This window comes from Mesocricetus auratus, unplaced genomic scaffold, assembly GCF_017639785.1.
Source record: "Mesocricetus auratus isolate SY011 unplaced genomic scaffold, BCM_Maur_2.0 Super-Scaffold_6730, whole genome shotgun sequence".
Lineage (NCBI taxonomy): Eukaryota > Metazoa > Chordata > Mammalia > Rodentia > Cricetidae > Mesocricetus > Mesocricetus auratus.
The window spans coordinates 42,088,552-42,160,640 of NW_024429184.1; the positions used below are offsets into that span (position 1 = coordinate 42,088,552).

Consider the following 72,089-nt stretch of genomic DNA (forward strand, 5'->3'; position numbering starts at 1 on the left):
TAAGCATTATTTATTAAGCCCTTGGCTACGGACATTGTATTTGTGCACAATCTATAGCAGTAAAATGAACATTACTGTGACTTTCCCAAACGTTGAGGATCTTTCAGAAGAGCTTACACCTGTCAAAAGTGACACCAAAACAGGAGCCACAGTGTTATACATTGTTACTAAGTCTCCATACTTTAGGAGAGTAAGTTTCTGTTTCCTAAGACTAAAGTATCCTGCAAGCCATGTTTTACATTCTAAGCTGAACTTGTGGACCTCCTGTTGTATGACCATTCCCTTGACTTGCTAAACTCCTGAACCTGTGATATATGGTTGCCTTTTGCCTAAGGAAAACGTGTATTCTCAGACACCTTGATCACTTCCTTTCCGTAAGGATTCAGTCATTTTGCTGGTCTGCCCCTGTCACCTGGCAGAATGCACTCGGGTTCCATGGCTACATAGTCTGCACACAGGTGCAAAGGGTCCTTTAGAAGAAATTCCCAGCTGGCGGCGTTGGTGCACCCTTTAATCCCAACACTTAGGGGAGTCAGAGGCAGACGGATCTCTGTGAGTTCGAGGCCAGCCTGGTCTACTGCCTGAGTTCCAGGAGAGGCTCCAAAACTACAGAGAAACCCTGTCTCGAAAAACAAAACAAAACAAAAATTTACACCTCCCCATTGGTCTTTTCTGCTGTTCCCCTAGGGCAGACAGGACTTTTCCTGTCTCCCTCTTCTCTTCTGTCCTCTCTCTGTCTCTGTGTATCTTTACCTCTTTTTCTTACCTGCCCCCTCAATAAAACTTTCAATATGAGTCAGGTCTACAGGTCTCTCTTTCCTCATCCCCCAGCAATTTATCACCCAGCCTGGGAACCTGCCACTTGGGATCCCAACCCATATTATTCCTAACACCTTCCACATGACATATTCTTACACTTATCTACCCACAGACAGACAACCCTGAGTCCCCACTCTTCTGTCCAGGTGCTAACAGTCAATTATCCTGACCTCCTGACCGCTGTTTTCTATCAACCCAAACCCTTCCCCATAAAAGGAATCTCAAAAGCCAGTGAGGGGCTGCTCTCTGAAAGCTCTAGGAGAGGCAGTCGGCTGGACAGTTCTAAATCCAGCTTGCGTTAATCAAACAATCATGGAATTGGTGTTTTTCCTCAGGACTAACAGAAACTGCAGCAAATTAAGAACAAAGAAATTCCCAGCTTCCTCCTTCCATCTTTTTCCTTAACCTGAAAAGAAAAGAAGAAGAAGAAGAAGAAGAAGAAGAAGAAGAAGAAGAAGAAGAAGAAGAAGAAGAAGAAGAAGAAGAAGAAGAAGAAGAAGAAGAAGAAGAAACCTGTTAGGTTTGTGTATTTTTTGCAGTTGTCTCCAGCAGATGGGAATTTCGCGGCCGGGCTCCCGGATTGGTTAGGAAGAGGGCGTGAGCAGAAGTTCACACACTCAGGGCACAGCTTACTACTGCAAACTGCACGGGACGTGTGCGCATGCGCTGCCCGGCACCTGGGTTGTGGGTTATGTCTGGAGAGCGCATGGGCAGACATACTGTACGTCGGTTTGTCCCGACCGACGGGAGGGCAGTGTGGGCGCCATCTTCCTGGGGGCCGCCTGGGGGCTCCGCTGGGTGTGTGGCGGCTGCCGGGCCAGCTCCTGTCTGTGGGGTGTGTGCTCAGTGCCCAGTGCCAAGCACGTCTCCTCGGGGCGCCGGGCGGGATGGGGTGCGAGCCGAAGGACGGGCAGGCGGGGCCGGGAGCGAGCGCGGCCGGTATGGTTAGAGCCTGGCTCGCTCGCTGACCCCGACTCCCTCCCGCCAGCCTCCCTGAGATGGTGTGCGCGCTTCCTGGGATCTTGACAGCGAAGATCTCGGAGCATCGCCTAGGTATTTCTTTTCTTTGCCATGTCCACGCGCTCCGCAGGCCGGTGTCCTCGGGCTGGAGGGGCGCAGAGCGGTTCAGTGAGATGGGAGCCAGTCCCCTTGGGCGAGCCGGGGTGGAGCTTTCGCTCTTGGCACAGCGGAACGCAAAGGCACGCTGGTTGGGCGGCCCTGGTTAATTTGACAGCCTATTTGGGCTCAAACTCTGGCGACAATGTTGGATCCGGCATAGCAAGTTGGCCTGGCAGTAAAAGGAGGAAAGTGATGCTCGGGAGAGCAGACAAAGGCGCTGGGCTGTGAAATCGACGCCTTCCGAGTATTCCCCTTTGATGATGATGGATGACTTGAGAAGTCCATGCCCTGTGGATTCGACTTCACTTAACAGTTCCTGACCCGGGACTGTGGCTCTATGTGGTCATGCATTTTTTTTTGTTTAATTTTAGATATCTGCATTATAAAAGGCAGATTTTATCAGAGACTATTTGTGGACTGGGGTACATTTTCTGCAGGAAAATTTAAGTTTAGAATTTTAATGTTCTTCATAGCTGGGTAAGACCTAGGGACATATAGTAAAACTGTCTCCTTTGCCATGTATGGAAAATGCCTTTATTTGATAGTTAAAATCAAGTGGATCTGAAATTATAGCTCTCAAGTTCAGTCGACCGTTTTTCTATGAATCTTGATTAAAAGGTGCACATGTAAGATCATTTAATTAAGATGGTGATTTAAATGGAAAGATGTCGTGGTAAAATTAGCAAAGTTGTTTAAAATGTGTTATCATTAGATGAATTTTTAGGTATTTCCTAGCAGTTCATTGTGGCCTGACATTAACACCGTCACTATTCACTCTGGCATTCATAACTAAACCAGGGTTAGTGTGTGTTTCGAATTGTGTGCAGTGGCATTCAAAACTAGAACAGGATAATTTGTGTCTTGACTTTGGTACAATCTAATGTGTCAGCAGACTTTGGAGGTTTTAAAGAAATAGTGTATTGTAAGAAATACTTGGAGTCTCTTAGATATGTTCTAGATGTTACTGCCTATTGATAAATGATAACCTTGTTCTACTATGGCAAGGGCAGAGAGGTTTAAGCATTAACTTTTATTTGGCAAACTAGAACAAAGTTTAGGTCTCTTGGATTGGAATTCAATAGTTTTGTGCCTGACACTTAGATAAGGTAGTTTTTAAGTTAGGATGTGTTGTGAGAAGCATTTGGAACTTGGTATCTACATATTTCTGTGAAATGTCTCCAATTGTAGCTGAATTTATGTCCTCAAGGTCCATCCCTTTTGAATTTAAAAAGTTTAAGGTCAGACAAAGTGGTACTTATCATTTGCTTCCCCAAATATTTAGAGTTAAAAATCTGCCAAGTCAGTAGGAATCTTGGAATTTGAATGTTGACAGGTGTTTCAAGGAGTGCCATTGATGGTTTTTGTTGAAGTGTTGGGTGTGGATATTAACTTGTTGAAATTAGGCTTTTTTTTGTACTGCAAACAAATTAATAGTAAACCTCAATTTTAAAATGTAGTGTGTGCCATTGATTTTATTGATTAACCTTTCAAACTTTTATGCACAATGGTGCTTACGTTTAAGGTAACAAAAATTTATCTGTACATTAATATTAAGTATAGTGATTCATTTGGCACATTTTAAAAGTTATCTGGTAAATATTGTTTTTGAAAGTACCACATATAAGTTTTCTTAGTACTAAGTTGAGTTTTTTCCCAGTAATGAATATTGGCAATCCCAATATTCCTAATTAGCTTTTATATTGTTTATTTCTCTATTATTATTGTTTCTGTGATGTAAGTATGTAGGGTAGTTTTTTGAAGTGGCTGTTAACATAATAAAATTCCAAAGTTGATAGTTTTTTGTTTTGTGTGTGTTTGAATTTCAATATTCTACTGTTGTAAGCATATTGGACAAGAATTGACACTGATTTTATTGTAATTTTAGGGATGCTATAGTAGTTCCTTAATTTCATCATAATAGCATTTGTTTCTGTATTTGCCATATGAGGAATCTGTATCCAAATGGTAGCCATTGACTTGGATTTATTGCATAATAATTGATAGTTTTACAGTTTTGATATTTTTATTTACTATACCATTTTGAATTTTTGCTTTGTTTGACTTAGTATTATGTTTTGGGAAGGATGGAGAATGTCAAGGGAGTTGGACATAGGTCTGAACTATATGTTTAGGCCAGCATTAGGTGAAGTGATGGAAGGTCTTTAAAAATATTTGATTTTCAAATTGATGTTTTACTTATAAAACAGATTTTTAAAAAAAGTACAACTTATGTATATCAGCATGTGATAAGCCTAGACTTTACAAAATGATAGAATTCAGTGAGCTTCGGTATATTTTATACACTCAAGTAAGCACCACTACACTCAAAATATCTATTTCCTTCATACCTTTTCATGCTAATAGAGTAGTGTAATTTTTTGCATACATGTTTACTTTTTAGTAACATACTGTCTGCCTGGTGTTATACGTCTTTTTTTTTTTTTGCAGAAGTATAATAATGTTCCCATAATTGTGATGCTTTACATTTTTTTTTTTTTTACTCTGGTAGGTAATTCTGAAATGGATGTCAGGTATTGAGATCAGTTACAGAGTTCAGGGATTAATTATATTTCATTTTCTTTCCACAGTTAAGTTGCTTTTACAGAATTAACAGGTCTCCAAGAAATAAAAGGAAAAGGTAAGACACCAGAGATTAAGGCTTTGCACAGAAATGTGACAAGATCTGATAGATCAGTGCATCTTTGTACTCATTGCTTCTGGTTTTTACGTGGCAGCTGAATATCCTGAGCAGAAATTGTACACTGGCTTTTCTGAATATGTAAACTTTATTGTGGTTAGTAACAGAAAGGTCAGTAGGAGACACATTTCTAAACAGTCTAAAAGTAGTTTGGTCTTGTTGTGAAACAGCATTTGGCAGACTTACAAAGGAAGAGTTGATATTTTGATGCTCCTATTGAATAGGATAGGATAATGTTACTTTAAGGCAGTTGGTTTATTTGTATGTTTAGATAGGAGAAGAGTATATATTTTCTTTAAGAATTAGGTAAAATCAGTTTTTTTTTGTGAACTAGTATCTTGTTTCCATTTATTAATACTGAAGGAAGCAGGAACCAGGTAATTATTAAGTTAGTTTGTGCTAAGGTACTGCAAAAATAAGACTTGCTATTATGTGTACCTTTTTGTCTGCAGGTCATTATTGCTGTGGTTTGAGCTCAGCATGGCTGTAGTCATCCGTTTACTGGGGCTTCCTTTTATTGCGGGGCCTGTGGATATCCGTCACTTCTTCAAGGGATTGACTATTCCTGATGGAGGAGTGCATATAATTGGAGGGAAAGTTGGGGAGGCTTTTATTATTTTTGCAACAGATGAAGATGCGAGACGTGCCATAAGCCGTTCAGGAGGGTTTATTAAGGATTCATCTGTAGAGCTTTTTCTTAGTAGCAAGGCAGAAATGCAGAAGACCATAGAAATGAAAAGAACTGCTCGTGGAGGAAGAGGGCGGCCGGGACCAGGGGCATCAGGGGTTAGCAACCTGTATCATTTTATTGATGCTATGAAGGAAGAGGAGAGTTATTCTGGATATGGCTCTTCAACTAATCAAGATGCTGGGTTTCATACTAATGGTACAGGACTTGATGTAAGGCCAAGAAAGACCAGGCCATCGAAGGCTGAGAACCCTTACTTGTTTCTACGAGGTTTGCCTTACTTAGTAAATGAAGATGATGTACGTGTCTTTTTCTCTGGTTTGTGTGTGGATGGAGTAATTTTCTTAAAACATCATGATGGCCGAAATAATGGTGATGCTGTAGTAAAATTTGCATCATGTATTGATGCTTCAGGAGGTCTTAAATGCCATAGAAGTTTCATGGGGTCAAGATTTATAGAAGTAATGCAGGGCTCAGAACAACAGTGGATTGAATTTGGTGGTAATGCAGCTAAGGGTGGTGACGTTCCTCGTATGAGAGCTGAAGAACATTCTCCTTCAAGAGGTATCAATGATAGACATTTTCGAAAACAGACTCATTCAAAATCTCCTAGAAGAACACGTTCTCGCTCTCCTCTTGGATTTTATCTTCACTTAAAAAATCTGTCCTTAAGCATTGATAAAAGAGATTTAAGAAATTTCTTTAAAGATACTGACCTGACTAATGAACAGATTAAGTTTTTATATAAAGATGAACGAAGAACACGGTATGCCTTTGTAATGTTCAAGAATCTAAAAGACTATAATACTGCCCTGGGTTTGCATAAGACTGTTTTACAATATCGTCCAGTTTTTATTGATCCAATTTCTAGAAAGCAAATGGTGAAATTCATTGAATGCTATGAAAAGAAGAGACCAGGAATGGTAGAGAAAGGAAGGCCTGGACGTGTTTCACAAAAGTTCTTTGAAGAAGGCTGCTCTGGTCAGAAACTGTACATATATATAAGAAACTTTCCATTTGATGTCACAAAAGTTGAAGTGCAGAAGTTCTTTGCAGACTTTGCCCTTGTTGAGGATGACATTTATTTGCTTTATGATGACAAGGGAGTTGGTTTGGGAGAAGCACTGGTGAGATTTAAATCAGAAGAACAGGCCATGAAAGCTGAACGTTTAAACCGCAGAAGATTCTTAGGGACAGAGGTGTTGTTGAGACTTATATCTGAGGTACAAATGCAGGAGTTTGGTGTAAATTTTTCCTTTATGTGCAATGAGAAAACACAAGCCCGTTCCCAATCACACAAGAGAGATGACTGTTCCCGTCTGTTTGACTTAAAAGACTCGCCAGTATGTTCACTAGGCAGGTCTGAAAGCATTGGTTACCAGTCAGAAGACTTAAGGCATCCCCACAGATATTTCCAACAGTCTGACAGAAGCCCTCCAGAAGACTTCCGGCACTCTCCTGAGGACTTCCGACACTCTTCAGAAGACTACAGGCACCCCCGGGAGGAACACATCAGGCGCTCAAGGGAGGAAGACTGGAGAAAGTCTCTAGAGGATTGGAGATGGTCACCAGAAGATGACTTCAGGCACTCTCATGAAAAAGATTTTAGGCAGCTACCAGAGGATGATTTTAGATACCCTTGGGAGGAGGACTTCAGACGGCCACCTCAGGAGCACTTCAGGAGGCCATCCCAGGAGCACTTTAGACGGCCACTCCAGGAACAGTTCCGGCTTTCCCGAGAGGAGTATTTCAGGCATATGTCAGATGAAGACTATAGGCACCCTTCTGATGAGGACTTCAGGACCCAAGAAGATCTGAGATGTCCCATTGATGAGGACTTCAGGCAGCTCTCTGGGGAAGACCTCAGGGAAGTACCAGAGGACGGCCTTAGAGTTCCTGATAGTTTTAGATCTCCTGGTGAGGATTTTTGGACCTCACCTGATTTCAGAGGTCACCGTCCTTTTATGAACTTTGGTCACTTAGAAGGTGGCAAGTTTGATCTTGGAAAGCATAATATGGGATGTGTTCCTGAGGGAAGATTTATGCCTGATCTAAAATTAAGTTGTAGTTCAGGTAGAATAACTCCTGTTAAGATCATGAATCTTCCATTTAAAGCTAATGCTAATGAAATTTTAGATTTTTTCCATGGTTATAAAGTCATACCTGACTCAGTTTCAATACAATATAATGAGCAAGGGTTACCTATAGGAGAAGCCATTATTGCTATGATAAATTATAATGAAGCTATAGCTGCTATTAAAGAACTAAATGGTAGACCAGTTGGTCCCCGCAAAGTTAAGCTCATTTTGCTTTAGAGAGCCTTTCTAAGTCCATAGTTTTCTTCCACAGTATTGTTGCAGTAAAAACATACCTTTCTTAAAAATTTATTTTTAATTATATAATTAAACATTTTCATTTTAATCTGTGAATAGACAAGCTGTGTTATGTAAATCTGGATTTCCTTTGCTTACAAATGGACATTCTTTTTCTCTCTAATTTAAAATTACGTATGCTTGTTTTCTTTGATAGGGGAGTGGAAACAATTTTCCTGAATTCCTTAGTTTCATTGATGTTATGGATAAACCCTCGTCTTGTGAAATGTGGAGTTATGTTTGGGGAAGGTAAATTTATCTTTAATTTTGTTTTCACCATCTTTTTCTCAGACTGTATAAGGAAATGATGGATGACTGACTGACTGTTCAGGTTTGGCACTTTAATTGCTACCTGCCTGCAGAACTCCCTTTTGTTTGAGATATTGTGTTAAGGTCTCCCATTAACTCTAAATAGTTCAGAAAATGAACATACTGTGAACTTGAAATTTACTTATGTGAAAGGCTTAGGAAATTCCCAACATTTGTGTTCATAACTTTGAAAAGTTTTATAAAATAAAATTGCAATTGAAATACTTATTAACTTGTATTTGTATAACAGGAACAAAGATAGAATTGCAGCTGGGTATTGTAAACTTTCTCAACAGTTCTATTAAAACTATATGGTGAGCGGGACCAAATAATGTGTAATAATAATGCACAGGTCTATGATTTCTTCAACATCATTTTATCTTAAGCACTGGGGGCCTAGGGTTTATCCTAACTAGATTGCTAAGATTAACACAAAATATTCAGAAGATAGTAAAATAATTTGTTTAGTGCTAAAGGAGAACTCTGGCTGGGAAAAATATGACAAATGAATATAGTTTCCTAGGAACAAGTTACTGGTGACTCATTTGGTTTTCTTTTAGCTTCAAAATTTTGTATTTATTCACAGACTCATTAAATACAAGATTTCTGAGTGTGAATTTTGACTTTGATACTCAATGTTTATATTTGCTTATACTCAATTAGATTTTCCTTACCCATAATAATAGAAGTAGCTGACAATGAACACATAACTTATTAGGCAGTAAATCCTTTAATATATGATCTCTATTTATTATCTCTATTTCACAAATGAGAAGTGAAATTCAGAGAGTGTAAGCAGTTTGCCTGAAGTAATATTAGGTTATAGAACCAATTTAAACCCCCGTAAGCAGACCTCTGATTATATAATGTTCATAAATATTTTTGCTGTGTCACCTTGTTACATGGTATTTTTAACTTTAGTAAGATTATGATAAAAATATTTTCATGAGCAAATTATATATTTTTGTTTTTAAAGTTGCATTTAAAGTATGATTAAAAAGTATGATATGTAAACATTGTTAGCTAAATTAAAGAGAAAAATGACTTAAGAATTTATAGTTTGTCTTGGTAACATATATATATATATATGTTTCCAATTCAAAGTTCTTCATCTTATCTAATTTGATTTATTATTTTATAGTTTATATTGAAACAAAGTTTTACCTACTTCATCCAGACATTTCCCATACTGAGTAGTCGTGAATAAAATTTTTGGTTGTGAGCCTAGCCTTTAACGGCTGAGCTATCCCTCTAGCCCTAAAAATTTTAATATAGTGTATCATTTAGCTATTGCAGAAGTAGAATACTTTCAGTATCTTGAATTAACATTCAGTGATTTAAAGAAATTAAAGAGAAGACTGCATAAGTTTTTGTTTTAATTAGTTAATAATTAAGTATGCCAGGCGGTGTGGCACACGCCTCTAGTCCCAGCACTCGGGAGGCAGAGGCAGGTGGATCTCTGTGAGCTTGAGACCAAGCTCCAAAACAATACAGAGAAACCCTGTCTCAAAAAAAAAAACCAAAAATTAAGTAGAATAAATTGATAAATTCTGTTGAAAAAAAAACCCACATTCTGAGTCTTAAAACTAATATGCTTTTACAGAATGAAAAATCTGACTATCTTAACCAAGGACAATGAATTATTCCATATTCATTTGATCAGATGTGTCAGACTGTAAATACTTTCCAGATCAATACATAGTGATACAACTAAGATACAGCTTAAAATGAAAGATCATTGAATATGTAATTACTTCTCAAATTGGGCTGGGGGAAGATGGGAGTGGTGGATAAGAAACTAGCTAGTAGACACGTGTGTGTACTAACTATGTATGTACCATGTGTGAGTGCTTTGCATGTACATGTGTGTACCATGTGTCTGTGGAGCTGAGAGGAGCGCTCCTAACTGCTGTGCCATCTCTTTTCCCATGCCTCGATTTTCAAATTACATTCTGTGGCCGTTTTAACTCAGTTATCAGGCTTAGTAAACACTTACTGGTGTGTTTGTATGAGGCTAGAGTTTCATGGTGTCTTGTTTGAACACTTTTAACTTTTCTGTGAGGCAAGGTCTCTCTCTCACTGAACTTGTAGACTGACTGGCCAGCACCCGCTTCCTGTATGTGCCTCCTCAGCTCTTTTAGGCTTTATAGTTGTGCAGTAAACACCTCACTGACTGAGCCATCTCGCTCAACCCCAGGTTCAATATTTATGTAAACTTTATTATAAAAATTTGTTATAGAAAACTTGTTTCGTAAACAGTAGTATGGGAGCTGTTTTTGCACATCTCTTTCTAATACTGCCTTGAGTAAAATGTTGATTTAACTTCAGTTGGCCATGGTAGTAGCTAGTATTTATACAAGTCAGAGTATTTCCCTTGTCTGCCAAGCCTAGGGAGCTGTACACATCAGTTTCAGACACATGAAAGGACAGTTCTACGGTGGCATCATGCTTTGGTCGCCCAGCTTAAGTAATTCCATGGCCAATTTTCTAGCTGTCAGTAGTAGGTACATTGAGAGTGTGTTGGTTCTCTTAACACGACAGACTGTGTTTTGCATTCAAGTTACACTTTTTTCTTTTGGTTGAGAATGTATATAAAATAGGAAAACATATCTAGAAAGGAAACTTAATCCTATAAGATATGTCAAACCATCCTGGAGATGAAAATATTGTTACAAAGCAGTGGCTTTTGATCCTTATTACCTATTAAGATTACCAATGCTTAATTTTTATTAGAGATGCCAAATGATGGGCTATTATTTACCTTGCTGAGGTTTTTTTTTTCTTTTAAAGTTGCGCTGTGAATTGAACCCAGAGCTTCATCATGCACAATATAGGCTAGTGCTAACCCCTAGCCCAGTTTTCACATTCTTAAGTGTAGTTATATCCTAACTGGTAGTCATATAATGGCCTTGTTTTTGCCTCATTGCCCACAAATAGTAAAATGTAGTCTAATATTCCTTTTATTTTTATATACATACATGTATAATACATGTATACAATTTTTTGTTGTTGTTTGAGACAGGGTTTCTCTGTGTAAAAACCCTGACCTGGAACTCACTCTACTGACCAGGCTGGCCTGAAACTCACAGAGATCCACCTGCCTTTGCCTCCTGAGAGCTAGGATTAAAGGTGTGCACCACCACCGCCAGGCATATACAAGTAATCTTAATCTTTTTTTTTAAAGTCTCCTGTAGACCATGCTGGTTCTGAACTCAGCTGAAGCCAAAGATGACCTTTATAATTGATCCCCTGCCTCTGCCTTCTAAAAGTGGGGTAAGCGCTTGTACCCCACACTGAGCTCTTGTTCTTAGAATGTTCTCTGAAGTAGGAACAGCAACTGTAGAGTCACAACTGTTTGCTGTATTAGGCATTACTTGATGAGGCAGTTGCTGCTTGAGAGAAGTTATGATCTACATAACACCAAATTTGCATAGTGACCAAGACTATAAAAATCAAGTAGTAATCTCCCTTCCTTAACTCCCAGGGCTTTAAAGTATTGTGAGAAAAAGTACCAAAGTAATCTTAAAAGTATTCTTAGGGAGTAATACTTTAATTTTTTTGTTTTAAATAATTGCTTTGAGATTCATAAAGGTGTTTTTTTTCTTTTTTACCAAAAGAAAAAGAAATGTCTGTGGATTTAGGAATAAAGTACAAACATGTTTATTGACTGGTGGCCTGATAGAGTGTGTTAGTGGCTCATGGCATTCTATGATGAGAGAGGCACATTTCTAACAAATCACTTGCCCTCCGAGTATCAGTGACTTGCACAAGTAGAGTGAACAGTGCTTTGAGTCAGTTTGTTTTAAACCACAAAGGTTGAACACATCCTTTTAAGTTGTGTATTTATAAAACCCAATGTCAGCATTCCACACCTTTTACTTAGCTACATTTTTGCTGAAGACACTAAATTTACACACCAAATGATGAAACATAAGGTTATGATGAATGTAAAAGAAGCAGTCTTTTTACTTAAGGCATTATGGCATAGAATTATTAAATGACCTCTTATAGTATTCAAAACCCAAAGTTTTAACCTAAAAGGAACTGAAAGGAATTATTCAATCCTTTTGTTATCTGATTCCTTTTGCATCTTTAATACACACACACACACACACACACACACACACACTGCATTAAATCTGAAATGCTTTGAAATACATATCCTTTGTTTGTTTAATAGAACATATACAGAAAAATAAGCTACCAAAATAGGATGTTGAAAGACTAGTATGAGCCCGGCAGTGGTGGTGCACGCCTTTAATCCCAGCACTCGGGTGGCAGAGACAGGAGGATCTCTGAGTTCCAGGACAGCCTGGTCTACAGAATGAGTGTCAGGACAGCCAGGGCTCTTATACAGAGAAACTCTGTCTTGAGAAGAACAACAAAAGACTGGTATGGAACATTAAAAAAACTTGTCTTTTCTTTTGGTGAGCATAATTGCCTTTACCTCCCCCCACCACCCCTTTCCATAGTAGTATTTCATTTTGAAGTTTAACCTGTTGAGTGAGTGTGTATAAAGTGATCATGGATTTCACTTAACATGAAAACGGAAATGTGGAGTTTTCTTAAAATTAGTTTTCATCTTCTGTCACATCTAACTCTTCATCATCTTCATCTTCTACTTGTTGGTCTTTTCTTGTTCGGCTGGTGCCTATCTGTTAACAACCCATGGAAAAATTAAAACATGATTTTACATGCTTGGCATCTTTTTACATGTCCTTATAGAAAAGGGAATACAGAACAAATATTTCAGAAAATGACTAAGTTCCCTGTGAATTTTAAGGTTGAAGTCTCCGTATCAGTATGTATGAGGTTAACGACATTTGACTCTAGTAGATACTTCAGTAACAAAGTACCATCACTGTGTATTGTAAATGTTAAAGTAAGTTAAACAACCCTTGCAGTATTTATAGAATGAGAATGGCACAACCAGGTATGTCAATTAGACAGCAATACTGACAATAGACGTAACATTGAGTGAGTTGAGAAACAACTGGCTGTACATCTTATTCTCCCTTAGCTATCTTACTGAAACCTCTCTGAGGGTGATCTGTGCCACCCAGGAGCACTGTGCAGTGTCTGCACACCCGAGGTGGTCACATTGTAGATATGTACTGCTACTGACAGATGTTACATACAGGCAGTATTTCTACCCAATGCCCAGATACCTGATCTCAAGTTAGTAAGGCTAAGAATTAAAATTACCCTAGTATACAAGATTTAGTTTTAAATAGAACTTCATATGGAATATAAAGACAATTTATCAAATACATGTGTCAAGTCTAAACTAACAGAAATGTAATTTGACTTGGGGGAAGCAGAAACAATGCACAGAATCCAATGACAGGAAGTCATTGGATTTTACTTAAAATCGTATTTTGAGATTGTTTTATCCAGTTTTATAATTCTGAGGCAATATCAGATTTTGGCATATTACAGTTACGGTTTTGACTGTTGATCTAAAAGAGCTATGGGTCTGGGTTCATGAATTATGCTTAGAAAAGCCACTTTTAGGTATATTTTACAATTTGTACATGTTGATACTAGACACAGCAAATCTACATTAGCACCGGTCTGTCTTTCCCATCTGTTTTTTCACTGTTCTGCCTCAGAGAGTAAGTAGAATGTGATGTACAACCTTTTTATCATGTTCAGAAGAAGAACTATGGCCAGAGAGAATGCATTGTATGAGGTCACATGATAAGGGAAGCCTTTTTAGTTAGTACTCAGCAGTTCCAAAGGCAACAACTCAAATTACTTTAGTATTTTTTAGCTCACCTGTCCAGTTCCAGATGTGCACTTAGTTGACACTGATCTCTGAAGAGGTGACTTTGAATTTGCTCTTACAATATCTAAACGAGATGGATAATCTGGTAGATACAGAGAATTTCGGAAAACCTATTGCAATGTAAAACAACATTATAAAGTAGATGTAAAATGAACATCTAGATAACCAACTTAAATTTTATTTTCCAGTTTAAGTTTAGATAAGAAACGAGGTTGCTTCACAAGTCAGTTCCAGGTCCCTCTCCCATTCCCTCCCCTCCTCCTGTGACCTCTCCCCAACCCCCCCCCCCCCCGTTATCCCCTCATTCCCCCAGGGAGGGTGAGGCCCTCCATGGGGGTGTCCATAGTCTGTCATTTCATATAGGGCAGGGCCTAGACCCTTCCCCAAGAGTTCAGGGTGAGAGTGCACCTCACATTGTTCTATGGGAGTCCAAAGTCCATGTGTATACTTGGGATGGGTACTGATCTGCTGCCCAAGGCTCAATAGATTCCCTAGGCCTCCTCACTGACACCCAGATTCAGGGGGTCTTGATCAGTCCCATGCTGGATTCCCAGGCTGATGCCTGGGATTCAAGAGTTAACCTTTGTCTGGTCAGCTGTTTCTGTGGGTTAAACCAGCCCAGTCTTAATCCCTTTGATCATCAGTCCTCCCTCTCTGTTACTGGCTTTCTTGAGTTCAGCTCATTACACTCTTAAATTTGAGTTATTGTAAGCTTAAGAGGAAAAATTACAAATCTAGTCAAATTGGAAAAAGGTAAAAACATTCTACTAGGATCATGCAAGTTCATAACAGATGTTCAGTAATCATGTGACTGAGGTAAGTGCAAACAAGTGTGGCACACATTTACCTTTGGTTCTTTTTGCTTTGCCTACATTCACTGCAGGAGTGTCACTGTGCACGGTTTACATTGGAGTCACCCTAACCCTAACATCATTAGAATCTGAACTTGTCAGTACTCTCAAATGTTGTCAGTGTTTCTCAAGCCTTCATCTCTTATGCCTATTTCTAGCATAGATGAAGAGTCAAAATCAGTGTGAATTTCAAAACCTTCCAAACTCTTTATTCCACCTTTTTTTTTTTAAAAAAAAAATCAAATGTTATCCTAATAACATGGAGTGTAGATGAAGGAAATGTTTGATGTCCAAAAAGGCTCCTGGCTATGTGTGGCTGCTAACCACATGGCATGGTTTGTGTGGGATTTTGATTCTTTTTTTTAAAGTAAGATAGCCACATAAACCTAGTCCTACTGTATAGGGTGTGAACTTAAAGGCTTTCTACCTAGCAGTATGGACATCATAGTTAATTTTTTTCCTGAAGTATTTAACATACTGACTGTATACCTTTCTTCACAGCTTATTTAACATCATATTACTGCAGACCAAATATTCTCAACTAAAAATCTTTTTTGTGGCTCTTACCTACCAGAGTCAAACGTTGACTTCAGAGTGATATTCAGAGGCCTCGTGCCACTCAAGCTCATAGAACTAATGTATGTGGGGAATATACGTTATACTGTGCCTCTTTATTGCTGGTTTAATCATCAGGGCATCACTGCAAATTTACCAATCCTTGGAGTCAAGTCAAATGTTATCTTTCTTGTATTTGGTAGCCAGCAGCTCCTCCTACCATTCCCAAGGGTAATTGTTATGTTACTAAGTTTGATCAGATGACTCTACAACTAGCCTTAAGTTTCTGGTGAAAGGAACTGTGTTTTATCTCTGCCATTCTTCAAATAAATGGTGCTAGTTAAATTCACTTTTGCCTAATGAATGCTAACACCAACATAATCCCCATTTTGTGGAAGTAAAGAACCAAACTAAGGACTGTCCCTTATATTCCTGTAAGCCAGTGTTTCTCACCCTTCCTAATACTGTGACCCTTTAACCATTTTTCATGTTGTGGTGACTTCCTCAACCATAAAATGATTTTGTTGCAGCCCAGTAGTGGTGGTGCATGTCTTTACTCCCAGCTCTTGGGAGGCAGATGCAGGTGAGTTTGAGACTAGTGTGATCTACAAAACAAGTTCCAGGATAGCTGGGGCTGTATACAGAGAAACCCTGTCTCAAAAAATTTTGTTGCTACTTTGTAACTGTAATTTTGTTGTTACAAATTGTAATGTAAATATTTGTGTTTTTTGATGGTATTAGGTGATCCCTGTGGAAGGGTCATTAATCCCCAAAGGGGTCATGACCCACAGGTTGAGTGCAAACTGCTGTTGTAAGCTTTCCAATGCTGCAGAATACAAATGGAATCAAGGGATACAATTTAGGATGTAAGAACTATATTTTAGGATCGTTGAAGAATAATTAAGTTAGCAGATTTAACATTGGTGATATACAGGTATAACATATGGGTGGTTCAAGGTCACCTAGTATTGAGAGGGAATATATTTTTATTTGAACACTGCAAACTTCTTTAGGAAAGCAAAGAAAAATAACATGAACTGATGGAACCAGATGCAGAGATCCACAGCCAAGCACCAGGCTGAGCTCCGAGAATCCAGTCGAAGAGAGGGAGGAGAGAATATATGGGCAAGAGAGGTCAAGATCATGAAAAGGGTATCTACAGAGACAGCTAAACCAAGCTTGTGGGAACACATGGACTCTGGACTGACAGCTGTGAAGCCTCTATGGGACTGAATTAGGCCCTCCATACCTGGGAGACAGTAGTGAAGTTTGAACTATCTGAGGGGCTGGGCAGCAGTACCAGGATCTATCCCTGGTGCATGAGCTAACTTGTTGGAGCCCATTCCTTATGGTGGGATGCCATGCCCAGCCTTAATGTGGGGCAGGGACAGGTTGGGGGAGGTTGGTCCTACCCAAACTTAATGTGGCAGATTTTGCTGACTCCCATGGGAGTCCTTACTCTTCGGGAAGAGTGGATGGGGAGGTGGGCTGGGTGGGGCGTGAGAGGACAGGAGGAGGAGTGAGAGGGAGAACTGTAGTTAGAATATAAAATCAAAGTTTAAAAATAATAAAAAAACAGAAAAATAACATGATATGGAACCCTTGAGAGAAACTTTAAACAAGTATTAAGATCGACCCTTTTGCTATAAAAACATATTTACAGAAAATTGAGTATATCGGCAATGTACAATATCTAGAGCAATCGCAAGGTCTGGATATACTCTCAAATGAAAGCAGAGAAATTATTTTTGAAGGAGAAATGGGCCAGAGAATACCATTCATGTGAGGAACAAGACAGTTTGTAATAAGTGCAAAAAGTTATCTGCTGTGCTGCTGAAATAAACCTAGAAGAATGACTATAAAGAAAAACAAGTTATGTCCCTCTGTATTTCTCTTGTTTCCAAGAAATCTAGGTTATATGTGCATATCATTATACTTCTCCTGGTCCAGAGTCATGGATGTTAGATGGTCTAAGGGTATGTTTCCATTCATTCCATGCTAAATGTTTACATTGTTCTTCATTTACAATAGCCCAAGGACCTTTGTATTATCTATGCCACCATAAGGGTTTTTCTAGGCATCTCTCAAGCTCCTCTGGCTTTAACACTGTGGAACCTTTCTTTCCTTCCCTCTCCCTCCCCCACTCCCTCCCTACCTGCCTCCCTCTCTTACACACCCCCCCACACCCTACATGTTATGGGATTGGTTGCATTATAGAATCTTAATGGCTACATAGACTTTTGCCTCCTTCATATCACTGGAAGATTATAATTAGCTTTGACACTGTAGACTATTTCTTACTCATAATCCTAGTACTTAGAATGGTGCTTGGCATAACGGGTGCTCACAAACCAGTTGCTGCTTGGATACCTTAGGAGGTAAGTGGCATAATTTTTATTTTGTCATGAAGATGTGTAAAGAAGTTAATTTATTCAGTACTATTACACTGGACCATGAAGGAAGTTCAAAAATATATCTACTATACAACCTTGAAACCTTTAGTTCTTCATCTGTTTCTTCTACACAACCTACTTAGCTAGCTGATTGAGAGCAGTGATAAATTATAAAGGGTGTAGAGTGACATCTAGGGCCTCTGGAATGAGAAAAACATTTTAAGGACCAAAGAACTTAACTTGAGGGTCAGTTCACAAGTCAGGAATGTTAGAAAAAGGAGACTGGTACTTGTAAAGGGGACTCGAGTTTTGCAGGAAAAGAACAGAGATCACTTGAACCTGCTATTCAACTCAGTGTGTTTTCTTGCATTAGAAATGGTGCAAGTCACCCATCCTCAGCACTAGCTGTAGCCTTGAGTACAGAGCATTAAGAACAGATTGTGATAGACTTTTAGACGTGACTCCCACCAGTGCTACTAAACTAGCTATCGGCCTCTGGGAAATTTCTTTACTGTGTTTCAGTTTTTCTTATCCTTAGAGTTGGTGGATTAATTAGCATAATTAAAATATACAGATCTGTTCAAAGAAATGATTAGACAAATATTTGCTATTTATAATTGTCATAAAATCTGATACTCTTTTAAAGATGAAAAGATGGAAAGGGCGAAGATTAAATGTGAGTGTGAGTACGTGAAGAGTGACAGTCATCTGCTAAAAGTATAGATGAAAAACCACAGGAGATCAGTTATTTAGGTTACCCATACAAACTAAAGTTCTCAAGCATTCCCACACTGACAGAACTGGGTTTCGATGTAGGCCTACCTCTAGATCTTCATCCTCATCGATCTTCTGTATATTTTGGTATGCACTAGTGAAGACCTCTAGAGCTTTGCCATGAAATAACATTTCAATTGTTATAAACTCAGAAAATATGTTCTGAAAAACACAAAGATTCGAATTGTAAAGTCATTTAAATTGTTTTTTATATATTTAAGAGTTTATCATAGAACTATAGAGTTTTATATTCTCCATTACTTAGTATTTTATGAAAGAACAACATGCCAGTTTTTATGCAGGACAAACCATAACTGAAATAAATATGTGAAGCCTTTTTTTCTTTTTCTTTTTTTTTTCTTTTTTTGTTTTTTATGAGACAGGGTTTCTCTGTATTGTTTTGGAGGCTGTTGGTCCAGCCTGGCCTCGAACTCACAGAGATCCGCCTGGCTCTGCCTCCCGAGTGCTGGGATTAAAGGCGTGCGCCACCACTGCCCGGCTTATGTGAAGCCTTTTTAATGGCAAAAATATTTACATTGTGAGAAGTATTGCCCTAATAACTATTCACTTCTTCCTTTTTTAAAAAAATATTTCTCTTTTTATATGATAATTGACATTTGGATGAAAAAAAGATGACTAAAATGTACGCGACTATATGTATACTCCAGTGCTGTATCCTATAAATATTCATATTAAAATTTTGAAGCATTTTTATTTAATTTTTTTCATTTTACATACTAACCTCAGTTCCTCCTCCCTCCCCTTCTCCTGCCCCCCCACTTCCTCCCTTCCCACCCCTATCCACTCTTCAGAGGGGGTAAGGCCTTCTTTGGGGAGTCAACAAAGTCTGGCATACCAAGTGAGGCAGGACTAAGCCCCTCCCCCTGTATCAAGGTTGAGCAAGGTATCCCTCCATAGGAAATAGGCTCCAAAAAAAGCAAGTAATACACCTGGATAAGTCCTGGTCCCACTTCCAGGGGCACCCCAACAGATGAAGCCCACAAAACTGCCATCCACATTCAGAGGACCTAGTTGGGTCCCATGCAGGTTCCCCAGCTGTCAGTCCAGAGTCCATGAGCTCCTACTAGCTCAGGTCAGCTGTCTCTGTGGTTTCCCCATCATGGTCTTGATGATCTCCTTGCTCATGATCCCTCCTCCCTCTCTCCAACTGAACTCCAGGAGCTCAGCCCAGAGCTTGGCTGTAGTTCGCTGCATCTGTTGAAGCATATTTTTTAAAACTATAGAAGACTGGCTTCTTTTTGAGATGAGACATGAAACTATGACCAACAATAATTTTTACTCTGTGATGTAGGTCATGGAGGACTATGTTGTACTTGTTATGTATAACCAAGTATCAGTGAATAGCACTACGTTTGATACCACTTGGAATTTCATACTGAGCATCTCCAGAGATACACAGGGCTACCTTATGAGCCTGGATGGCTTCTGACTAGGAATTAATTCCTTAATTGTCAATTTCCCTAAGTTAGGGTTAAAAAAAAACCCTACAGAACAATGATGACATTGTTTTACTATCTAAGGGCAGGGTCACATCAGTAAGAGTCCAGAAAAATGAAACATTTCAAACAAAGGGGTATACAAAAAGAATGAAATTTAACCCTGAGTTCAGACAATGTAAAAATAAGTACATCACAGACTTTACATGCATGTAAATGACAAAATTTAGAGGAAGTTGAGAGACATCACCACTTGATTTGGCAATGGATTCTTAGCTGTGACACTAAACAACAAGCAACGGAAGAAACTGAATAGATGTCACTAAAATTGAAAATGTGTTCACATAAATACCATCAAGAAAGCAGTTCAGTAAGCAACTTGTGTCCAGAATATGACAAAAACAATCTTTACAACCCAATAGTAATGATAACCCAATTGGAATATGGACAAAGACCTGAATGAGCATTTCTCCAAGTAGGTAGTAGTGTACACCTTTAAACCCTGCACTTTGGAGGCAGAGGCAGGTGGATCTCTGTCAGTTTGAGGTCAACCTGATCTATAGAGCAAGTTCTAAGACAGTCAGAGCCACAGAGAAACCCTATCTCCAAAACAAAACAGTTACTGAGGATTATCAAAACTACAGTGAGATGCACTTTACAGATACCAGTATGGCTACAATAAAAATTATAAAAAGTATTGAGGAGTCAAAAGAATTAGGAACCATCATACAATGCTAGGAAGGATGTACAATGACAAAACTGTCTTGGAACAGTCTGGCAATTCCTCAAATAGTTAAGCAGTTGCTACATGATCTAGTAATTTTGCTCCATATATATATATATATATATAATATATTTTTGCTACTTTGGAACAAATTCAAATAGTTAACAGTTACTGTATGATCCAGCAATTTCACTCCTACTTCATATGTATATATGTGTGTGTGCATATGGATATGTATATACATATATGTGAAATATATATGAAAATATATTTCTATACAAGAACACCAATAGGAATGCTTAAATTAAACATAGCCAAATGGTGGGAGCAATTAAAGTAGCCATTAACTGACTAATGAATAAACAAAATAGTATTGTATAATCAAATTTATTTGGCCAAAACCAATGAAAGAATAATGTATGCTACAACATGGATAAACTTACAAACACACTAAGTAATATAAAATACAAAAGCTGTTCCTTTCATGGTAGAATGTCCAGAATGGCTCTATCCATAGAGACAAACCCAACGGTGGTTTCTTAGGGCTGGTAAGCAGGCAGACAGGTAAAGTTAAAGCGTACAAAAATGTTCCAAAACTGGTGATGGTTGCAGATACCTTAAAAAGTAGTGAGTTGCACACTTTTGAGTTTTAACTACTCTTTCAGAGTAATGTTTTCTCCTGCTCCTTTCCCCCTGTAAACACCTGAGCCTTCTTTTCAAGAGGCACAGTAATGCAGACAAGGAGAGGAACTTGGACACACTGTGTAGCTCCTCCATCTGTTTCAGAGATCCCTGGAAATAGTCATTAAAGCTAGGAATTCTGCACTCACTTTCTTTGCCTAATTTTGTATTCAATATTGAGCAGGAAATTTATAAAACCTGTTGAGGTAGCGTGCATGTAGGTGGGAAACAAAAGCAAATCCAAAGATCACAGATTTCATGTGAAAAACATTTGCAGGTGCAAGAAAGGGTTAGCAGCTAAGTGGCGAACACTCTTCCTTCTCACTGTTCAGGTCAAGGCTAATTTTCTTAGAGTTATTAACCCTTAATTCTACAATGCTAGCAGCTGTAGACATCCATGCCTCCCAAATTCTCTCTACTTGGAAAAGATGTTACTTTAGAACATCCTCTTTGGGTACTCTAAGAAATAACCTGCTTTTACATTGCTAGTACAGTGTGGAGCCTGTGATTTACTTTAGAGGCCAAAGCTCTGAAATGTTTAGAAGCTATCCCCAGGAAATACTCAAATGCCTTGAATTAACTACATGTCAGATAATTATTTTATTGGCAATATAGCAAAATAACAGCTGTTATAGGAAAATTTGCAGTGAGTCAAAAAATCCTTAATTTTTAATAGCATATAAAATGACCATTAAGTAATATTTAAGATCTTTCAAAGACACCTAAAACACTGTCATAAAAGACGCACTGAAAAGTCAAATCTGTGGGTTTGTTACACAATAAAGGCAATTATAAGTAATTGGAACCAAACCAGTTTATCACTGTATACAATTTATGTTATTGTCCTATTTAGGGGTACTATTGCTGTGATGAAACACTATGACCAAAAGCAAGATGAGGAGGAAAGGGGTTTTTGGCTCATACTTCCAAATCATATCCATCACTAAAGGGAGTCAGGACAGGAACTCAAGGCAGGAGCTGAAGGCAGGAGCTGATGGGAGGAGTGCTACTTACTGGCTTGCTCATCATTACTTGCTCAGTCTGCTTTATTAATCTTTTTAAATCGTTGGAAATAATGTAGCTTAATTTTATGACATAGATATTAAGAGCATTCTACTATAATGGAAAACACATGTTTAAAGACACAACTGGGAGAAGACCCGCCCACACAGGAAAGACATCAGCCCCTCCAAGACCCAAACGCCAGCTAGTCCAGCTTCAGGAAAGACATCAGCCCCTCCAAGACCCCAACCCCAGCGAGTCCAGCTTCAGCATCCCCAGCTTCAGCTGTAGGAAGGAAGGAGACCAGTGGAGACGGAAAGACCCCACCAGCACCCACTGAAAGAAGAGATGGGAAGAAGACAGAATAAGAGATCACTCAGCAATAGAAACACCAACATGACCCCACCAGAATCCAGGGATCCAACACCAGCAAGAACCGAAAAGCACTACATAGACGAAGAAGAGGAGACAGACCTTAAAAATTATTTCATGAAGATGATGGAGACCCTCAAAGAGGAAACGAGGAAATCCCTTAAAGAAATAGAAGAAAAAACAAACAAAAAAATCCATGAAATGGGGGAAAAATTCAAGAAATAAACAAATCTCTCAAAGAATCTAAAGAGCACCAAGAAAGAACAACCAAAAAATGAAGGAAACAACTCAAACAGTTGAAGGATTGAAAGCTGAAATAGAAACGATAAAGAAAACACAGAATGAAGGGATGCTGGAAATAGAAAAGCTGGGTAAGCGATCAGGAACTACAGATGCAAGTATCACCAACAGAATACAAGAGATAGAAGAGAGAATCTCAGGTGTTGAAGACTCATTAGAGGATATAGAGTCGTCAACCAAAGAAAATCTCAAAACCAACAAATCCTTAACACAAAATATCCAGGAAATATGGGACACCGTGAAGAAGCCAAACCTGAGAATAATAGGTATAGAAGAAGGTGAAGAAATTCAACTTAAAGGTACAGAAAACATATTCAACAAAATCATAGAAGAAAACTTCCCTAACCTAAAGAAAGATATGCCTATGAAAGTACAAGAATCTTACAGAACACCAAATAGGCTCGACCAGAAAAAGAAGTCACCTCGCCATATAATAATCAAAACATCAAACCTACAGAGTAAAGAGAAAATATTAAGAGCAGCTAAAGAAAAAGGCCAAGTAACATACAAAGGCAGACCTATCCGAATTACACCTGACTTCTCAATGGAAACGATGAAAGCCAGAAGATCCTGGACAGATGTCCTACAAACGCTAAGGGAACAAGGATGCCAGCCCAGACTACTATATCCAGCAAAGCTCTCAATTACCATAGATGGAGAAAACAAAATATTCCATGACAAAGCCAGATTTAAACAATACGTATCCATGAATCCAGCTCTACAGAAAATGCTAGAAGGAAAACCTAGAGCCAAGGAAGATAACTACATTCACAAAGACACAGGCAATATATAATGACACTTTACAAAACACCAAAAGAAAAAGGGAGGAGAAACTACACAAAATAACTTCACTAACAATAAATCAAGCACAAGCAAGGATCACCAATCAATGGTCATTAATATCCCTCAATGTCAACGGCCTTAACTTGCCTATAAAAAGACACAGACTAGCAGAATGGATACGAAGACAGAACCCTTCCTTCTGCTGCATACAAGAAACACATCTCAACATCAAAGACAGACGTTATCTCAGAGTAAAGGGTTGGGAAAAGATCTTCCAATCAAACGGTCCCAAGAAACAAGCGGGTGTAGCAATCCTAATATCTAACAAATTAGACTTCAAATTAAAATCAATCAAAAGAGATGAAGAAGGACACTTCATATTCATCAAAGGAAAAATACATCAAGACGAAGTCTCAATTTTAAACATCTACGCCCCAAATACAAAGGCACCTACATTCGTGAAAGAAACATTACTAAAGCTCAAAATGCACATAAAATCTCACACACTAATAGTAGGAGACTTCAACACTCCGCTCTCACCGCTAGACAGGACCTCCAGACAGAAACTTAACAAAGAAACAAAAGAACTAATAGAAGTTATGACCCAACTGGGTTTAACAGACATCTATAGAACATTCCACCCAAATACAAAGGGATATACCTTCTTCTCGGCACCACATGGAACCTTCTCTAAAATTGACCACATAATAGGAAACATAGCAAATCTCCACAGATACAAAAAAATTGGAATAACCCCCTGTATCTTACCAGACCACCATGCATTAACATTAGAATTCAACAGTAACACAAATCACAGAAACCCTACAAACTCATGGAGATTGAACAATGCACAATTGCACCATCCCTGGGTAAAGGAACAAATAAAAAAAGAAATTAAAGACTTCCTCGACTTCAATGAGAATGAAGACACAACATACACAAACTTATGGGACACTTTGAAAGCAGTGCTGAGAGGAAAGTTTATAGCACTAAGTGCCCACATGAAAAAACTGGAGAACAGTCATACTAGAGAATTAATAGCACAGCTGAATGTTCTAGAACAAAAAGAAGCAAACTCTCCCAGCAGGAGCAGACGCCAGGAAATAATCAAATTGAGGGCTGAAATCAATCAAGTAGAAACCAGACAAACACTGAAAAGAATCAATGAAACAAAGAGTTGGTTCTTTGAGAAAATCAACAAAATAGATAATTCTGTCCAAACTAACCATAAGACAGAGGGAGAGTATGCTAATTAACAAAATCAGGGATGAAAAAGGGGACATAACAACAGACTCAGAGGAAATCCAGAGAATCATCAGGGCATACTTTGAAAATCTGTACTCCACAAAATTTGAAAATTTAAAGGAAATGGACAATTTCCTGGATAGATATCACTTGCCAAAACTAAATCAAGAACAGATAAACAATCTAAACAGACCTATAACCCCTAATGAAATAGAAGCAGTCATCAAAAGTCTCCCAAATAAAAAAGCCCAGGCCCAGATGGCTTCAGTGCAGAATTCTACCAGAAATTCAAAGAAGAGCTAATTCCAATACTCCTCAAAGTATTCCACACAATAGAAGCAGGAGGCTCACTGCCAAACTCTTTCTACGAGGCTACAATTACCTTGATACCCAAGCCACACAAAGACACAACTAAGAAAGAGAACTATAGACCAATTTCCCTCATGAACATTGATGCAAAAATACTCAATAAAATACTCGCAAACCGGATTCAAGAACACATCAGAAAAATCATCCACCATGATCAAGTAGGCTTCATCCCAGGAATGCAGGGATGGTTCAACATTAGAAAATCTATCAATGTAATCCACCATATTAACAATCTGCGAAAGAAAAACCACATGATCATCTCACTAGATGCTGAAAAAGCCTTTGACAAAATCCAGCACCCCTTCATGATAAAGGTCCTAGAGAGATCAGGGATAACAGGAATGTACCTGAATATAATAAAAGCAATATACAGTAAACCAACAGCTAACATCAAACTAAATGGAGAGAAACTCAAAGCAATTCCTCTAAAATCAGGAACAAGACAAGGCTGTCCACTCTCTCCATATCTCTTCAATATTGTACTTGAAGTTCTAGCTACAGCAATAAGACAACAAAAGGAGATAAAGGGGATACAAATAGGAAAGAAGAAGTCAAACTTTCACTATTTGCAGATGATATGATAGTTTACATAAGTGACCCAAAAACTCCGCAAGGTTACTCCTAGAGCTGATAAACACCTTCAGCAATGTGGCAGGATACAAGGCAAACTCAAAAAAATCAGTGGCTCTATTATATACAGATGATGAAGTGACTGAGAAAGAAATCAGAGAAACGTCACCCTTTACAATAGCCAAAAACAGCATCAAATATTTGGGGATAATGTTAACCAAGGAAATTAAAGACCTGTATATCAAGAACTTTGTGTCTTTAAAGAAAGAAATCAAAGAAGATACCAGAAAATGGAAAGATCTCCCATGCTCTTGGATTGGTAGGATCAACATAATAAAAATGGCAATCTTGCCAAAAGCAGTCTACAGATTCAATGCAATCCCTATCAAAATTCCATCACAATTCTTCAAGGACCTGGAAAGAACATTAATCAACTTTATATGGAAAAACAAAAGGCCCAGGATAGCTAAAACATCCCTATACAATAAAGGAACTTCAGGAGGCATCACCATACCTGACTTCAAGCTCTATTATAGAGCTATAGTCCTGAAAACAGCTTGGTATTGGCACAAAAATAGGCAGGTAGACCAATGGAACCGAATTGAAAGCTCTAATTTTAACCCACACACCTATGAACACTTGATTTTTGACAAAGAAGCTAAAACTGTACAATGGAAAAAAGAAAGCATCTTCAACAAATGGTGCTGGCATAACTGGGTACTGGTATGCAGAAGACTGCAGATAGATCCATGTTTATCGCCTTGTACAAAACTTAAGTCCAAATGGATCAAAGATCTCAACATACATCCAGCCACACTGAAACTTTTAGAAGAGAAAGTGGGAGATACTCTTCAACGAGTTGGTACAGGAGACCACTTCCTAAACATAACACCAGTGGCACAGGCACTGAGATCGACAATTAACAAATGGGACCTTCTGAAACTAAAAAGCTTCTGTAAGGCAAAGGACACAGTCAAAAAGACAAAAAGGCAGGCCACAGAATGGGAAAAGATATTCACTAACCCTACATCTGACAGAGGGCTAATCTCCAAAATTTACAAAGAACTCAAGAAACAAGTCTCCAAAACACCAAAGGATCCAATTAAAAGGTGGGGTACAGATCTAAATAGAGAATTCTCAGTAGAGGAGGCTAAAATGGCCAAGAGACACTTAAGAAAGTGCTCAACATCCTTAGCCATCAGGGAAATGCAAATCAAAACAACTCTGAGATACCATCTTACTCCTGTCAGAATGGCTAAAATCAAAAACAACGAAGACAATTTATGCTGGAGAGGATGTGGAGAGAGAGGGACACTCCTCCACTGCTGGTGGGAGTGCTGACTCATACAGCCTCTTTGGAAATCAGTATGGAGATTCCTCAGGAAAATGGGAATTAATCTACCACAAGACCCAGCAATTCCACTCTTAGGCATATATCCAAAGGAGGCAAGTTCATACAACAAGGGCATCTGCTCCACTATGTTCATAGCAGCATTATTTGTAATAGCCAGAACCTGGAAGCAACCTAGATGCCCCTCAACTGAAGAGTGGATAGAGAAAATGTGGTACATTTACACAATGGAGTATTACTCAGCAGAAAAAAATAATGGAATCTTGAAATTCGCAGGGAAATGGATAGCACTGGAAGAAACCATCCTGAGTGAGGTAACCCAGTCGCAAAAAGACAAACATGGTATGTACTCACTCATATATGGATTTTAGACATGGATCAGGATAGTGCCAGTTTGCACTTCCACTGATAGAGAGTCTGGGAAACAGGAAAGAACCTAAAAGATATGCATATATGCATAGTACCCAAGAGAAGAGGATGGAGACAAGATCCTCTGAATGGATGGGGAACAAGGAGAGGAGTGGGGGGGGAGTGGGACCTGGGAAGAAGAGAGGGGGTGAAAAGGAAGAGAGTTGGTCATGGGGGAAAAGGAAGTTGAGGGAGTGGGGTTAGAATAGGGGGAAGAGGGAATCATAGGATCGAATACAGATCAGGCACCAGAGCGACCTCAAGTGATCTAAAGGCATAACACCAATTGGCAAGCTAAGCAATAGTGGAGAGACCACCTCGAATGCCCATTCCTGATAATGAACTTGATGTCTATAACCATCAGGGAGCCTTCATCCTGTGACTGATGGAAGCAGAGGCAAACACACAATTAATCACTGAACTGAACCCAAGGAACCCAGTGACAGAGAGAGAGGAGTGATGAGCAAATCGGCAAAGAATGGGGTGGCAAAACCAGCAGAGACAGCTGATCTGAACAGGGGAGAGCTCTTGGATCCCAGACTGACAGTGAGGAGGCCAGTATGGGACTGATCTGGACCCCCCAAATGTGAGTGTCCGCGAGAAGGCCTGGGCAACCTATGGGGCCCTGAGCTGTGGATCAGTGTCTATCCCTGATATACAAACAGTCTTCGTGTGCCTATAGCACAAAGAGGGATGCTCTCTCAGCCTGGACTCTTAGGGGAGTGCCTGGACCCTACCCAGAGTAAAATGACAGACTCTTATATCCCGTATGTGGAAGGATTTGGCAATAGGTTGGAAGGATGGGGGGAAAGGGGTGTGGGGGAGGAGGGGAGGGAGAGGGAACTGGGATTGACATGTAAAACAAGCTATTTAAAATAAAAAAAAAAAAAAAAGACACAACTGGTTTAAAGTTAATATTTTTGGTTGGAGTACCTTGAATAAGTTACTATGTGTATTTGTTTATTTTTTAAAGTCCCGTTGGTGTAAATGAAATACTTTGTGTAAGGCACAAGAATGGTATCTGATACATAAATATACATGTATTACCTTTTGTTAAGAATACAGCCCCTTGATTCTGGCACCCAGCTCCAGCAGAAGACTTCTGCTTTATTGGAGGCCAAGCTGGCACTAGGGACTGCAGGTAAGATACTGTCAACTGCTAACACCCGTTTAAGCCCATATAACAGCACCCAATAGCACCCCTTCCCCTGGGCTCCATATCTTTCTACTTTACTGGAGACCACAACATATTAGGAACCCCAGAGGCCATACAGGTACCTGGAACCCCAGAAATGACATTGGCACTCACAACTTCTTAAGTTATGCAGGTTGTAAAATCCTCAGTGGAGACACTCTACTGGATCTGAAGACTTACTGGTCACCAGAACCCTGGGCCACTCAAGCGGGAAGACCAGAGAAGAAACAGAAACCAAGAGGAAAAAACCATCCAACTAACCAAAGATAAACTCAGAAATCAGCACCTAAACCCATAATAACTCCAAACCCAGATGAGTAGAGGCCATTATAAGAACACAACCAACAAGAGCCAGGGCTATATGGTACCACCAGGACCCAGCTATCCAACTATAGCAACCCTGGAAGTTCCAATACAGCTGAAGCACAAGAAAATGATCCTAACCCCAATGTCATGAAGACAACAGAGGTCCTTAAATGGATAAATCCCTTAAAGAAATCCAGGAAAATACAAACAGGTGAAGGAAATGAATAAAACTGTTCAATTCCTGAAAATGGAAATAGAAGCAATAAAGAAAACAAACTCAGAGAATCCTGGGGATGGAAAATCTAGGTAAGTGAACAGGAACCACAGGTGCAAGTCAAGCATCACAAGCAGAACACAAGAGATAGAATCTCTGGCATGGAAGATATGACAGAAGAAATTGATAGATCTAAAGTTCCTGACACACAATGTCCAGGAAATCTGGGACATTATATAAAGAGCAAATATAAGAATAATAGGAATAGAAGAAAGCTCAAAAGCCTAGGAAATATTTTCAACAAAATCACAGAAAATTTCCCTAATGTAAAGAAGGAGATGCCTATAAATATATAAGAAGCTTACAGAACACCAAATAGATTGGACCAGAAAAGACCACATATTAAAGCACTACAATTAAAGAGCAAAGAAAGAATACTAAAAACTACAAAGGAAAAAGGCCAAGATACATATAAAGGCAGACCTATTAGAATTACACCCAACTTCTCAATGGATATACTAAAAGCCAGAAGGGCCTGGATGGATGTCCTGCAGACTCTAAGAGATCACAAATGCCACCTCAGACTGCTATACCCAGCAAAACTTTTAGTCACCATAGATGGAGAAACCAAAATATTCCATGACAAAACCAGATCTAAATATCTATCTACAAATACAGGCCCACAGAAGGTACTAGAAGGCAAACTCCAACCCAAGGAGGTTAATTACATTCAAGATCATAGGAAATAAATAATTTCACACTAGCAAAACCAGAAGAAGTGAAGTGCTTGCACACACATACATACACCACTACCAACATCATCAAAATAACAGGAATTAGCAATCATTGATCATTAATATCCCTCAATATCAATGAACTCAATCCCCCAATTTAAAAAAACAAAACAAAACAAGCCACAGGCTAACATAATGGATTGAACAAACAGGATCCATCATTTTGCTGCATACAAGAAATACACCTCAACATTAAAGATAGCCATCATCTCAGAGTAAAGGGTTAGAAAAAGATTTTCCAAGCAAATGGACCCAAGAAGCAAGCTGGTATAGCTATTTATTATCTATTAAAATAGACTTCAAACTAAAAATAAAAGAAATAGGGAAGGATATTTCATACTCACCAAAGGAAAATTCACCAAGATGTTTCAGTTCTGAGCATCTATGTGCCAAATGCAAGGGTCATATTTGTAAAAGAAACATTACTAAAGCTTAAATTACACATCAACCTTCATATACTAATTTTGGGACACTTCAATACTTCATTCTCACCAACAGACAGGTTATCCAGACAGACAAAAGAAATACTGAAACTAACAGACATGACTCAAATGAACTTAATAGATATCTATACAACATTTCACCCAAACAAAAGATTACATTGCCTTCTCAGCGCCTCATGGAACCTTCCCCAAAACTGACCATACACTCGGTCACAAGATAATTGAAATAACCTCCTATATCTTACCAGATCATAATGGGTTAAAGCTAGATTTCAACAACAACAGAAAGCCTACAAACTCAATGAAACTGGACAACTCTCTATTGAATCACCACTGAGTCAAAGAAGAAATAAAGAAACTAAAGACTTCCTAGGATTCAATGAAAATTAATGTGCAACAAACCCAAATCTATGGGACACAATGAAAGCGGTGCTAAGAGGAAAGTTCGTAGCACTAAGTGCCTTCATAAAGAAATCAGAGAGATCTCATACTATAAACTTAAAATATACCTGAAAGCTCTAGAACAAAAGGAAACAAATACTCTCAAATGATTAGATGACAGGGAATAACTAAACTCAGGGATGAAATTAATAAAATAGAAACAAAGGGAACAATACAAATATCAATGAAACAAGGAGTTGGTACTTTTGAGAAAATCAACATAGACAAATATTATCCAAACTAAAGGGCAGAGAGAATACCCAATTAAAAAATTATAAAAAAAATCAGAAATGAAAAGGGTGACATAACAACAAACACCAAGGAAATCCAAAGAATCATTAGGTCTTACTTCAAAAACCTGTATTCCACAAAATTGGAAAATATAAAAGAAATGGACAGTTTTCTCTAAAAATATTACTTACCAAAGTTAAATTAATATCAGATCATATAAAAAGACCTAAAACTCCTAGTAAAATAGAAGCAGTCACCAAAAGTCTTCCAATCAAAAACCCCAGGGCCAGAGGTTTCAGCATAAAATTCTACCAAACCTTCAAAGAGCTAATACCAATACTCCTCAAATTATTCCAGAAAACAGAAACAGAAGGAACATTGCCAAATTCATTTCATGAGGCTACAGTCACCCTGATATCCAAACCACACAAAGACTGAACAAAGAAAGAGAATTATAGATCAATTTCCCTCATGAACATTGATGCAAAAATACTAAATAAAATACTCACAAACCAAATCCAAGAACACATCAAAAAGATCATCCACTATGACCAAGTAGGCTTCATCCCAGAGATGCAGGGATGGTTCAAGATATGAAAATCTATCAATGTAATCCGCCATATACATAAACTGGAAAAAAAAAGCACACGATCATCTCATTAAATGCTGAAAAAGTCTTTGACAAAATCCAATACCTGGTTCATGATAAAAGTATTGGAGAGCTCAATGATACAAGTGACATACCTAAGCATAATAAAAGCAATATAGAGCAGGCTGACTGCAAACATCAAACTAAATGGAGATAAATTCAAAGCAATTCCACTAAAATCAGAAACAACACAGGTTGTCCACCCTCTCCCTATCTCTTCAATATGGTACTCAAAGTTCTAGCTAGAGCAATAAGACAACAAAAGGAGATCAAGGGGATACAAATTGGAAAGGAAGAAGCCAAGATATTGATATTAGCAAATGATACATAAGGGACCCCAAAGATTCTACCTGAGAACTCCTACAGATGATAAACACCTTCAGCAGGAGGCTGGATACAAAATTAACTAAAAAAAAATCAGTAGCCCTCCCATATACAAACAATAAAGAGAAAGAAATCAGGCAAACAACACCCTTCACAACAGCTACAAATAATATATCTTGGTGTAACTCTAACCAAGCAAGACCTATATGACAAGAACTTCAAGTCTTAGAAGAAAGAAATTGAAGAGGATATAAGAAGATGAAAAGATCTCCCATGCTCTTGGAAGGTAGGATTAACACAGGAAAAACGATCATCTTATCAAAAGCAATCTACAGATTCAATGCAATACCCATAACAATTCCAACACAATTCTTTAAAGACCTTGAAAGAACAATACTCAGCTTCATATGGAAAAACAAAAATATAGGATAGCCAAAACAATCCTGTACAATAAAGGAACTTCTGGAGGCATCACCATCACTGACTTCAAGTTCTGCTATAGAGTCATAGTAATAAAAGCTGCATGGTATTGGTATAAAACAGAAAGGTTGATCAATGGAGTCAAATTGAAAACCCAGACATAAATACACGCATCTATGGACACCTGATATTTTTTTTATAAAGAAGCCAGAAATATAAAAAGGAAGCATCTTGAGCAAATGGTACTGGATGTTGGCATGTAGAAGAATCAAATAGATACATATCTATTGCCCCTCACAAAATTCAAGTCCAAGTGGATCAAAGACTTCAATATAAAACCAGACACACTAAACCTGATAGAAGAGAAAGTGGGGAATAGCCTTGAATGCATTGGCACAGGAGACAACTTCCAGAACAGAACACCAATAGCACAGACACTAAGACTGACAGTAAATGGGACCTCATGAAACTGAACATGTTCCATAAGACAAAGGATACCATCTAATGGACAAAACAGCAGTCTATATAGTGGGAAAAGATCTTCAACCCCACATCTAACAGAGGGCTGATCTAAAAAATATACAAAGAACTCAAGAAACTAGACATCACCAAACCAAATAACCCAATTTAAAAATGGGGTACAGATCTAAACAGAGAATTTTCAACAGAGGAATCTCAAATGGCCAACAAACACTTAAAGAAATATTCAGCATTCTTAGTGATCAGAGAAATGCAAATTAAAACTACTTTGAGATTCCATCTCACACCTGTCATAATGGCTAAGATCATTAACATAAGTAACAGCTCATGTTTTCGAGGATGTGGAGTAGGGAAACTCCTCCAATGCTGGTGGGAGTGAAAACTTGTACAGCCACTTTGTAAATCAATATGGCAGTTTCTCAGAGAATTAGTAATTGATCTACATCAGGACCCAGCTATCCCACTCCTAGGCATATACCCAAAGGACATTGCACCATATCACAATGACAATTGCTAAACTATGTTCATAGAGTAATGTAGCCCAGACCTAGAAAGACAAACATGGTATGTACTTACCTACAGGTGTACGTTAACAATAAAGTAAAGGACAACCCTGCAACAATCCATAGACTTGGAGAAGCTATGTAATAAGCCAGGCTCAAGGCAGAAGCATAAAGCTCACCATGAGGGGGAAATAGAGTAAATATTGCAAGTGGCTTGAGGGAGGGGTCTCAACGGGGTGTGGGGATAGGAACAGGAAGGAAGGAACAGGTGGGGGAGGATAGAGGGAAAGAGTAACAGGAGAGACAACTGGAATGGGGAGACATCACTGGGAAAAGCTAGAAACCTAGTGCAATGGAAACTCCCAGAAATCTATGGGGGTAACTTGTAGCAATGGGTGATAAGGAGTCTGAACCAGCCTTTCCTATGACCAGGCAAGACTTCCAGTGGAGAGTTTGCGATACCAACCCAGTCACATAGCCATCGACCTACAGTCTGTCCTGCCCATGGGATGTGCTAGGGTAAGGGTGGTGCAGAGATTGTAGGAGTGGGTAGCCAATGACTGGCCTAGTTTTAGAACCCTGCCATGAGAGTGAGCCCATCCATGACACTGCCTGGAGGGCCAGGACCCAGAGGCTTGATAGCCCAGAGACCTAGGATAGAACCAAAGACAACTGGACAAAAAAAAAAGTCAATGAAATGACTCTTATTCTGCTACATTCATAGACTGGTACCTAGCCCAATTGTCATCAGAGAGGTTTCACCTAGTAACTGATGAAAACAGATGTAGTCCCACAGCCAAACATTAGTCTGAGCTTAGAGAATCCTGCAGAAGAGTAGGAAGAAGGACTGCAGAAGCCAGAGGGGTCAAGAACACCACAAGAAAACTCACAGAATCAGCTAACCTGGGCTCACAGAGACTGAACTGACAACCAGGGAGCCTGCATGGGACTAACCTAGGCTCTCTGCATTTATGTTGCAGTTGTGTAGCTTGACTCTCTTCAGACAACTCTAACAGTGGGAGCACGGGCTGTCTCTGAGTCTGTTGCCTGTTTTGGGGACCCATTACTCCTACTAGGCTTATCTTTCAGCCTTAATAGGAAAGAATGTGCCTAGTCTCACTGCAACTTGATATACCATGGCTGACAAACATCCATGGGAAGCCTGTTCTTTCTTGAAGAAGAATGGAGGAGTGTATGAGAGTTGGGGGAAGTGACTAGGAGGAGAAGGAGGAGGAGAAACTTCAGTCAGAATGTAAAACAAAAACAAAAAACAAAAAGAATATAACCTGTATCATTATGTTCATAATAACAATTGATATATTTTGATCTATAATTTTTTTATCTTAAGGACTCTGGGCTAAAAATCAGTACATTATTTCTTTCCTAACTTTAAGTAACATTAGAAAACATTCTGTATTAGGTTAATTACCTTTATGTCCTTTATTTTCTGCTTTTCAAAATTGTCAATAGTTTCCTCCAAATGACGACTTGTTCGGGTAGCATCAATTGTGGCTCTCTGTAATTCAGTTTCTGCCTAAAAAGTAAATCCCCCAACAAAAGGAAAGATTTAAGTCAGAATTCATGTAGTTGAATCTTTTGGTAAAAGTTATCATTTCAGTGTTAGGTTTTAGGACCTAAAAGTGTAAACATTTACCTTTTACCATATACAATGAAAGAACTCTATTAGAAAGTATGCATAATATAGAATTTTAAGTTTGTTAAGTGACACTTAGTCTCAAAACAAAACCCTGTCTCTACAGCTCCATTTCCGTGTAGCCCTTGATTTACTGCAGAAGTGCCTTCTGTTCCTGCTGCCTCCCTCTATGTCAGCTGGTGCCATTCATCTCACTATCACTTCTAATTCCTCTGCCCTTCACCCTCGTCCCCAAAGGAAGGCCTTACAATTTGCAAGTATTCCCAATGCTCCCACATTATATATCTGTAAAAGCTTATCTCACAAGACTATTTTATAAATTAAATGAACCAAATAAATCTTTGTGAAGGACTAAGAACACACAGTAAAAAGACCTACAGCTACAACAATTTTCACTATGCAAAACCAAATTTTTTATTATTACAACATACAAGTGCTTGAAGCTAGTGAGACTCAAACGTCTTATCTTTATTTCCTTTTCAGAGTTCCCTAAATGCATTAGAGTCTCCCTATACAACCTGGGCTGTCCTAGGATCCTCTGAACAGTCTTGTTGGAGCCTCTGCCTCTTGACTGCTGTGATTACATGTGTGTGTCACCATATCTCTATCAGTATCTGTATCTGCATAGTTTTGGAATGTATATAACATGGTCTGTGCTGGCTAAAAGCTTACTATCTGGTGGAAGACAACCCTGAACTTCTGATCCTCCTTTTACCTTTCAAATGGTGGGATTACAGGCATGTACCATCAAGCTCAGCTTAATCAGATCAGTCAGATTCTTACAAGCTAACAACATTGCTTGTTATGGTTTGGTTTATGGTCATTATATGTTGTATATAAAGTGATTGATATATTAAATGGCAAGTTTTAATGTTTTACTTTATACATGGTAACATACCCATACTTTCTAGATCTGTGTTGTAAAGCAAATTATCATGGCTACTATCTAAATATTGCTATTTACTTGTGAATTTGCAGCTACAGAGATTCTATTCATTTTTTAATTTAAATGAGAAACAATCTTATTTTACGTATCAATCCCAGTTTCCTCTCCCTCCCATCCTCCCATACCCCCCACCTACCCTCATCCCATCCCCTTCCTGCTTCCCTGGGAGGGTAAGACCTTCCATGGGGGATCATCAAAGTCAGCTACAGAGATTTTTTAAAAAAATGTTTCCTAAGTCACTCTAGCTGCATATTAAGAATTCAGGCACACACTGTAGCAATGGTACTGTTAAGTGTAGAAAATTCCAATTGAATCATGTTATTTCTCTTTCAGTATCTTTTCCTTTAGGACAATAGTTGCTCACACACATTAAATGTTAAGCAGTATTAACAATTAAAAAGACCTCAATTTATGATTATATTATTCCTAATAGTTTTGTGCATTATACTAAAATTATATTTTCTCTAAAATCATATATTGGCATTTGTCATCAAAGTTTTGAGATGTAATAATAGTCTGACATTTAGCTATTGCTTTCTTTGAAAAGAATCTACAAATTGAAACAAGTAAAAGGGTTTACTCTCAGGATCCATTTCTTGACACACCATTTTATTGCCCACCTGCGACTGAAAATTTTTGTAAAGGAAAAATACATTTCAAAGAGAATTGAACATTTTTAAATAAAATCATATAACTTTATAGAACTGGTCTCACAGTTCTGAAGATACTAAGCATTTAAAAGTATAAGAATTTGTATCTGTATTTGTTTATATTTACCGTATATAGTTTTTAAAAAACAAAGATTCTCAATTTAATCCTAACATTAAAAATTATTTAAAAGTATAAACATTTCTGTATATTCCTGGGCTTTTTTCTTTAAACAGAAAATTCAAATGTAGAGCCCCTTTGAAGAGTTGCTCTGAAGACAGTTGCTGTGGGTTATTTGATGTTCAATCAATTTTTTTTCTGAGAATACTCAGGCTGATTCCTATGGATTATTGTATGTGACATACAGTTCTTGTGCCTTTTATTTTGTATCTTATCTTTGCCCTTCTGTTTCCCTGATATTGTCATTTAAAAACTGGGAATCTCTGTAGACTATTTAAAGGAAAGCGTAGGGAAGCAGAAGCCATAGCTGAGATCTTTGTAGGACACTGAGACAAGAAACCCGCAAAACATTTACATTTCTGAGTGGATGGGCGACAGCCTATCTGAAAACTGTAAGGGACTGGGTCAGGCAGTGTGACTACTGTTAAGCTGGGTGGATGGGCGACAGCCTATCTGAAAACTGTAAGGGACTGGGTCAGGCAGTGTGACTACTGTTAAGCTGGGTAGTTTCTATTGTGAACATGAGCATTCTCCATACACTTAGATCCAGAGATGTATAATTTCCATTTACTTTTGTACTGCGTACCTTACAAAACTAATTTTTTTTTAAATTTTAAGATTAAAATCCAAAGGATACAATTACGTGTCGATCAGATGGGTTTCGTTGGCGTGTCCTTTCTAACTGCGATAACTGTTTGGCTTCTCGATTCCTTGCTGTTAATGTTGCTTTGAGGTCATCCTGTAAACAAGCATTTTTGTTAATAAGGTTTTTTTTTTTTTTTTTTTTGGTTTTTCAAGACAGGGTTTCTTTGTATTGTTTTGGAGGCTGTCCTGGAACTCACTCTGTAGACCAGGCTGGCCTCGAACTCACAGAGATCCGCCTGCCTCTGCCTCCCAAGTGCTGGGATTAAAGGTGTGTACCACCAATGCCCGGCTTGTTAGTAAGTTTTCTAACTTAAGAACCAAACACTTTATGTTAAGAATGGAAGACTGCATCTTGTTTATCCAGGCACTGTGAGTACTATGTGCACATGGGAATACGTATTTCACTGATGTGTTCTCAAAGGAAGACACAGTATGAGTGGAAAATAAATCATACAAACATGGCTATAATTTTGGTTGTGGTGATGTTTATAAGAGCATATATATTCATGAAAAACACTGAAAAATAAGAATTTTAGTGTATGTAAATTTTACTCCAATTTGATTTTAAAAAAGCTTGTCAGATTTTAAAGATATAAGTCACCTGGTTTAAAACAAAAATATATAAACACATCTATTATATAATTTTTAAATTTTCCCATAATAATGATTTTTACTGCTATAGTAAAATATTAGAATACTTAGCAAGTTTGATAAATGTGCTTTTTTATTTTTAAAGATGCAATTTTTCTAAATATGTAGAAAAAATAACTGCATGTTATTTTGTATTTGTAATAAAAAAGACAAAAAACTCATACCTTGTCAGACTACTAGAAAGATTAAAAATGGATTTACTTACCCGTTTCATTTTTACAATGGTTCCATAAGCTTTCAAAGGTTCAACTACTTTGGCTTCAAGTCTTTCAACCTATTGAAAATTATATAAAATGTAACTGAAAAGAAACATAGAAATATCAAAATTTAAACACTGAAATAAAATCAATACTGTTTAATCTGAAATAAATACTGTAGAATAAAACTTTTGAAATTTTAAGATGATACCCATGACATTTTCATAAAGGGTAATCATCCGGATATTGCTAATACTCAGAATCTACACTCAAACATTAAAATATAAACCACACAGCAACAGCCTCAGTCACAAGCACCTGGAACACAGCCTGACAGGAATGTGCCTGGCTCTTCCTTGAATAAGCCCATCCTTGAATAAGCACAGTGTTTACCTTACAGCTGCAGCTTCCAGGACATTTTAAGACATCTATAGTTTTAGGACAGCTACCATTTTCATCATGTGTTCAAGCAGATACTGCCAGATATTACTGATACTGTCTCCTAATTCCTATAGCTCAACTTTTCAGAAAACCTGAATCTGAAAGATTCAGTATTACTAGGAACATTAAAGAAACACGACTCTCAAAATCAAACAGCTTAGGGATTATTGTATTAACTGCATTGTTTTTAGACAGCCATTTATGTTTATCTGATCTAGAGAACAAGATAAGTGGGCTTAGCACCACTGATCTGCCAAACTGTACAGCTGATCTCTTTTTATCTAGAATTAAACACTTTCTCATACTCACTTAAATTTCTATCAAAAAATATTAGTAATTCTCTTACTAACACTAGTAAAAGAAACTGAAGAAATATCTTTTCTACAAGTACATACACAAGAAAATGATGGGGCACTGTAACTTTGTCAGGGTGGGCAAATAAAATGCTTTTTTAAATGATACATGGTTATCTAATCAATGCCTTTCCATCTCATACCTAATCAATGAAATTTCATTTCATATTTATGCTTTGGTTTCTGGAAGTGATGCTATATGGATGTTTGATTTTAAAAGGTTTTAGGAAGTGTAAAATGTAAAAAAAAAATAAGTTCCCATCAGTAATTTAAATATTCAGAATTCTAAAGTCAGAGTTCTGAATACTCAGGACAGTTTACACCATTGTCAGTAACACACACACACGGTGAGGATTATTCACCTGTTCTAGAGGCTTCTTTCCCTTGCCTACCTTTGTCATGTTCATTAGCATCTCCACCATTTGGTAAGCAGGGAAACAGAGCAGAGCAAATGCAAATCAATTCACTTTGCTATTTGGTAAGTAGCATAAAAATTTTCTAGAAAGGGGAAATTACTGGCAAACTGGGACCTTAGGATTATCTGTGAATTAAAAACTACCTTTGAAATACGAAATCTTCAGTTACCATGTATAATTGAGTATTGCTTGTTATAGAAGAAATGTATGTCAAGAACTCAACATTTTCCTTTTAGTATCCCAGAGTGATTAGCACTCAAATTTTGCATGCAAAATAAGTTCAAAAATTTTTGGTAACTGAAATTTGTTTTAGGCCTTAAACAAGGAGAAGAACAATGGCACTTGTTAAGAAAGTAAAAGAGCAATGGAGTTTAAACGTGGCAACTTTTATAAGTTAACTAGCATTTAGAAGAAGTATGTGAAGGTGCTCATGTGGGTTTTTGTTGTTATTGCTTTTGATTTTTAAGAAAGAGCCCACGAGAGCAAGACTCTGGTCACTCAAAGCAACTACATAGCCAACCTTGTTGTTTATAAATCACAGCTCTCGGATTGTTCAACTTTCAAACCAAGGGACTATCAGCACTATGCTGGCCATTTATTAGGAATTTGTTCATTTTGTCATTTTCAGTATTTCCATCTCTAGTCATCCTTTAAAGCGCACTTGATGTACCCAGGACATGCAGACGCTTTCCTTCCCTAGGAGTGCTATATTTGCCACCCTTTTTGGACACTTGCACCCTGTAACCAAAGTTGGCAAATGAATCGGGAAACACCCAAAGTTTAGTTTGAAAGCTATGAGTTCATAGAAAGCTTCCCTATAGTGGACTCACAGACAGGAAATGTTCCATCGAGTGTGCATTCGCTGTTGTTAAGACAAGTTACAATGAAAAGTCTCCACAATCCCTAAACATTGCTTCTTGGGCTTATAATAATGTCACCATGGCAGAACTTCATACCTCTGCTTGGCGGTAATCTTGAAGTTTGGCAAACTCATCAGCAAAGTTTTTCAGACCCTGCTTTAAATGTGGGGTCTCGGTAGAGGCATACATGTTGATTTCATTCACCAGGAGGTCGGCTTTGTCTCTAAGCCTGGCAGTTTTCCGTACATAAGCAGCAAAGATTTGGCAAAGCTCTCCAAAATGCTTCTCCACATTGGTGACAGCATCCTGCAGTTGTTTTGTTTGAGCATCTCTAGAAAAAGGAGACACTGTTTTTAAAATTAAGATGATGTCCCGTTAATTTTATATGCAAACATTCCCGAGGCATCCCGAACCCCAACCTCCCCAACTGTCCTGGGGTCCGTCCTTCTCTAGGACCCCATTCAGGATCTGGTCCTGCCCTAGGACGGTGCAGGCCCGGGATTAGGCCCCGGTCGGGCCCGCCGCGAAGGGGCGGCAGCTGTGAGCCCTGGCCCGGGCCCAGCGGCCTCCCAGGCTCTGTACCTCGGCGGGGCCCGGCCAAGCTCAGTGGGATGGGTCGGCCGGGAGCCTCTCTCGGCCTGGCACTAGCTGAGGCCTGGGGTCCGAGCTGCAGGACGCTCCGGGGACCGTGCGGCCTCCTCCCGCCCCGGCCGGCTTCGAGCCTGGGCCCGGCTCCCCTCGCCCACCCGACCCTCTCCCTTGGGCAGCCTGCAGAACCAGGCTCCTACAGGACGAGACCCCGGGCGGTTACCGGTCTTCCAGGTTGCGCCTCAACATCTTGCTCTGCTCCCCGCCGGAGACCCGGGGTGGGAGCCCAACGAGCGCGGCTCCGGGGCGCCAGGGCGCGCGGGAACAGGAGCCGCCGCCACTTCTACCGGGAGGCGAGAGCGCGCTGTGCGCGCCGCCGCGCCTGCCCGGCGTTTCCGTGGCAACGCGGCGCGCGCTCCGGTGGTCAAGAGCAGGGCAAGAGAGACCAGAGGGCATGGGGCTGAGGGGACCACAGAGCATCCTACTTCAGTGCTGCTCTCTAGCCCTCCCGGGCCGCTAGAAGCAGAGGAGAAAATCTATTGCTGTGATAAGATCATGACGAGAAACAAGTTGGGGAGGAAAGGGTTTCTTTGGCTGACATATGGCAAGTCACAGTTAATTGGGCAACTCAAGGCTGGAAACTGGAGGTAGGGACTGAAGCAGAGGCCACAGAGCCACAGAAGAGCATTGCTTACTGGTTTGCTCAGTTGGCTTTCTTATTATTTACCCCGGGACCTCCTGAGCAGGGGTGGCACTGTCCACAGTGGGCTGTGTACACGCACATCAGATCACCACAACTTCTCAAAGCTCTCACTGTTCTTAAAGTCAGACTTGAAATCCTCATTCTATTAGGGCTGTGTCTTATTTCGTGCCTACCCATGTTATTCCCTCTGCCTGGATGTTCCTTCTCCAGGTCTTCACATGGATGGTCCATGCTTAAAATAGATATAATTATGCTTTTAAAAAGTGTTTGCGGTGGGAAGGAAGCTTTCCGCTTTCTTTTTTTAGATTACCAAGTTCCTATGATATCTCCCATGATGTTTCCCTTCAAGTACATGGTACTCTCTGAAACGAACCTGTTAATATGCTATTTTGATTTTTCATGAGAAGAATACTCTCCATGAAATTGGTCTTCTACCGTATTCTACTAGTTTTCATTGCATTGCCAGTACTATCACCCGGCTAGACCTTGGTAGGAACTCATTGATGAGATGAATTCATCAGCGAATAAATGAATGAGCGAAACCCCCAAGGCTAAGCATTTTCTTGTGTATGAAGAAGTAGAAGGAAGCCAGTGAGGCTGAGTAGAGGCGGCTATGGGATGTCATGGAAGGGGTGGGTAAGGGATAGGTCCTGCAGAGGATTTTGGCTAATGCCAATGAATTTGGAATTTGGTTTTGGATGAGTCAGGGTTCTCCAAAGGAAAATAATCAGCAGGGTATACATATGTATAGTACAATATATAAATTCATTAAAAGGAGTTGGTTCAAGTGATTATGGAGACTGAGAAATCTCAAGATCTGCCGCTCAAAAGCGACACAGGAGAACCAGTGTGTAACACCAGTCCAAGTGTAAGGCCTGAGAACTGGAAAAGCTGATGCTGCGAATATTACTGTGGGAGCTGGTTGTCTGTATTCCTCAAGCATGCGTTTCAGTACTAGACTATTCAGATCTTTGATTGGCTGAAGGAGCTGTGCTGCATTCGGGAGAGAAGCTTGCTTTATTCGGGTACTGTTGCAAATGTCTATCACATCCAGCTAACTGGCACACAGAAATCTTCCAGCTCAGTGCTAGCTTGATTTCTGTCTACTGTGCAACTAACCTTGGCAGTAAGATCTTATCCTCTAGTTCTGGGGGAATCCAAGAGGAATGGCAAAAACCTGTATGGTGTTTGATATTGGCTCTGGAACCTTATTGACCAATGACTCATAAGGAAGCCTCCCACCCCTGGCACTGGGTTTTTCTTTAATCATCTTTGTTGTCTAGAAGCAGCCTTTACCCAGCCCTATAGTATATCACTCTCCAAAGGCCTTTAAAAGTTTATATATTTTAAAATGCAGTTACAAAGTAGTAGTTTCCACATGGCTTGTTCTAGGAAAGGATATTGGGACGCCCTCTGGTGGCAAGTTTAGTACATTTACTTATTTGGTCCAATACTACCAGCCAAGGAGAAAGATTGATACTGTATACTTCTTCATGGTGAGTTTTAAGTAAGAATGATCTGAAACTGACTTTCCTTCTCCGAACAGTGGGGACGGGGTGTGCTTAAGTAATCAAGCATGGGGACTTTGATAAGTTCTCAGTTCTGTGATAAGGAATTCACTTCTGGTGTCACCATGCTCACAAGCATTGCGTGTATGTATCTGACTCTCCTGGAATAAATGCTAAAATTCTCAAGCTCCAGAATTTATGATTGAGAGGTCTGTGGTGAAGCTAAGAATGTGCATTTACAGTGTTTTTTAAGGTAACTCTGATCTTCTGGTGCAGGGACCACCGTTTGGGTGTGAGGATGATGATCCAAGGTTGATTCAGTTGATCTGCCTGGGCAGGACCTCTAGTCCCTCCCTCCTCAAGACCTTCCTGACACAGCAGAGAGGAAGACTGTTTTTTAGTGAAGACTGTATTAGGAATTGTACTCCCTACTAGAACCTCCACACAAGCTCCCAGGGACCATGCTTTGAGAACACTGGATGGCTTTGCTTTCTCACAACTTAGCCATGGGACTGTTGTGAAGACCGTTAGAGACATTCATCGTCAAGTGCTTACCATGGTATCTGTTATAGTAAGCACTCTATAAAGTTAGCTCCTACTACTATCATATCTATCAATGAAAAAAGAGGCCGGAGGCCAAGACACATGCTTTGTCTTCCCAGATGTTGTTAGCAATCAAAAGTTCTAGATAAGATAAGCTCCTCCCTTTCCTTGAGTGAGTGCATCATTACTACTTCTCACAGTCACAACAACCCATCTGTCTTAAAAGTGGTCCATCTCATGCTGAAAGTGGTGGTGCACACTTTTAATCCCAGCACTCAGAGGCAGAGGCAGGTGGAGCTCTGAGTTCAAGGTCAGCGTGGTCTACAGAGTGAGTTCCAGGATAGCAAAGGCTGTGCAGAGAAACCCTATCTTGAAAAACCACAAAACACTGGTATTTTCCTCCCCACCTGTGTTTTACATTTCTGCCTCCTTTATGCATTTATGATGTAATAGTTTTTGTATCAAAATTCTATATAACCATCATTTGCAAACCTTTTATAACTTGCTCCTTTAACACAACATCACAAATTATACTTAGTGTGATGTAAATTTCTAGTTGTTCAAATCACAGTGGTTGTGTTCTTTATAAGATGCTGGTTACTTGTGCTTTTCCTTGGCACACAATGAACTGTATGTAACACATATGTACTTCATTTTCTCTGGAGTATCCACATAGTCTGCCTTTCCATAATATATAAATATATAGTCGGGGAAGGAAGTAATTTTATCTTTTAAAAATATGGCTTTTTGTGCCAAATTAATTTATTGAATTATTCATCCTCCAACTGATTTTCATTACCACTTCTCCCATCTACCAACTTTATAGACATAGGTTGACCTGTGTTTTGGTGTTCTTTACATTGGCCTGTTTGTTTGTTGTTGTGTCAATACCAAACTATATTACTTGTAGATGCAACACTCTGAATGGATTAAATTGCTTGAAACCAAGACAGAGTTGTTTGGAATTTGTAAAATGAGTGAAGCTGGCCTTTGGTGACTACATTGTAGGACAGGCTCACTTTGTACCATCTCTTCTGAAGACGTGAAGTCTCACAGTTCCACAAAGAATCTGGGATTCCATTTTGAAGCAAAATAAACCCTCAACATTTCTTACTGAGGCATCGTTCTGAGATTGCTTCAGGAATAGTGAACGTGTTGAGGAAGGAGCTTGAAAACACCTATTTTTTCTCTTGATAAATGGTCAGTAAGATAGTCAGCGTTAATTTTTTAAATTTAGGTTTATTTATTTTTATTTTATGTGTCTGGTATTTTGCTTGCATGGATGTCCATGCACCATATGCATATTTGGTGCTCAAGGAGGTCAGAAGAGGCTGCCGGATCCCCTGTAACTGGAATTACAGACAGTTGTGAGCCACTGTATGGGTTCTGAGAATGGAATCAGGAGCCAGTGTTAATCACTGAGCCAACTCTCCAGTCCGGGTGCAGCTTTTTGAAAACAGAGCATCATGGTGAAAACCTTGATTCAATCATAACTCTCTTTGCTCTCATACTTTTGACCTAAAGACTAAAATTCTAAAATAATGTGTTTGGCATAATCCATTGCTTGCACTGGAGAAGTTTATGTGGTTTACAGATAGTTAGCCTAAGGAGATTTCAGTATTTCTTCAGACTTGAATGAACTTTCTGCTTCTAGATGCCAGCCATTGAGTTAGGAGTTCTTCCATTTGTCAGACTGTGTCTAGATCTGTATTCTGGAAGGAAATAGAATATTCAAATACCTTTCGGGAACATTGTTATTTCAAAATGGTTCTTTTAAATGCCATTTTTAACTTTTGATTTTAACTGTAGACTTACGTTTACCTGCTTGTTCCTCCCCTTCTCTGCTTTGCTTTTTTGACAGGTTTTCTCTAGCTCCTAGGATGGGCTTGAACTTCCGAGCCTCCTGATTCTAACTCCTGAGAGCTGGGTCACATGTACCACCATGCTTGGCTAGTACAGTGCTGGTGCCTATAGCATGCTCAACGAACCCTCCACAGCTGAGCCACATTGCAATATGTTTTACACATTTTACATATTTATGGCTATAGGGTGATGTTTTGAATGTGTAAACATTATATACTGAGCAAATAAGCTTATTTAGCATACCCATATCCTCAAGCATTGACTTGATTTTCTCTAGAGTATCCACATAGCTTGTATTTTCATGTGGTTTGTAATAAGTTTTACAGGACAGGAGTTTTCAATTGTAGGTCCTAGTTTGAATGTGTTTTTATGTACAATGTGAGGTATTTGTGGCAAAACAATTTAGTGAATTATTGTTCCCCTTCTTTTCTAGTGATTCCCTCTGTTCTGCTCACTTAGAAATACATTGTTGTTGCTATAGTTACTTTACTGTACAGAACACCAGAGTTTAAAGTCTTCCCCACTGCATAGTGGACTTTAGGGATGCTGACTTTGCCAGCTGTAGGAAGAGTCATTTGTTCATTTTTGTCTCTCATAAAAGATGTGCAGCCGTGGGCTATGCAGTGACTTGTAGAGGCTCCACTAAACTTTACAGAAAGAAAACTTCTTTCAGATGTTGCAAAAGAATTTTACTTCAGCCACTACATACAGACTTTTTGGTTTCTGAAAATTTTTGGGAAAGTGGAAGAGTTAAGAAAAAGACTTTTAAAATACAGGAAGTAGGGAGAGGTTGTGGTGGTGGATAGGGGCAGAGTTAGTGTGGGGTGTGTATGATCAGAGTATGATCAAAGCACACTGTAAACATGTATGCAATTAACAGAAAATAATAAAACAGTATGGCTTGTTTTCTTAAAATTTTCTATAAAGTTCTATGCCCCTTTATGGACTTTAAAAAATATGTCTCACAGAACAACTTGTCATCAGTCAAATGTTGACTCTGTGGCTACATCAAGCTTCAGAAGAAGCTAGAGTTTAATAGAGAACTAATAGATAACTTTAACTATCAGGAGAAAAATTGGGGTTCTATTAATAAATAGGGGCATGTGCCTTTGGCATGGACAGTGGTATTCTCTGATATCCCTACCAAGGTGAAGAGTCCTTGGTAGGCTTTATATCCTATGCGTTTCTCTGTTATGTAGGGATTTTTGCATTTACCTGGAGTTTTTTTTATAGGAATACCAAGAGTTCTTAGAGATAACCATTGTTCTGCTTGAGATGATATGAATGAACACCTCTTCAACTAGACAGAACCCAATGGCAGATCAAAGAAATGTTTCTGTCCAAGTTCAGCTTGATAAAACAATGAGTTTATTTTTCTCACAGCAACATTGATGGGGGATGTCCTTTTGTATGCTGTGAATATATGTTTCTCTTATTTGTTGATGAAGAAAGTTGTTTTGGCCAATGGACAGGTGGGATGTTGCCAGGCAGGAAGGCTAGGCAGGGCTACTTGACTAGGAGGATTCTGGGAAGAGGAACAGAGAGTGAGTTGCTAGGGAGACACCATGTAGCTGCTAAGGAATCAAGAGATCCAGGTATCACCAGTAAGCCAAGACCACATGGATATACACAGATTAATAGAAATGGGTTAATAATTAAAAAGGAGCTAGTCAATAAGAAGCCTGAGACATCAGCCAAACAGTTTATAATTAATATAAGCTTCAGTGTGTTTATTTGGGACTAAATGACTGCAGGACCAGGTGGGACAGAAATTTCCATCTATAGAACATGTGTGAAAGTGGTGGCTATTTTTGGTTGTCAAGTTGACTGCATCTAGAATTAACAAAAACCCTATAAATGGAGAGGCACACCTCTGAGGGATTTTTGCTTAATTTGAAGAGGGAAGATCTATTACTAATCTTTATTCAGATCTTTTGAGATGGTTAGACACACCTCTAATCTGGGTCACACCTTCTGCTTGGAAGCCTAAATAAGGACATGGAAGAAGAAAGTGTTTGCTCTTTGCCATCTTGTTCTCATCTCATTGGCAAATCCATCCCTTCACTGGCATTAGTGCCTACTTATTCTGGATTCTGGTGTGTGTTGAAGACCATCTGGGATATCCAGTCTCTGAACAATTAATGGATTCTTGGATCTTCCCTTCGTAGACAACTATTGTTGGATTAGCTGAACCACTAATCTATTTGTGTGTGTGTGTGTGTGTGTGTGTGTGTGTGTGTGTGTGTGTAATGCCTGTTTAGAGAACCCTGACTAATGCAGTGAGGGTATTTACCTAAATGAATACAGGTTACTCAAAACTAGCTGCATTCCCCCAAAGTCCACCCACCATAGGTGGCAACTCATGAAAGGTACATTATTGGAGTTCCCCATGCCCGGTCAAACTTTCACCTCCTATATACTATATATACTCCTATATAGCACCACCCTCAAGCCAGTCACATGAAAATCTGTTCATATGGACATTACTTACCATGATGTGGCAATTGAGCTCCTGTTACCATCCCTGCATGAAGCCTCTGACTCCAAATACAGACAATGGGATTGCACACCAAGTCATGCCTAGTCATGACTGACTGACTCTTGCAAAGGAAGTTGTTGCGGGATTCCTGCCTGGTTCTGGTTGCTGCTTTAGCCCCCAAATAACACACAAGACACATTTGTTAATTATGAAGCTGTTGGCCATTTGCTATGGTTTCTAATTGGCTAGCTCTGATTTAATTATTGACCCATAATTACTAATAAATATTTTTATAAGGGCTTATCTTTCCAAGGACACAGCCTCGTTCTTCCTCTTCCCATGATCACATGGCAACGACTCTCTTCACTACATTTCCCAGAATCCTCCTAGACACCTGGTCCTACCTATTTTGTTTCTCTATTGGCCAATAGTGCTTTATTTATACCAATCAAACATACACCCAGAAGGACTACCCCATCAGGAAATGTCTTCTCCAATTCAATTTCTCTTCTTCATTGCTACCTTCAATAAGGTTAGAAAAGTCTTTGTTTCTTCTCTAGTTCTTTAGCTGAGGAAGTCTTGGGAAAGACTTCTTCCTGAATTTAGCTCATGATTTATTTCATACTGTTGCCTTTGAGTGTTTGAAGTGAGGTTTCCTTTCTTGTTATCATGGACCCAGGTATCTGCACATGTTTCTTCTCTATTAACCTAGGGGAATTGGCCTACATCCAACTGGTTAATTTCTTCTGAGTGCCCACACTCATATCCTCCTGCTGGGACATTAAATTGCTACTCTAAAAGATGTAAAGCGTAGCTTGATAGTGCTGAATTGTTCTCAGAAAAGGGGTTTGTATTCCCATCAATATTGTGTGAGGAGAGAATATTAGTTTCTCTGTAGCCATTCTTTAAAATACTGCCCGTGGTTTATTCTGATTTTAGTTTACTTCTCTTTTGCTTTGATAAACACCATATCCAAAAACAAGTTGTGGAGGATAGGGTTTATTTTAGCATATATATATATATATGTATATATATATACATGTTATAGTCCATCATTAAAAGAAAATCAAGGCAGAACTTGAAGTAGAAAGCACAAAGGAATGCTGTTGACTGGCTTGCTCTCTCTGATTGGGTCAGCTAGCTTTCCTATACAGGCCAGGACCACCTGTCTGGGGATGGTGCCACCCACAGAGGCCCTAGCCTCCTACATGAATTAGCAGTTAAGAAAATGCCTCATAGGCATGGACATAGGTCAAATATGATCAGGCAGTTCTTCAGTTGAGGTTCTCTAGGTTTGTGTATAGTTGACAGCTGAAGCTAACTATGGCTTGTTCTCTATTTAAATCTAAATTTCTTCAAAGGCTATGTATGGTGTCATATGCTAGTAATCTCAGCATTCAGGAATCTGAAGCAAGAGGATGACAAGTTTGAGGCTAGTTCAGGTTATGTAATGATTAATCCTGTATAAAAATTTGTTTTAAAAGGGTCTTTAAATGGCAGTGAAGGCAATCATTCTTTAAAATATATCATTTGGTAGGACCCTCCGTGTAACCCACAGGCCACACCTGCTAGAAAAACAGGTAGGATGCCTGCTCTGTTTCCTCAGACCAGTCCTCCCCCATCTCATTTCTAGCTCTGCAGTAGAACACCCTTGGCTCCCTTCCCTGCCCCTCTGCTCCCATCTCTTGTGGATCCCTCAGATCTTCCATTCCTAACCTTCCTCCACACAGTGGTTGCCTTGTCCCAAATCCTGTCCCCCGCACACACTCCCTGATAATCAAGGGCTACTCATCCAGTGCAACAAGCAGACTGAAGGCAGACCCTTATACCTCCTATTGCTCCTGAGATACAATCCTCCCAGTCATCACTCCCAGCCCTGTAGCAGGAAATCTGCTGTGGTCTCCTTTTCCTCTAACCCTATCCCAAGGGATCACAAGGACCTTCTCTAATGACCTTCCTTCCCAACTCAACCCAGTATTCCTAGCCTCCAACACCACCAGGGATTCCATGTGAAAACAACAGCTGAATAGGGTAGGAAAACAGGCAACACACAGCTATTACACTCTCCAAAAATCCAGGGATGAAAATAAACCAAGGAACAAATCACCCACCCAACAAAGACAAATCCAGAAAGCAGTACCTAGTCTTATAATGTCCCAAACCCATATGTCTAGATGCCAGCATAAAAACACAATAACAGCCATGGCAATATGTCTTCAATAGAGTGAAGCTATCATACCACAGCAGGCCCTGAATCTTCAAACTGCTGAAATACAAGGAAAATAATTTAAAACCAACTATGTGAAGATGATAGAGGTCCTTAAAGAGGAAATGAATAAATCCCTCAAAGAAAGCTAAGAAAACACAAGCAACTGGAAGAAATGAATAAATCCCTTAAAGAAAGCCAAAAAAAAGTTGAAGGAAATGAATAAAACTGTTCAAGATCTGAAAAGGGAAATAGAAGCAATGAAGAAAATACAAACTGAAGCAATTCTGGAAATGAAAAAAATTGGGAGTTAGAATAGGAGCTACAGAAGCAAGCATCACTAATAGGACACAAGAGATAGAGAAGAGAATCTCAAGCATGGAAGATAGGATGGAAGACATGCACATATCAGTCAAATAAAATGTTAAACTGAAACAATTTCCAGCACAAAATATTCAGCAAACCTGGGGCACTATGAAAAGACCAAACCTAATAATAATAATAATAATAATAATAATAATAATAATAGAGGAAGGAGGAGAATCTCAATCCAAAGGCCAGGAAATATTTTCAACAAAATCAAAGAAGAAAAAATTCCTAACCTAAAGGAGGAGATGTCTACAAAGGTACAAGAAACTTATGGAAAGCCAAAAATTTGAACCAGAAAATAAAGTTCCCTCAGCACATAATAATTAAAACATACAGAACTAAGAAAAAATAGCGGCAAGGGAAAAGGCCAAGTAACTTATAAAGGCAGATATATTAAAACTAAACCTGACTTCTCAGTGGAGACTTTTGAAGCTAGAAGGGCATAGACAGACTCTAAGAAACCATAGATGCCAGCCCAGACTACTATAACCAGCAAAACGTACAATCATCATAGTTTGAGAAAATAAGATATTCTATGATATAGTCAAATTCAAACAATATACATCTACAAATTCAGTCCTATAAAAGATATTAGAAAGGAAACTCCAACCTAAGAGGGTTAACTACACCCATGAAAACACAGGAAACAGACTCACACTAGCAAAATCAAGACAGGAAACACATACGCTTATATACTTATACAATCACATATATACCACCACCACCACCCCTAGTAGCTGCAGCAACAGCAACAATTACAAAATAACAGAATTAACAATCATTGCTCATTGATCTCCCTCAATATCAATAGTCCCAATGCCTCAATGAAAAGATACAAGCTCCACCATGGAGGGCCTCACCCTCCCTGGGGATGGGAGTGGAGATTGGGTGGGGGACTGGATGACCTGGTGGGGAGGGTGGGGTATGAGGGGAGGGAGAGGGAGCTGGGATTGACATGTGAAACAAGATTGTTTCTAACTTAAATAAAAAAAAATAAAAACAAAGAAAAAAAGAGATACAAGCTAACAGAATGGATGCAAAAATAGGATCCATCCTTCTGCAACGTCAATAATGAACATTACCTCCAGGTAATGGAGAAAGATATTCCAAGTAAATGTACTTAAAAAACCAAGCTGATGTAGCTATTTTAATATCCAACAAAATAGACTTCAAACCAAAACTAACTGAAAGAGATACGAAAGGACACTACATACCCATTGTCTTAGTTAGGGTTTTCTATTGTTGTGAAAAGACACCATGATCATGGCAACTCTAATAAGGAGAACATTTAATTGAGGTGGTGGCTTACAGTTTCAGATGTTCATGATGGCAGGGAGCATGGCAGCATGCAGGTGAGCATGGTGTTAGAGGAATAGCTGAGTCCTACATCTGAAGGTAAGAGGAAGTTGAGACAGTAGGCGGTATACTGATCATAGGAAACCTCAATGTCCACAGTAACACACTTCCTCTGACAGGGCACACCCACTCCAACAAAATCATTCCTCCTATGAGATTATGGGGGACAATTACATTCAAACTACCACATTCTCCTCCCTGGCCCCCATAAGCTTGTAACAATATCATACTGCAAAATGCATTTAGTTTAACTTCAAAAGTCCTGATAGTCTATAACAATGTTTAAAAGTCCAAAGTTAGATCCAGAAGACCCGTCTACACAGAAAAGACATCAGCTCTTCCAGGCCCTAAACTCCAGTGATCCCAGCTTCAGGTGAGCTTGGGTCTCCAGGGGAACACTCCCCATCCCCTGCCCAACACCCATCCCCTCAAGCTTCCGGGGGCTGCTCCTGGCATCCAGAAGACCCACCCACACAGGAAAGACATCAGCCCTTTCAGGCCCCAACCTCCAGCGACCCCAGCTTCAGCTTAGGCTTCAGTGTCAGCGTCCCCAGCTTCGGCTTCAGGAAGGAAAGAGATCAATGGAGATGGAAAGACCCCACCAGCACCCACTGGAAGAAGAGATGGGAAGAAGACAGAATAAGAGCTCACTCAGCAATAGAAAGACCAACATGACTCCACCAGAATCTAGGGAACCAACGCCAGCAAGACCTGAAAAGCACTACATAGACGAAGCAGAGGAGACAGACCTTAAAAATAGAAGTCATGACCCAACTGGGTTTAACAGACATCTATAGAACATTCCACCCAAACACAAAAGGATATACCTTCTTCTCAGCGCCACATGGAACTTTCTCTAAAATTGACCACATAATAGGAAACATAGCAAATCTCCACAGACACACAAAAAAAATTGGAATAACCCCCTGTATCTTATTAGACCACCATGCATTAAAATTAGAATTCAACAATAACACAAATCGCAGAAACCCTACAAACTCATGGAGATTGAACAATGCACAATTGCACCATCCCTGGGTAAAGGAAGAAATAAAAAAATAAATTAAAGACTTCCTGGAATTCAATGAGAATGAAGACACAACATATGCAAACTTATCGGACACTTTGAAAGCAGTGTTGAGAGGAAAGTTTATAGCACTAAGTGCCCACATGAAGAAACTGGAGAACAGTCATTCTAGAGAATTAATAGCACAGCTGAATGTTCTAGAACAAAAAGAAGCAAACTCACCGAGAAGGAGCAGACACCAGGAAATAATCAAATTGAGGGCTGAAATCAATCAAGTAGAAACCAGGAAAACATTGAGAAGAATCAATGAAACAAAGAGTTGGTTCTTTGAGAAAATCAACAAAATAGACAAACCTCTGTCCAAACTAACCAAAAGACAGAGAGAGAGCATGCTAATTAACAAAATCAGAAATGAAAAAGGGGACATAACAACGGACTCTGAGGAAATCCAGAGAATCATCAGGGCATTCTCTCTGCTTCCTGCTCCACCATGATATCAGGGTTTTAAATTTGATTTCATTGGTCTATCTGTCCATTTTTGTGCTAATAAGCTTTTTTCAGGACTATAGCTCTATAATAGAGCTTGAAGTCAGAGATGGTGATGCCTCTGGACATTCCTTTATTGTACAAGGTTGTTTTGGCTATCATTGGTCTTTTGTTTTGCCATATAAAGTTGAGTATTATTCTTTCAAGGTCTGTGAAGAATTGTGCTGGGATTTTAATGGGGATTGCATTGAATCTGTAGATTGCTTTTGGCAAGATTGCCATTTTTTTTTTACTATGTCGATCCTACCTATCCAAGATCATGGGAGATCTTTCCATTTTCTGGTATCCTTTTTAATTTCTTTCTTTAAAGACTCAAATTTCTTGCCATACAGGTCTTTCACTTGTCTGGTTAGCATTATACCATGATATTTTATGTTGTTTGTGGCTATTGTAAAGGGTGGTGTTTCTCTGATTTCTTTCTCAGTCCATTTATCATCTGTATATAGGCCTACTGACTTTTTTGAGTCAATCTTGTATCCTGCCACTTTGCTGAAGGTGTTTATCAGCTGTAGGAGTTCCTTGGTAGAGTTTTTCAGGTTACTTATATAAACGATCATATCATCTGCAAATAGTGAAAGTTTGACTTCTTCCTTTCCAATTTGTATTCCCTTGATCTCCTTTTGTTGTATTATTGCTCTAACTAGAACTTCAGCTACAATAGTTAAGAGATATGGAGAGAGTGGACAGCCTTGTCTTGTTCCTGATTTTAGAGGAATTGCATTGAATTTCTCTCCATTTAGTTTAACGTTGGTTGTCGGTTTGCCATTGTATTTATTATGTTTAGGTATGTTCCTGTTATTCCTGATCTCTCCAAGACCTTTATCATGAAGGGGTGGTGGATTATGTCAAAGACTTTTTCATCATCTAATGAGATGATCATATGGTTTTACTTTCTCAGTTTGTTTATATGGTGGATTACATTGACAGGTTTTCATATGTTATCCTTGCATCCCTGGGATGAAGCCTACTTGATCATGTTGGATGATTTTTTTTGATGTGTTCTTGGATTAGATTTGCCAGTAATTTATTGATTTTTTTGCATCAATGTTCATGAGAGATATTGGTCGGTAGTTCTCTTTCTTAGCTGTGTCTTTGTGTGGCTTGGGTACCAAGGTAATTGTAGCCTTGTAAAAAGAGTTTGGCAATGAGCCTTCTCTTTCTATTGCATGGAACAATTTGAGGAGTATTGGGATTAGCTCTTCTTTGAATTTCTGGTAGAATTTTGCACTGAAACCCTCTGGCCTGGGGTTTTTTAGTTGGGAAACTGTTGATGAATGCATCTATTTCATTAGGGCTTATAGGTCTGTTTAAATTGCTCCTTTGTTCTTGATTTAATTTTGGTAAGTGATATCTATTTGGAAAATTGTCCATTTACTTAAAATTTTCAAATTTTTGGAGTACATGTTTTCAATGTATGATCTGAAGATTCTTTGGATTTCCTCAGTGTCCATTGTTATGTCCCCCTTTTCATTTCTGATTTTGTTAATTTGCATGCATTCTGCCTGCCTTTTGATTGGTTTGGATAAAGGTTTGTCTATCCTGTTGATTTTCTCAAAGAACCATCTCTTTGTTACATTGATTCTTTGTGTTGTTTTCTTCCTTTCTACTTTATTGATTTCAGCCCTTAATTTGATTATTTTCTGGCATCTACTCCCCCTGGGTGAGTTTGCTTCTTTTTGTTCTAGAGCTTTCAGTTGTGCTGTTAATTCTCTAGTGTGACTATTCTCCAGTTTCTTCATGTAAGCACTTACTACTATGAACTTTCCTCTTAGTACTGCTTTCAAATTGTCCCATAAGTTTGGGTATGTTGTGTTTCCATTTTCATTGAGTTCTAGGAAGTATTTGATTTTTTTTCTGTATTTCTTCCTTGACATAAGAACGGTGCAATTGCACATTGTTCAATTTCCATGAGTTTGTGGGGTTTCTGCAATTTGCATTGTTGAATTCTAACTTTAAAGGATTGTGATCTGATAAGATACAGGGGGTTATTCCACTTTTTTGTATCTGTCGAGGTTTGCTTTATTGCCAATTTCCATGTGGTGCTGAGAAGATATATTCTTTTGTGTTTGGATGGAATGTTCTATAGATGTCTATTAAACCCAATTGGGTCATAGCTTCTGTTAGTTCTTTTGTTTCTTTGTTAAGTTTCTGTCTGTTGGTTCTGTCTAGTGGTGAGGGTGGGTTGTTGAAGCTTCCCACCATAACTGTGTGAGGTTTTATGTGTGATTTGAGTTTTAGTAATGTTTCTTTTATGAACATGGGCGCCCTTGTATTTGGGGCATAGATGTTCCGAATGGAGACTTCATCTTGATGAATTTTTGTGGGGATGAATATGAAATGACCTTCTTCATTTCTTTCAATTGATTTTAGTTTGAAATCTAATTTGTTAGATATTAGTATAGCTACACAAGCTTGTTTCTTGGGTCCATTTGATTGGAAAAATCTTATCCCAACCCTTTTCTCTGAGGTTACATATGTCTTTGAACTTGAGTTCTGTTTCTTGTATGCAGCAGAAGGATGGATTCTGTCTTTGTATCCACTCTGTTAGCCTGTGTCTTTTTATAGGCAAATTAAGACTATTAATGTCAAGGGAAATTAAGGACCATTGAGTGTTAATTCTTGTTTGTATTGTGTGTGGATTTAACCTGCTTTTTCTTTTGGCTTTTGGTATAGTGGTATTATCTATTGCCTATGTTTTTGTGAGTGTAGCTAACTTCCTTATGTTGGAATTTTCTTTCCAGTACTTTTTGTAGGGCTAGATTAGTGGATATGTATTGTTTAAACCTGATTTTGTCATGGAATATTTTGTTTTCTTCATCTACAGTGATTTAAAGGCTTACTGAGTGGGGTAGTCTGGGCTGGTGTCTGTGGTCTCTTAGTGTTGGTAGAATATCTATCCAGGACCTTCTGGCTTTCAGAGTTTCCATGGAGAAGTCAGGTATAATTCTGATAGGTTTGCCTTTATATGTTACTTGGCCCTTTTCCTTTGTTGCTCTTAGTATTCTTTCTTTATTCTGTATGTTTGTTGTTTTGATTATTTGTGGTCCACTCTATTTGGTGTTCTGTAAGCTACTTGTACTTTTCTTGGCATGTCTTGCTTTAGGTTGGGAAAGTTTTCTTCTATTATTTTGTTGAATATGTTTTCTGCGCCTTTGAGGTGGGTTTCTTTACCTTCTTCTATACTTGTTATTCTTAGTTTTGGCCTTTTCACAGTGTCCCATATTTCCTGTATATTTTGTGTTAGGGATTTGTTGGACTTAAGATTTTCTTTGGTCAATGGATCTATTTCTCCTAGTGTATTGTCAATGCCTGAGATTCTCTCTTCCATCTGTTGTATTCTATTGATTATGCTTGCATCTGTTGTTCCTGATCATTTACCCAGCTTTTTAAATTTCAGTATTCCCTCAGACTGTGTTTTTTTTTAATTGTCTGCATTTCAGCTTTCAAACCTTCCACCGTTTGAATTGTTTCTTGGTCCATTAGGGGCGAGTTGACCTGCCAGTAGTCCCTAGGCCAGGAAATCCCCAAGATGGCAAGTGGAAGTCAGGCCTGAGACAGGGGCCCAAACTTACCTCTCTCACACAAACTACTGTTATTAGTTCTAAATGCCAGACCTTAGTTTGGCTTGTTTGTAGCCAGCTTTCCTTAAAGTGTCTCATCTATTTTTTATCACTGGTCCCTTACCTTTCTCTATTTCTGTATACTCTTCCTTAGTTCTTACTCCATGCTTTGCTGTGTAGCTGGGTGGCTGGCCCCTGGAGTCCTCCTCCTCCTCTTGCTCCTAGATCTTCTTCTCCCAGATCTTTCCTCTCTCTGCCTGTCAGCCCTGCCAATCCTTTCTTCTGCCTTGCTATTGGATATCCATGCCTTTATTAGACCAGTCACATATTTTCCACAGGCAAAGTAACACAGCTTCACAGAATTAAACAAATGCAATATAAAAGAATGTAACACATCTTCACATACTTAAAGCAAATGTTCCATAGAATAACAAATGTTCCACATCTTAAAATAGTATTCCACAATGAAAAATAGACTGAGAAAGAAATTAGGGGAACTATGTCTTTCACAACAGCCTCAAATAATATAAAGTATATTGGTGCAACTGTAACCAAACAAGTGAAAACTTATGTGATATAAACTCTGAGTCTTTGAAGAAAGAACTGGAAGAAGATATCAACAGATGGGAAGGCATCCCATGCTCATGGATTGACAGGATTAACACAGTAATGATGGCCAGCCTACCAAAAGCAATCTACAGATTCAACACAATCCCCATCAAAACCCAAACACAATTTTTACAGCCTTGAAAGAACAATGCTAACTTCATATGGAAAAACAGAAAACCCACGATAGTCAAAACAACCCTGAACAATAAGTGAACTGCTGGATATCTCACCATTTCAATTTCAAGTTATACTATAGAACTATAGTAATAAAAAAACACATGTTACTGACGTAAAAATAGACATGTTGATCAATGGAATCCAATTGAAGACCCAAACATAAATTCACTTACATAAAACATCCAAATTTTGATAAAGTAGCCAGAAATATCCATCAGGGAAATCCCAGCATCTTCCACAATTGATACAGGTCAATTGGATGACTATATTTTTAGAAAAATCCAACAGATCCATAACTTATCACTCTGTACAAAACTCAAGTCCAAGTAGATCAAAGTAGATAAAACCAGTTATCCTGACCCTGATAGAAGAGAAAGTGGGGGATACCCTTGAATGCGTTGGCACACGGAATGATTTTCTGAACAGAATACCACTAGTGCAGACACTAATATCATCAACTAACAAATGGGACCTCATGAAACTAAAAAACTTCTGTAAGGCAAAGGATACTGTCTTTCAAACAAAGCAGGAGCCTACAGAATGGAGAAAGATTTTTACCAACTCCACTTCTAATAGGAGACTAACATCCAAGATATAAAGAACTCAAGAAACTAAATATAAAAAATCCAAATGATCCAATTTAAAAATGGGGTATATGATGGGGAAGTCTTGTGCATATGTCAATAAAGCACTGTTGGCCAATAGGGAAGCAAGATAGGTGGGACTAGGAGTTGAGGAGGATTCTGGGAGAGACCCAGGCAGACATCATGTAGCTGCCATAAAAGTAAGAGGTCCGGACCCTTTCTCTGGTAAGAGAAATACTTAGATTAACAATTATGGAGTAAATACTTAAGTCAGATATAGCCAGTAAGAAACAAGCAAACGGCCAACAGCTTTATAATTAATATAGCATCCTGTATGTTCACTTGGGACTGATGCGGCTCTGGAACCAGGCTGGCAGGCTCTACAGGTATAGATCTAAACACGGAATTCTCAATAGAATAAACTCAAATGGCTGAGAAACACACATACACACACACACACCCATTCACACATCTATCTATCTATCTATCTATCTATCTATCTATCTATCTATCTATCTATCATCTATCATCTATCTATTTATCTATCTTCTATCTATCTATCTATCTATCTATCTATCTATCTATCTATCTATCTATAGTCCAAATTGGACGCCTCCATCAAATCCCTCCCCTCAGAGCTCAGGGAATCCCAAGGAAACTGTAACAGTCAGAGGTGATGGTGGACTCAAGGAGAACAAGGCTCTCTGAATCAACTAAGGAAGGTGCAAGGAGCACATGAGCTCACAGAGACTGAAGAAACATGCAGAGTGCCTTCATGTGTCTGCATCAGGTTCCTGTGTATATATTACATCTACTAGCTTAGGAATTTTATGGACTCTTGACTCTGAGAACAATTGGGCCTCTGACTCTTGTGCCTGCTCTTGGGACTCTTCTTCCTTTTGACTTGCTGCTACCAACTTTGGTATAATAGTTTTTGCTTCATCTTATTATATTTTATTTTGTCATGTATGGTGGTTATCTTTTCTAGTGAGAGACAGAAAGGGAATGGATCTGGAGTGGAAGAGAGATGAGGAGGGGCTGGGAGTGGAGTCTATAATCAGAATATATTTTATGAGAAAAGAATCTATTTTCAATAAAAGGGAAAATAATAAAACAATGTCTCATCAAGATTAAGACTACATGACCATATAGGAGTCTATAATCCTGTACCATGGCAAGTATTTTCATGAGAGTGTTTATCCACATTTATGAAATGAATGATGCTCTTTCCTCCTTGCCTGTGTCATTTCCTGCTTTTCTCTGTGAACTTTTAGGAATCCCTGTGTATTGCTGTCATAAAACACAATGGCCAAGGCAACTCATAAAAGAGAGCATTGAATTATGCTTACGGTTTCAGAGGGTTAGAGTCTATGTTGGCACAGCAAAGGCATGATTGCATGAACAGTTGAGAGCTCACATCTTACCCTGAAAGCAGGAGGCAGACAGGAAACATGGGGGATGATATGAGTCTTTTGAAACCTCAAGTCCCATCCTCTGTGACTCACCTCTACCAATGAGACCACATCTCCTAACTCTTCTCAAACAATTCCACCAGCTCTGGACCAAACATAGGAGCCCATGGAGGTCATTCTCATTCAACCTACAAGCCATTTGTGGTCTCTAAAATCACAGCTAAAACTTTAGACCACATAAGAAAAATATACAGTCTCTTGCTGTGAACTACCTAAAGTAAGTAGCCCTGTCTTCCAGAATTGCAACATGAGCCATGTTCATGTTTATAAATGATGTAGTAGCTATATTAAAAGAGAAAAAGGAATGAAGTTATTTTCATAACAAATTTTACTTAATGACCACATTTAAAACTTTAACTTTTAAATATGGTTTTATTGGTGCACACCCTATCCCATTTTTATTTTTTTACATGTATCTGTCCATGTGAGTTACGGCTGATTTTATACAAAACATATATTATCTGTCTCTGTAGATAAAATTGTGGTGGGCCTTAGTTGCTATTATTTGTGTTATGTAATGTTGGTTAACACAGTATATAAAGCAATTAGAAAAATTAACTTTGGACACACAATTTTGCTATTGTAAACCTGAGAATATTTTCAGTGGTATGCTTTTTGAAATTCTTTGTCATTAAGGAGTTTGAAATTAAAATCAAGGCTATATTTCTACATGTCTTTTAATGTTTTATTCTTTTACACATATGTATACGTGTGTATGTGTGTGTGTGTGTGTGTGTGTGTGTGTGTGTGTAGAATCTATAATAATACTGAACATGACACATGTGGCAACTCTGGATTAATATGCCATCTCCCTTGGTGTGGTTACTCTTACGAGGTGATAAAGCTAAGGTGTCTTTTGCTGAGGGGAGAGTTCCATTCTCCCTCTAGCAGCCTAGGTGTAGCCAGTCATACTCTAAATTTGGTGCTATTTGTACTGATACAATGACCTAGCAAAGTGTTCTTAATTTAATAACAACAAAAGTGACAACAACAAATTTCCCTTTTTATAAAACTTTGGATCTTTAAAAAAATCATATCTATCTCCTAGACACCTGTCCTCTCACTGTTTTGTATTGACAAATACCTTGCTCACTGGGATCCTGGATGATCTGATAATCTCTTGGTCTCTACACATCTCATTCCAGAAACCTCTTTTTGTTACTTAGCAATGCGTGTTTAATTCCACATCACATCAAAGAATACGCAGTAACATTCATACTCACAGGCACAGTCCTTGCCTATCTGAGGGTGTTTCCTTTGGTAATTACAGTAGTAAATCCTTCACAGCATAAGCTCTCCATGCCCCCCTGTGATGCTAGACACACTGTTGTTTCATGGTTCTGCTTCATGCTGTTCCTGACTTGAATGCACATGCTACTCAGAAAACGTCTCGTAGTCTACCACATTTGTCTTTGACTCCCTGAAGGGATCAACACCCTCTGATTTCAGTGCTCGACACTTTCCTCGGGAATCAATCAGTGTTTATTGCAGCTAAGTGATTTGCTTCTGTGCTCCACTTGCTCCTTGATCACAAATTGCACCTTAGTTATTTCCAGCACCATATGTTTAGAACAGCAGCAACCACAGGATGAATCTACACAAAAGGAAGTTGAATGAAGGTCCTGGCCCTTAAGAGTTCAAAGTTGGGTTCTATAGGTGTTGAGGAAATTGTGGTAGTAAATTCATTCGATATCAAATATTTACTAAGTATCTCCTATGTGCCAGGTCTAACGTGATGTCCACCATATCTTAAGGAACAAAATAAAAAATCTCTGTACTCCTTTTAGTGATGAGATACAGGCAGAGGATGATAGACCAATGCAGGCAACTCATCCATTTCTAGTGTTCTAGAAATTGTAAGGTGTTACAAAAAGCAAACAGAAAAATGAAAGAAGCCAGGAGCATTGGTGTCAGGGGGACAACGTCCAGTCCTCTCATTAATGACATCCAAATCTGAGCCGCTTACTCTAAAGATGAACTCATTTAAAGCTGAACCAGCTCCCTAAGATGAGGATTATTCGTTTTATCATCTTTAAATATATTAGGAAATAAAAACAAATGTGTTATCTAAGTTAACTAGACAGACATTCATGTCTGTACTTGGGCTTGGATTTGAACCCAGGTTGTCTAACCTAAAAGTATAGGTTCTTAGTGTTATGCTGTTTGCAGGATGTGACAAGTTCCCCAAATTCTCCTTCAGTTTTTAAGTAATCTTTTCTTTTAAAGGCAAATTCACTGAAAATAATAAAGACTTTTCACAGGCAGGGGGCAGCAAATGATTGGTTTTGAACATGAACTGTTCATACAGGATGATATAAAAACAAAAACATCAATCCACAAAACCTATTTAATTATAGTAAATAATGTCCCCAAATAAGGTTTAATTCACGTCTTCTTTGATTCTTTTAGAATAGCATTCATTTCTTTCATGCTAATATAAACATTTCCAATTATTGCTTTGAAGTCATAAACTTACTTTATATCTTTATATTTTAGATTTACTTTATATTATCATCTCAGTCTGAATTTTGATTTAAATGTCAACATTACTTATACCTTCCCACTTTTATGTTATATTATTTTTAAGATGCCAGGTTATGTACATTCTTTTCTTTCTACTTTGTTTTTTTCAAGTTACATTCTCATTTTATCTTTTCTTTTTTTAAAAATACATTCTGATTACAGTTTCCTCTCCTAGTTCATCTCCGTCATCCCTGCCCTCTTGATGCACTTCCCTTTCTGTCTCTTGTTAGGAAAGAACAGGCTTCTAAGAGATAACAACCAAACACAGCAAAATGAGACATAATGAAATAAAACAAAAGGCCCCACATCGAGGCTGGGCAAGGCAAACCAGCAAAAGGAGAAGAGCCAGAGAGAAGTCACCAGAATAAACTTTACATTCCACTCACTTTTGGTTTGAATGGAAGGTAATGATTTGCACTAGGTCGTGAAGCCTTGAAGCTCTATCACTGTGTTCTGCTCAGGGTATCTCTGCCCCATTACCCTCCCTGGTCCTCTTCCTCCTTCCACTGACCCCCTCCCTCTATGTAATCCCCACTCTGCTTCATGTTATATAGATGTACAAGGGCATATATGTATATTAGATTCTGCATATGAGAAAACATGCTTTGCTCATCTTCCCCTATTATTCTCTTTTCTCCCCACTTCCCCTCTTTAAATCTCTTCCTCCACATAGTCTCCCTCCACTTTCATGTCCTGTATCCTTAAAAAACTCTCTCTCTCTCTCTCTCTCTCTCTCTCTCTCTCTCTCTCTCTCTCTCTCTCCACACACACACATACACACAAACACACACACACACATGATTTGACTATATTTTAAATTATCAGAGCTAGAATTGATGTGTATTTATGTTTTTATACAATAATTTTTAATTAACTTTTTACACATGTTACTCTCGGTTTCCTCTCCCTCCCCTCCTCCCCCGGCCCCCCATTCTTCCCAACCCCCCACCCCACTCCATCTCCCCTCTGATCCCCAGGGAGGGTAAGGCCTTCCATGAGGGATTTTCAGAGTCTGTCATATAATCCCGGGTAGGGCCTAGGTCCTCCCCCATGTATCCAGGCTGGGAGAGCATCCCTCCATGTGGAATGGGCTCTGTTTTTAGAATTTTCATGCATGTGTGTAATGAAATATGGCCATTTATACAGTCCATTTTCTCTCCCAGTCACCCCATATCCCCCACAACCACTCCTCCATTATAACTGGGCATCTTTCTTTTCTTTTACAGTTAACCCATTAAGCCCAGTTAGTGTTACATACTTGTGTGTGGGTGTGGGCCCATTGCCTGGAGCATGCATGGCTAGGCTACCAGAAGCCAAGTCCCCAAAGGAGAGCGATTCTCCCTTCACAGAAGCATCAACTGCTAAGAGCCCCTCAATAGGGCTGGGGGCTGTGATCGTCTCCCCCATCTCTGCTACCGTTTTGCCCAGCCTGCCGAACCTTCTGTGTTCCTGTGCTTTCTCTTCTTAATTATGGAATCATGTTTCCATCTTTCTTCTAATTAAAACAACACCACACACATAATTAGGTGGACTTTATCCTAAGCCACTTTATTAGATTACAAGAACTTACTCAGCTTTGGAGTCTCTGCACACGTAGGCTTGAGTGTAGTAGGTTCCTTTCCCTGGACCTTTGCACGTGCTGTTCCCTTTTCTAGGAGTGATTTGCTCTGATATCTGCATGGTTAATTCCATCTCTTGGGTGGGTTCTTCATTCAAAAATCACATTCTCAGTATATAAACCCTCCTGCTTTACATAACTTTGGATTGCCATTTCTGCAAAATTATTTTTTTCTTAGCAAAAATACGTAACATATTGTGTGTGCTTTGCACTCATTTATCTTTTATTTATTTATTTATTTGGCTAGATTGAAAGTTACACTAAGACAGAGATTTTTGTCAGCTCTGTTTGCAACCCTATCATAGTGCTTAGCCCAAGCTAGGAGACCAATACATATTTAAGGAATAAATAAACAGATAGCAGCCTTCAATAAACACAGCAGAAATGAGCCATGGTGTATATGCATTGGATCTGAGCCTAGAACTAATGTCAAGGGAGATAAATGGGTTTTCCCCAACATATGTGAAAAGACACTAGAAAAATTAGCTCACATTTACCTAGATCTATTTTATAAAAAGCCAGCTAATTGTTTCCCTAATGTTAGCAACCTTCTACATATAAGGATTCTGATCCATTTATTTCCACACATCAGAGGGCCTTTGTCTCCTTACTTGCCAGAACCGTGATTATGCTTCCAAGACATCTGCTCAGCTCCTCGATGCTATCACCTGTGGTTTGCACAATTTAGTCCACTGGTACATGTTTGTTTACATAGTGTGGCATATGGCATTGGTCAGTTCTGGCCACAGACATGTCCTGAAGATTTAGAGTGGCATTAGGTTTTACTATGTGGCGCTTGTAATTGAAAATTAGATTTCTCTTCTAACAACTGAGTGCTGAGCATTTTGACAGGAGTTTTGAATGAAGATGTTCAGAGTTCTCTTCCTGCTACAGAAACAGTGGGTTCCTAGGACACTTACCGAGCTAATGCTAAAGTACCTTCAGCCAAGAAAAACAAACTCAGGTCTGGATACATTTTGGGGAATTTGATAGTTAGGATAATATTGGGAAAATGTTCAGGCTTGTAGTAGAATTTATGAAAGTACAAATAACATCAGTTTCAATTCGTTTAAGTGCAAATAATTCCCAGAAAGCCTGACTTTTGTAAAGTTCTTTGGTTTTTCTTTCAAATAAAGGAAAGTGCCCCAGAGCAGCCCAGACGCTATCGAGAAAGCTGCCTGGCTCTGCTTTTAGAGCAGGGAGACTCTACTTCATAATTCTGATTGTTATTTTCTTTAGTCAAATTCCCTCAGCTTTAACCAAAGTTGTTGCCTCTGTTAAATAAAACAGAAATCTGGACATCTTTGTAAGACAAGACTTTATTTGGCAGGATTATTGTACAAGTGGAATGTTGCAGTAGGAGGATGCTGTGACCAAACACTGGAGAGGAGGAATTTCCTGTCTGAGAGATGAATCAGGTGACAAAGAACGGGCATGGCTCGTGCGATGGCAGAGAGACTAAGCGTGGGTAGAGACCCGGGGCCTTGTCAGAGTGGGGAAAACATGGGGCAAAGAGCTTTCCAGGAAATGTGGTTCCTTGCAGCAAGCCAAGGTGCAGACCACAGAAAATAGCAGGGAGGTCGCTTTGATTTCTGGTGTCTTCCAACACAGTGCTAAGGTAAAATGTGTTCACCTCAAAACTTAGGATGGGTTTGGAACAATACGTGAGATTTTTTCTTTCACAAAGGGATTAAAATACCATTTGATGGCTGTTAATTTTGACATTCAAAATGTGCTCTTCGGGATATATGAGTGCTTGTGTATGGTATGTAAATTATTTAAAGGTAAAGTCATGAACATATAAGGGAATATGTGGAGATAAAGAACACAATTGGACACCGGGTTTGCTGTGTGGCAGCTCACACCCAGGGGCACTGCATATTTAAAATATGAAGAGTAGGAGAAAAGAAACCTTTGAATTACTGATCAACAAAAATGGATATCCAGAAAGCCTTTCTTGAAGGCATGTACCTTGTTCACCTTAAGCTATATCCTCTCCAGGAAAAGGAAAGATCAGTTACTGAGCTTTTGGGTCCTTTCTAAATGAAGTCAAAGATAAGACAAGAAAGTTGAAAAATATACCAAGAGTTAGGATACAACATCAGGTGTTTCATTTTTATATTGTACTAAAAGACCAGAAAGCATAAAGTTCATAGTGAATCAGTTTATTATTTTTTTTTAAGGAAACAAATTACATTGAGCACAGTGACTTAGAGAGAGCCGTTGATTTGGTTTTCTTTTTTAGTTGTGTACATATACCAAAGCCCGATTTTCCCTAAAATATCTCCCCAGGTGAAAGCAAGCAATTGTATTAAAATCTCTGAAACTTTAACCACCTCAAAACAAAATAAAAGTGGGCTGGGGATAGGAAAACTTTGGAACAGTCTGGGAAAATTCATTCCCACTGAGGAAACCTAGTCACCATTTGGGCACTTAACGGTCAGGTGACCCCAATGTTCTTAACTTCAGTTTCCTCTTCTCTTAAAGTTAAGCAGGTGGGACAACCGCTAGTGTAGCTGTATTCATTTCGTCTTCCCATGCCGAAATTCCTAGTCATATGAAGGAAGTTCAACACTGCGTCACCAATGTTGGCAAAAAGATGGGACCAGGTCGAAAGGAGTGCTTCTACATTTGGAGGAGGCTGGCTAGAAAACCTGCAGAGAATATACAGTGGGAGATATTTTCCTTTGAGAGGAGCGGTGCCCAGGGAAACAATCGCTGTCGCTGGTGATGCTCGCCGAGCACCTCGCCTTCCTCCTTGTCTGCCTTCTGTTTACAGGTTTGCTGTCTTTCCAGTCCTCCAGCCCCCTTTCTGCAGAGCACTCAGGCAAGGACCCTATTCCCAGCCTCAGCTGGCATTCACACCTTCCCAGGGGCAGGGAGCAGTTTCGATTCTATTCCACTTCTAGGCAGTAGGTGTCGCTGGTTTTCTGTGGGAAGATCTCCCTAGCGGCCTACTAGTCATCATTCCAGGTTTCGTGTATCAAATCTGTGTTGAACCACCCCAGACTCAGGTATGCTTGCTTTTTACTTGTAATCACATCTTCAAGGCAAAACTTTCACAAATTTACATAAAATACCCAAACAGTGCTTCCCCGCTTTAGACATTTCTGTTGAAGAGGTAGTTTTTTTTTCTTCTTCTGATTTCGATGCCACCTCCTTGCCTTAAAGATCTTCCTTAAATCATGCCGTCCTCCACGAGGCTGTCTTCTGGAAAAGGCATTTTAAAGAAAGTGTATAAATGAGAATATCTTCTGGCTAAACTTTAGTAGTTTCTTCAAAGAAACTTTTAAAATTGCATCACCCATTTGTTTTTTTATGCCTTTGAATATCTTCATTTCCATTTAAGCCAGAAGATATCCTTTAATCTTAAAAAAATGCAGCTAAGAATTGATTTTTTGAAAACAGTTTGCTCTTTCTCCTTAATGCAGTCCCAGTAACCCAAAGGGAACATTAAGCAGCAGATACACTCATTTCCATAGCAAACAGAACGTACTGCAGTCACAAGGCTTTGCTTGCCTGGGGTGGAAATGTTGAAGGTAGGGGCTATGGAGAAAGCCCAGTCGATGAAGAGCTTGCTGCACTAGGGTAAGGATGGACCGGAGCCCCAGGACACATGACCGGATGGCACAGCAGAGCTGCGCGTCTGCAGGGGGGTCTCTGGGGCTCTCCGGACAGCCAGTCCAGCCACACTGGTCAGCGTCAGGTCCAGTGAGACACTGCTTCAAAAATGAAGGCGAAGAGCCGGGAAACGGCTCAGGGGACGAAGCTGGCCACACAGGCGTGACAACCTGAGTTTGTTTCCCAGTGCCCGTGTAAGGTGGAAGGAGAGAGCCAACTTCACTCCATTATTCTTTGACCTCCACACAGGTGCCATGGCACAGCCCCTCACTTCTCTCTTTTACACACATGCACGCACGCATGCACGCACACGTGCACCGTGAGTGGGGAAAGCATCTGACGTTCACTTCTGACCTCCACACTCACTAACATCTGCGTGAACATTAATACGTACATGCGCAGGCACGCAGGCGCTCACACACATAAACACAAACACACAATGTACACACACATCATTACACAAACAAAATATTCAAATGATGCCATCTTAGGGAGCATTTTAAATTTTTTTGTGAAAACAAATTGTGGAGAATTTGAAAAAAATTTTCACTAATAAACACATAATTTTTCTTTTTCTTTTTCTTTTTTTTTTGGTTTTTCGAGACAGGGTTTCTCTGTATTGTTTTGGAAGCTGCCCTGAAACTCTCTTGGTAGACCAGACTGGTCTCGAACACACAGAGATCCACCTGCCTCTGCCTCCGAGTGCTGGGATTAAAGGCTTGCACCACCAACGCCCAGCTTGAGTGATTAGTGCTCCCTAATACAATTACACTCATTTCACTAGATGTAGATTGTAAAACATAAGCTCTCTTTTGGGGTAAGAAGAAAGGATGGTATTTTTATTTTATTTTATTTATTTAAATTAGAAACAAGCTTGATTCACATGTCAATCCCAGCTCCCTCTCCCTCTCCTCCTCTCCCACCCTCCACCAACCCCCCAACCTCCACCCAGTCCCCACTCTACTCTCCAGGGAGGGTGAAGCTCTTCATGGGGGGATCTCCAAAGTCTGTTATACATTCTGGGGCAGGGAATAGGCCTTCTCCCATGTGTCCAGGCTGAGAGAGCAGTCCCCCATGTGGTATGGGCTCCCAAAGTCCATTTGGATGCCAGGGATAAACACTGGTCTAGTACCCGAGGCCCCAAAGAATGCTGAGGTCTCCTCACTGACACCCATGTTCAGGGGGTCTGTATCAGTCCCATGCTGGTCTCTCAGCCAGTAGTCTGGGATCTATGAGCTACTTCTTGTTCAAGTCAGCTGTTTCTGTGGGTTTCACCTGTCCTGTCTTGACCCCTTTGCTCATCACTCCTCTCTCTCTGCAACTGGTTTCCAGGAGTTCAGTTCAGCGTTTAGCTGTGGGTGTCTGCTTCTGCTTCCATTAGCCACTGGATGAAGGCTCTAGGATGGCATACAAGGTAGATGTCAATCTCATTATTGGGGAAGGGCATTTAAGGTAGCCTCTCCACTATTGCTTAGATTGCCAGTTGAAAGTATGGTATTTGATCAAATGTTATTTAAAGTAAAACCCCTAAAGGTAGAAGCTGGCACCAAGAGGGCTTCATTAAAAGGTTTTTAAAATCCATAATTTACCTCAGAATCATGAATTACGTTAGCTTTTCTTAGAAATGTCTTCCATTTGACAAACTATCATCCACCTCTTGGTGCTGTTTTTAAAGAGGACAACCTATATGTATTTGATGAGGTGAGTTAATTTTTTAATGAGTTCTGTTATTAGCAATATAAACACTTAAAGATTGCCAATGCATTCTGAAACCTGGTGGTTTTGAAGACGTCATAATCTCTGATGGCGTTCCCACCAGGGGGTCATGCCAATGCATGGCTCCTTCTCAGTCTCCAATTACCTGAGTGTCATGGCGCCAGAGCACACGCCTCTCTGACCTGGTGATGGCTTGTGGAGTTGCCAATCCTAGATGTGTTGCTTCATTGAGGAACAAGCTGTTTCAGGGCACATGCGCTGCAGACTGTTCAAGATTGACAGAGGCTGTACATCAGGCAAAACACAGGCTGACAGCTTATACACCTCTAAGTGTGAGGCCGAACAAGCACCTTTTGTTATGGATAAGTTAAAATTTCAAAATGAATTTATGTAATTTATCCTAACTCTGTATTTTGCAGTCTGGCAACAACCACAGCTAAACCCGTGATTTAGACTTCAAACAGCCTAAGTGAGAAATCGTCTTTGTGTGCCGGAGTACATGAAGCAGCCGTTACAATATCTCTCTACAATGCGTTAGAAAGAACATCACGATCACATTGCCAAATTATTACTTTTCTAGCAGAAAAACATTTGCCGCAAGTCTTCTTGTAGAACCAGTACTGTTCCTCGACCTAGCCATCGCTCAGAGATGTTGAATGCATGTCCAAGGCACTGTGACTCTTGCTAATCCATACTTCACCTGTTATAACTTAGACTTCCCTAGGATTCAGAACAATGTCCTGGGGCCAGATCCTTTCTCTTTTGCCAAGAAACAAGGCTGAGAAATGTACGGGTGTTCTACATTCCCTCTGTTCCTCCCTCTCTGTGTTTCTCATAAGCAATCATTCTTAGGCTCAGTGGATTTGCTCAAATTCTGTCCCCATTTCCAACCTCCCAGACATACACTATTGCTTTCTTTCTCTAGCCTCCTCATTTCTGTTTTGTTCCATAAAAGTGGGTGATCATTTGCAATTCTCCCTTTTCTTTTGTAAGTTACAATTAATTTTTCCTCTAACATGTTTTTGCTTTTGTATCATTAAAATAAATGCTATATCTTTTCTTATGGGAAATCTATCTATCTATCTATCTATCTATCTATCTATCTATCTATCTCCTATCTATCACGTATCTACCTATCTTTCATCTATCTTCAACGTATTCATCTATCTTATCTATCCCCTACTATCTATCTATCAATCAAACATCTTTCTATCTGTATATCTATCTATCTACCTTTTATCCAGATATCATCTATCTATCTATCTATCTATCTATCTATCTATGAATCAATGACATAAATGTAGGAGAGTGACTACATTAGGTGAGGAAGGAGATAGTGTATGATGGAATGCTGGCAAGGGGACTATGGCATAGGATAATAAACATGATTAAGGTACTATATACATAAAAGTGCCAAATGGGGCCTGGAGAGTTGGAAAGTCAGAAAAGTGTTTGCCTCACAAACATAAGAACTTGAGTTTGAGCAGAGTGGTGGTAGTGCACACCATTAATCCCAGCACTCAGGAGGTAGAGGCAGATGGATCTCTCTAAGTCTGAGACCAGCCTGTTCTGCAGAGTGAGTTCCAGGACAGTCAGGGTAACACAGAGAAACCTTGCCTCCCCCAAAAGAAGAACCTGAGTTTGATCCCCAGAATTCATGAAAAGTGTCGTGTCATGTGACATGTGCTTGTAGCCCCAGAGCTGGGGGATTCCAGGCTATGGGAGGGGGCTGCTGACTAGCCAGGGGAGCTGTAGGATCCAGGTTCAGTAAGAGACCATACCTCAAGAAATAAGGTGAAGCGCAATCTGGGAAGATGGCTGATTTTGACTAGTGGTCTCACATGAAAACGCTCATTGCAGTGAGTTGTTGGTCTGTTCAAGGCCCCTGGCTCTGATACAGCACCAACACTGGATCCTGACCAGAACCCCTCCCGGATATCCTGCGTTTGCGCCAAGTCATGAGATCCCACAGCCATGGTTTTGCAGGGTCGGTCCCTCTGCAGTCCGGCAGGTCATGCATGGATGGGCTGGATGCTGGGGTGGGCCAACTCAAAGCCCTGCATGTGGGACTTGGTGGTAGCTGATTTGGTCAGTCTGGGCCGCTGGGGACTCCCACTTGAGGTCAGGGACAGAGGCAGCTCTTCCGGGGATAGCTTTCCCACACTGTGGTGAGGCGTTGGACCAACTCTTCTACTGCAGTGGCCAGTGACTAGCAGGGTCTGCTCTCCCAGGACCAGCCAGGGTGGTGCTGGTTCAGCAGGGCCCTTGGCTTTCAATACACATAATTTCTAAGGCCTCTTGTGGTATCTTGGGCCACAGAGTTCAGCAGAAGGACCATGAATCCAGATATGGCCCTTGGCAGCAGCTTGGACCCTGACGTCATGGCCCCAGGTGGCAAATAA

General features: G+C 39.3%; 2 protein-coding genes across 7 annotated transcripts; one reads left to right on the forward strand and one right to left on the reverse strand.

Annotated features, from left to right (window-relative positions):
* Nucleotides 1-1,049: 1,049 nt before the first annotated feature.
* On the forward strand, nt 1,050-8,233 carry Rbm12b (RNA binding motif protein 12B). Of its 3 annotated transcripts, none has more exons than XM_013110475.3 (3): nt 1,050-1,339; nt 4,527-4,576; nt 5,089-8,233. In XM_013110475.3, exon 3 carries the CDS (start codon nt 5,117-5,119, stop codon nt 7,637-7,639), a length of 2,523 nt encoding a protein of 840 aa, XP_012965929.1. In that variant the 5' UTR covers nt 1,050-1,339; nt 4,527-4,576; nt 5,089-5,116; the 3' UTR covers nt 7,640-8,233. The 3 variants fall into 3 exon arrangements, with proteins under 3 accessions (XP_012965929.1, XP_005066248.1, XP_021080520.1); XM_005066191.4 differs by lacking the exon at nt 1,050-1,339 and adding an exon at nt 1,737-1,872; XM_021224861.2 differs by lacking the exon at nt 1,050-1,339 and having other exon boundaries at nt 2,035-4,576.
* Nucleotides 8,234-11,649: 3,416 nt separating this feature from the next.
* On the reverse strand, nt 11,650-41,678 carry Cibar1 (CBY1 interacting BAR domain containing 1). 4 transcript variants are annotated; one of them, XM_013110471.3, is made up of 10 exons: nt 41,431-41,678; nt 40,716-40,950; nt 39,736-39,756; nt 38,558-38,626; nt 37,694-37,795; nt 36,849-36,854; nt 35,058-35,162; nt 18,415-18,528; nt 13,784-13,903; nt 11,650-12,660 (listed from the first exon to the last, which is right to left on the reverse strand). In XM_013110471.3, the coding sequence occupies exons 1-10, from the start codon at nt 41,661-41,663 to the stop codon at nt 12,577-12,579; spliced, it is 1,089 nt and encodes a 362-aa protein (XP_012965925.2). In that variant the 5' UTR covers nt 41,664-41,678; the 3' UTR covers nt 11,650-12,576. The 4 variants fall into 4 exon arrangements, with proteins under 4 accessions (XP_012965925.2, XP_012965924.2, XP_005066247.2 ...); XM_013110470.3 differs by having other exon boundaries at nt 39,706-39,756; XM_005066190.3 differs by lacking the exon at nt 39,736-39,756.
* Between the last annotated feature and the right edge of the window lie 30,411 nt (nt 41,679-72,089).

Bases quoted from the DNA above. Each gene is read 5' to 3' on its own strand.
- Cibar1 (XM_013110470.3), bottom strand. From the start codon at position 41,663: ATGCCCTCTGGTCTCTCTTGCCCTGCTCTTGACCACCGGAGCGCGCGC. The intron at 40,951-41,430 runs GTAACCGCCCGG...TCCTTTTTCTAG, and splicing joins AGGCGCAACCTGGAAGACCG to AGATGCTCAAACAAAACAAC. The intron at 37,796-38,557 runs GTAAGTAAATCC...GCTTGTTTACAG, and splicing joins CCATTGTAAAAATGAAACGG to GATGACCTCAAAGCAACATT.
- Rbm12b (XM_013110475.3), top strand. From the start codon at position 5,117: ATGGCTGTAGTCATCCGTTTACTGGGGCTTCCTTTTATTGCGGGGCCT.